Genomic DNA, 72,089 nt, shown 5'->3' on the forward strand with positions numbered 1-72,089 from the left:
GAAGTAAGCTTTCCAATTTCTGGTGGAATGGGACCTGAGAGTTTATTGTTGAAGATATGTAAAAAAGTAAGGTTAACCAAATTCCCCAAGGTAGAAGGAATCGAACCAGACAGATGGTCCTCGGATAGATCTAATTCTATTAGATTGTCTAAGTTTCCAATCTCTTGATGAATGGGTCCTGACAATTGATTCTTGTAGAGATATAAAGTGGTTAGCTTGCTCATGTTGCCGAAGGAGGTAGGGATGAGGCCAATGAGATTGTTTCCAGACAATGCTAGATACCGAAGAGAACTAAGCTTTCCAATTTTTGGTGGAATAGAACATGAAAGCTTATTATCAGAGAAGGACAAGGCAGTAAGGTTAATCAAATTCCCAAAACTAAATGGAATGGAACCTGTAAGATAATTACGGGACAAACCTAATAGCATAAGATTAGTCAAGTTTCCTATCTCTTGAGGAATGGGTCTTGAGAGTTGATTTTTGTCGAGCAGTAGGGACTTCAAGTTTTTTAACTGTGCAAAATTTGTGGGGATGGATCCAGTGAGATTGTTGGAGAATAGAGTCAGCTCACCAAGATGTTTCAACTTTTCTATACTTGAAGGTATTGAACCACTAAAATGATTTCCATCAAGATACAAGACTTGGAGACTTGTTAGGTTGGTAATTTCTAATGGAATATTCCCGAAAAATTCATTGATTAACAGATCAAGATAAGTTAATTTGGAAAGTTTACTGATGCTGGATGGAATAGTGCCAGAGAGAACATTATTGGTGACATCAAGACGAAAAAGGTTTGGAAAAGATGAGAATTTGAACTTATGAAACGTACCTTGCAAACCCATATTTAGGAGGTTTATTTCAATGATGCTTTTCCTTTGGTTGTAGACAATTCCAACCCAGTTGCAGTGATTGAATTGGACAGAAGAGTTTGTAGCACCACTACCATTAGAAGGAAGCATTGATCTCCAAGAAGTGAGAAGAAACTAGGTTTGCTCAGGGAGGATAGCTTTCCATTTGAGGAGGGCTTCCACTTGTAATTCTGCTATCATACTAGTATCAACAGCTGCCATGGTTGTTGAGGTTGTAGTAGAAGGAAAAGGAGAGGCATGAGAGAAACAAAAACTTGGTAACACAGATAGCAAGGCTGCAGGTAGCAGGGTAAGAGTGAAGGATTTGGATTTCTCAAAGCCCCAAGAAGATGGCCAAGTCGTCGTAGCTATGGTTGTGGGTAATGAAGAAGTAGTAGCTTTGTGTGTTTGATACACCAAATAGGGTGTGAGCTATTGAGCTTTATAACCTGGGGAAATTAACCTGTGGATCATTGGAAGAAAGATTTATTGGGTATTGGCTATTGGATGACTACTCTTGCGCCTTGCCATGAATTTCCATGAAATGTAACTTCAATTGTCAATTTATGTTCAAAATCATTCACCCTTGTGTGTGAAAGGGGAGGTTTAATTTCAGAGTAGGTTCTGTCATCAATTATACTTGTCCAAGGGGGTGTTCTTTTTTTGGATTTTGAGAGGGGGAAAAGTTGATCAGTAGGATTTTGGTTTCCATTGATCAAGAATCCAATGTTATTTTTTCAGATTAATGTGGGAAGCAGGGAAAGTTTATTTTCTTGGGTATACCCATCTCCTAAATGCATAAATAACTTTCCAATCAAGGGCAAAGATTTCAACACTTGAATGGAACAAAAATGCCCCATTTAATAATGGATTTTTATGGCTAAAATGGTCATTTCCTTTTTTACTTGGGAAATAAAAGAACATGGGTAAGTATTACACAAGAAAAACTTATCTAAGTAACTGCATTTACCTGGATAAATAACTTACTAAAAAGCAAAGGGGCCTAAGTGTCTTAGATAGTAAGACTACAACGTCCAACTAACAGCACAACACCGAGTTAGAAAATGAAAATGTATTTGTTGCCCGCTCCAATTTTTGGTTTTCTTTTTATCGTTTCCTTCCAACCTCGAGTTTGCCCTTTCCCTTGTCTCCTCTCTATCTTCTCTCACCAAATTTCAGTTTCCTGAGAATGTTTCAATTGTAACAGCCAATCTTTTTTTTTTTTTTTTTCTCTCCGCTGAGTTGGGTTTCTATTGTGAGTCCAGGTCACCTGCCAACAAAACACGTTCCAACCCTCCACCAACATTATCTCACAGGTTAATAGAGGATTGGAATGCGTTTTGTTGGTAAAGATCCCAATTCTTCTATTGTAATGCACTTTTTATTGAGAATAGGCTACTAGTGCAGATATGAGGAGTTCGCATCAGATGTGGGGCGCCCCAAACATTCAAAGACCAAAAACTGTCATCCTACACAAACTCCTTCATTCAGTCGTGCGGAACTAACAGGATGGACATTAGTTCCAAAATTCACCCAAATCCTTAGGTGTAAATCAGGTCGTATTGGGCCGGCATGACACAGCTCGCATGCAGCCCATGCAAAGTGTAGGTCATGTCGTGCCGGTTTGCAAGTCATGCTTCCCTCCTCCGGGATACTTTGGGGACTCGGCCCAGCATGGCCCACGGCCCAAGCCTGCATGGCCTGTGTCGTGCCGTGAGCCAAGCCTTGGGCCAGGTTGGGCCATAAACCGGGTCAAGCCATGATTTTTAAAAATTTTGAAAAAGAAATGAAAAATTTAGCATAAATTAAAGAATAGACGAAAATGAAAGATCTTAAAATTGTATTTTATATAAATTTTGATGTATAGAATATTGTTTATATATGCAATAATAAAGATGAAAATAAAATTATATATATATATTAATATATTATATAATTATTATAAATAATATATAAATAACATTATAATATTATAATTATTATATAATATTGTTTATATATAATTATTGTAAATAATATCCACTTAAATGTGTGTCGTGCCGTACCAGCCCATGGATCTGAAACCCTAGCACCGACATTGCCCATATGATTGTGCTATGCCTGGCATGACCTACAATCCGTCATGCTGGGCACCCGACCAAACAGTTGGTATCAGAATAGCCTATTCCAATTCTGACTCCTGCAAATCAAACGAGGCCTTACTGTTCAGAATAATAATGATAATTGATGATAATTGATTAAAATCAGTGTTTGAACATGGTATACACAATACTTTTACTGACAAGTGTAAATCCAATACCTATCTTTTGGATGATATATACATCGAGTGGAGAATACGGTTGAGTTTTGAATGATGAACTTTCTAAATGAGCAATATATTGACTATTGGAGTGAATGGAGTGAAGGTCATTGTCTTTCTCTTCTTTCTTTGATAGGGATTTGTTGTTAAAAAGATGATTTTGAGGTTTTGGCATGGTGGTCTTTGTCACCCTATTATTCTTTCCTGGTTGCATTCAAACAAGCTTAAAGTCAGTTGACACATATTAAGCTTAAGACTGTATTTGGTATGAAGGAAAAAGTAGAGAAAGGAAGGTAAAGGAAAATCTTTACAAACCTTGTATAGGTTTCCCTACTTTCCCTTCCTTTCTCTACATTTTCCTTCAAACTAAACATAAAAGAATGCTTTTGGTCCACCCATTAACGTGTTAGGCCAAGATCGTTCCTAAAACTAGTGGCTCACTTGCAGCGGAGTTTGTAGAAATTTAGGCCATGTTTGGTTCAATTAGCATTCTTTCTCATTCTTACCCAAGATGAATTCTAAAATGGAAAAGAATGGGTAAAAATAGGCAAAATGAGAAAATATTGCTATAAACCAAACACTTTTTTCCTAAAAATTAATTCTTCTCAAACTAACAAGTGTCTTATGTTGCTCATTTTCATTCTTAAAAAAGAAAAAAATAAAAAAAAATTGTTGGTATTCACAAACCACCAGCCTAGGTCTTCATTAGTCAATGTTTGCTAATTGGCATAGATGTTTTGTAAAAGTGTTTTTATAAAAGTGCTTTTATAAAAGTACTTTAATAAAAATGCTTTTATAAAAGTATTTTCCTAGAAGTGCTTTTGTACTTTTGTAAAAGTGCTTTCATAAAAGTACTTTCGTAAGAGTGCTTTTATTAAAGTGTTTTCGTAAAAGTATTTTCATAAAAGTGCTTTTATAAAAGTACTTTTGTAAATGTGTTTATAAAAGTACCGTAAAAGTACTTCCATAAAAGTGTTTTTATAAAGGCACTTTCGTAAAAGTGATTTTATTAAAGTGCTTTCATAAAAGTACTTTCGTAAAAGTGCTTTTAAAAAGGTACTTTTATAGAAATGCTTTCATAAAAGTACTTGCATAAAAGTGCTTTTATAAAAGTACTTTTGTAAAAGTGCTTTTGTAAAAGTCTTTTATAAGTGTTTTTATAAAAGTGCTTTTGTAAATGTACTTTTCTAAAAGTACTTTCGTAAAAGTGCTTTAGTAATGTACTTTTATAAAAGTGCTTTCCTAAAAGTACTTCCGTAAAAGTGCTTTTATAAAAGTGCTTTCCTAAAGTACTTCCGTAAAAGTGTTTTTATAAAAGTACTTTTGTAAAAGTGCTTTCGCAAAAGTAAACATCTATGGCAATAGTTTTATAAGTAGAGTTTCCTCAAAGAATGAAATGAGCAAGATGGGGCGATAGTTTTATAGGTAGAGTTTTCATGCTATAGTAGTCAACTTTTGTGCTATGGGGCTGATTTTTCATTCTAAAAAGAATGTGGCCTTGGGCAAGAATTTTGCAACCAAACACTAATGTTATTCATTCTTGCCCATTCATGCCTAGAATGAGCAAGAATTACGAGAATGAGGCCCAAAGAAGTGAACCAAAATGGCATAAGCCACTGATTAGCAACAACTAGACCAATGCATACTATATGGGAGTATTAGGAAGAGCGATAAAATCAGATTGGGCAGATTAAATTAAGGGAGATTCTTTGATGCTGGAAAAATATGATACTAGAAAGGCTTTCACCAATCACCCCCTAGTGAATTTTGACGAAAATCCTTCTGATTGGTTTCTACCTTTTTTGATATCATGCCTTCCTGGCATCATAATCTAACCCATAGATTAGGAACATCTAGACTATTCCACAATGGACAGTGATGTAGGCGCATATGGCATTGTCCGAATGGCATCCTAGTTGTTCGTTGTAAACAAACTCCAGGTAGGCTCAAGTAAAAATAAGTGGCGTTAGTCCCTAGGTAAGCTATCTTGGCTTTTCTACTCTCAAGCTCTCTAGCATCTTGGTGACCTCGTCTTAGATACCCCTCTCGGGCTTCGTTCGACCCCTTGCTACGCACTTACTAACTTGACTACCAGAGTCTCCGCCCTTGGGATAACGCTCGGGGCCTCTAATCTGCTTCCTCCTCCACAGGTCGGACTTACAGGCGCTTGACTTCATCAGCCCTCATATGTATTAGCCCTTGACTAAGGAAGTGAAAATACATTGTTGCCCTTGGCCCAACCTTGGCAGCAACAGACATGAATGAAGATCGAGGGTCGTCTATGACCATTTCTAGCTGAACTATGCATTCGATAAAGAAAATTGAGTAGAAAATGATAGAGGAAATTTAAAGGGAAAATTTTATTATTTGTTTTTATTTAACTTTCTTAAGGATAAGCTTGGAAGGAGTATAAATACAAATTTGTAAAGTGCAAAACCTTATATTTTGTATGTATTTGTACTATACATATTTGTATTTATAATCTTTCCAACTGATTCTAAGGCTGTGTTTGGTTGCAATGCAAATAAATTTGCACTGATGCAAAACTGTAACAGTGCGAATGATTTGAGTGTAAATTCCGATCTATTTTTGTTTCAAATTTTAGCTTTTGATTGCATTACAAATGAACTAAATTAAGATATGAATCGGAATAAAGTAAAATCCAAAAAAGAAAAATTAAATGAGAGTTTGCATTTTTTTTTCATTTGCATTAATATCCATTTGGATTAGTGCAACTAAAGTTGTAATGCAACCAAGCACAGCCTAAGGCTCTGTTTGGAAAGTGTACAAATACAAATATATACAGTGCGAATACATATAAAATAATACGAAATGCAAGGTTTTGTATTATATGTATTTATACTCCATATATATATATATATATATATATATATGTATTTATATACTCTTCCCAAGTTTAGTCTAAGCTTCAAGTGTTACATTTGTACCCAATATATTTGATATTTATTTCCAAAATTTCACATATAAAATTTATGATAAATTAGAGGGACCTTCCCTACATGGTATGTCACTTTTTCCCCATGCATTATTGTGTTTTTCTTTTCTTTTTGGGTAAAATAAAAATTCTCCCTTGAAGTTTCTGACAATCATAAAAACCTCCCCTCTAGTTTCATTTTAACAAATACCTCCCCTGAACTTTTGTGAAACTCAACAAAAACCTCCCTTCCATCACTGTCCCAGATGGAAAATGTTAGATTGATGCACGTTTTTTCCAAATACCCATTCTACCCTTTTATAAATTATTTTGTATATAAAATTACTGAAATATCCCTATTTTAGCTCAACAAAAACCTCTTTTAACGATCATTTCAGTAATTTTACATACAAAATTACTGAAATATGTTTTTTTATTGAGTTAAAATAGAATTATTTCAGTAATTTTGTATGTAAAAAAAATTTATAAAATGGTAGAATGGATATTTGGAAAAAACCGGTGCATCAATTTAACGTTTTTTGTCTGGAATAGTGACAAAAGGGAGGTTTTTGTTGAGTTTCTCAAAACTTCAGGGGAGGTTTTTTGTATTTTACCCTTTCTTTTTTTTTTTTTTGTGACATTTAATCACTTGTATTCCTTGTATTTCAGTATCACATGCATCGAGCCCTCCAATGGTTTTAAGATGGATGAAAAATTAAGAAATTAACAATATAATATTTATACTTTTAAAGTGGTATTTCTGATTTTATTGAGGAAGAGATCATACATTAATTCTATCGTGTGAAAATTTAGGCATGTCGCTTAGATGGCTTAGATTCATTGACTTGTATTTATGATACCATCCATTTTGACAAATTTGATCATTAATTTGTCCAATTTAGTATTATAGCACATAATTTGGATGGACGAGATTAATCTGTTGTTATTGGGCATCACTTTGATGCCTTGATATTTTAAGTTGATTTTGCAAATTATTTGAGCAGTTTGAATTAGTTGAAGTTTTGGAATCACTTGGATGGCTTAGACTATATAGTTCACAGATTTTGCAAGACCACGTTAATGGATCACATCTTTGGTTGATTTGGTACTTCGTTTGAATGTGATCAATGAGCTAAAACCAATTTGTACATAATGTGGCGGTCAAGATCAACTAGGAGACAATTTTGATAGGTCCAGATTTTTTGTTTATTATTTTTTGGTTATACTGTCCTGTGAGAATTATAGGATATAGGATATAGGAAAAACCTCAGTCTCTCATTTGATGGGAACTGAGATGATCAAATGGGATGGGACCCGGGGTTACCAAGTGGGAGGCATAACTATATAAGGGGGGGGGTGTTATGTCGTCATAATTCCTTCGTATCAAATCCAAGATTAATCTGACAGTCCAACAATTAATTACCCTTTGCCAAATCATGAAAAATAAATATACAAATTGAGGAATGTGGTTTAAAATGTTGGTGAAACTTCACAAATTAAATATAATGAATATTATATTATGCAAAGATTTTTACAACATGTCCGTCAGTTTTGTCCAATTGTTCTAAATCATATAACATAAGATACGTTGCCGTCAAGGATGGGTTGAGGGCAATAAGATAATTTTATTTTTTTAGTCGAGGATTAGTGCGTTCGAAGGCTGATATATCCGACTTGAGGATCAAAGAGCACATCAGAGGCCCCAGGTATTATTAGTGCGTTCCAGGGGCAGAGACTCTAATGGTCAAGTTAGTTAAGTGCGTAACAAGGGGGTTGAACGAGACTTGAGTGGAGGAGCTCAAACGAGGTTACCTGAATGCTAAGCTCGCTTGGGAGTTGGTTGAGGTTGTTAGCAGTGGACGGCTAGGATGTGATCCATCTGATGCCATGTGGCATGTGGTGCCATCTTGGCCCTGCCACATGAGCCTATATCATTTGCCCCTACTCTCAAGGCTGTAGAGGAGGGTTGAGTGGTGACCTCGGCTTTGGCCGAAGAGAGTGCAACATCATCATTGGGAGGCGTTGGATGGCGTGTTAGGTGAGGACCTCGACTTCATTAGAGAGGGCGTTTGCTCAAAAGTGAAGACCTCTGAGGGCTTCCCTTAGTTGCCTTGCTGGAAACTGCTTTGCTGTTGACTCCGTCTCTTAGGAGTGTCATGGAGGGCCAAGGGCTAAGTACCATGCCATGCACGGGTATGAGGTAATTGTGACCCTCAACCATGTGCTTCATAGTCGTCGCAGCGGACCCATGCGCATGATAGGTGTCGGCGTTGACTAATTGTTGTTGTGCATGGGACGGGTGATGGATCGGTCTGTTGTAGCCTTGTGCGAGACGAGTGCTGACGTTGATAGGTAATGACCATATGTGGGATGGGTCTCGGAGTCGGTTGGTTGCAACCGTGCGCGAGACGGGCATTGGGTCATGGCCATACATGTGACGGCTCTCAGGTCGATAGGTCGTGACCATACGCAAGACAGGCATTGGGTTGTCTGGCTTGAGTCACCTTTTGCCTAGGACTGGCAGTCGAACCGACTAACCCACTTCGCGTCATTTTGTATCCTTGAGGTTGACGACACATGTCACGCATCGAATTGGGCTATTAGGTTGGCTGCTCCACGGACGTTGGATCAGAGTCGATCTGAACCATTCATTTTTCTTTAAATAGGGTGTTGGTCGAGGCAGTTGTCACCATTTGCCTTCTTCATCTTGAGCTTTCAGATACCTCGACCATCATCTTAGCCAATCCTCTAATCTTTAGAGACCTCGTCCACTAGGTAAAGAATGCATCCTTAGTCATGTCTTACTCCAATTTCGGTCATGAATGCTATGATCTCCCTGACTTGTCGGGTGCAAGCTCGACTTGTCCCACTACTTCCATCAATAATAGTGAGAGCGACTATGATGAGTCTGAGGGCTCACCTCAGAGGCCCGAGATCTGAATACTGAGGGAGAGGACTGCTCCTAGAGGCACCGAGGGCAGCCGGCGGGGTGATGACCCTCCTAGTGAAAGTGCTGGGTCTACGAGGCTGAGGGGTGACATCATGACCGATGCCCAAGCTTCGCCCGAGGTGGTGGGGGTTGGGGCGGGGCATGGGATGTGGGGTGTTTTATCTTGGTGACCGATTTGCAATCACCCGACTGCACCATAGGGGGTAAATGTGGTTTTAAGGAGAGTGACCAAGTGGCACGACTCAGCCCTCCTTCTCTTTGCAAATTCTCAGTTTTACAGTGTTGCAACACTATGCTCGTGCAAGTTCTGGGTTTGGAAAGCGATTACCAGTAAGTTTCATTCTGCCTTCTTTACTATTTTCCAACATTCTTAAAATGAAGTGATGGAAAAGGAGAAAACATCAATGAATTTACAAGCATACGGTTATACACACAAACAAGCTTTGTCACGCAGAAGATGAGAACATGGACCGAAGTCAACAACTCAAAATCAAATATGGGTTGTGTCAACCATCGGTCGCCAATTAAGTGATCTAGTTCTCCAAGCTTATCTGAATGTTTTCAATTCAAGTTTCACAACTTTTTTTGACTAGGCAATCGAGACCTTGTCCCCTTGGTAGCGGTGGCAATTGGGCGGGTTAAGTTGGGTTTGGTTTGGGTTGAGTTTCAACCCAGTCCATCTAACCCACCAACCCATTAATGACCCAGTTATATAAAATTAAATGGGTTGGGTTCAACCCAAACCCACTTTAACCCAATCCAATCCGCCCAAACCCATTAATCTTATATTTATATACTTAAAACAAAAAGCTAACTCTTTCTTGACAAATAAGTTAGGTATAGCTTGGTTGCAATAGTAGTTGCTATTTATACAAATGGTGAAAGTTCAAATCACATTACATGCATGTTATTTTTACACAAGCAATGAAGCCAGTTGACTATGTTCAGGTTTTGGGTTTGACCAAACCACTTAGGTTCAAACTGGTCAAACCAACTTGAATTATCTAATTGGATTGTCTTCGAGCTAATCACATTAAAGGTGGTTGAACCGTTTAGATCTGGATCAGTCTAGTCAGACTGGACCAGACCAGTTCAGTCAATTGCAGATTGAATTGGACCAGCCCATATCAAGTTTGTGCATGGGTTTGGGACCAAATCGACTGGCCCGGAATTGTCAAGAGAAGTAAGTCAGATTGGTCTGGATTTAGGTCGGGTTGTATGAATATGGGTCAATCCGGACGTTCCAAACCGGGCAAAGCAAGTGGGCAGATTTTTGGTTGGACCGGACCATCCCACTCTAGATTTAGGTCGACCTAGATTGACCTTTCATGGGTTGGTTTTGGGTTCGGACTAGGCTGATCAACCCATATGAACCGAACCAAGGTTATCATATCTATTCATATTTTGACCAAGTTGAGTTGTTTCGGACTAGGGCCAAGTTGATTTGGATTTATGTCGATTTGGGTGAAGTGTGTTGATTCAAGACAAAACTAATTTTAATCAATAATTAATAGAAAATTAATGCATTAATTATAAATTATTTCATTCAAATGAAGAAAAAAAAAAACTAAGAAATTAACACTTATATCTGTAGTGGTTAACCCAATGGTTATCCACAATCCAACCCATTTAAATTGACCCAATGGGTAATCAACCAATTTCCAACCCGCCAAGTAAATGGGCGGATTGGGTGGATTCAGCGGGTTGGGTGAAAAATTGCCACCCCTGCCCCTTGGTCATCAAACAATATACCTAGTTGATAGTGCACATTGTAGGGCATGCAATCAACAGTCACCTCTTGGTTCTCAGGCACCGGGCAAAGGAGAGAGAGAGAGAGCTAAGGAGGTGCATCACTATAGCAGGATTTCTTGCTCTTATGTACGATGTTTGCAACTCGTAGCAATATAATTATCTTTAACCCTTCGTTGTGTATCAGAAGTTCGTCAATTAGAGGGAGGTGGCCAACAAATTAGGGTTCATGAGAAAATTTTTATCAATTGGGTATTTTTTGAAAATTTGAAAAAATAATAGAGGGTAAATTTAATATTTCATTTTTTCTGTGGTGATGTCCATTATCAAAAAACTTGAAGGTACTATAGTTAGAGCTATAGTTAGAGTAAGTTTTTGTCCATTTACTAAATCATAGGGGTACTTTATGCATTAAACCCAAAAATATATTAAAAGGGAAAACTATAGTTAGAGCTAGTTCAATATTTCAAATTACGTTGTCGCTTGGTTCAAAAACCGATAAAGCTTTGATACCCAGTTCTACATTTCAAATTATTAAAATCTCACCATGTCATCAGATTCTTATGTGACTATTGCCAATATGAAACTTTTAATCCATGTTTGAAAACAAGAAAAGGTTTCAACCTTTTTCCCGCTTCCTTTGTCTTTTGATCTCCCTCTCGGCTCTCACTCCCTCACTCTCACACCGTTCTTTCTCTAATCAATGAACTTCATTTCACAGTTGTCTCTTTCCACTTCGTATCTAAGTTGTCTCCTCTCTCTCTCTCTCTCTCTCAATTTTCTTAGTTGTAGTTTGAAGTCGTGAGGGAAGACATCGAGATCCTTATTGAGTGGTGGTTTAAGAAAATACACAGATAAATCAAATTAGATATTTATCTGCCTCCAAGAGCATTAGAAGACAAATTTGACCTTCTTTTCTTATGTCATACAATTAACCTTCTAAACTTTCAGTTGCTTTACTTTATACGATCTATTAATACCGTATAAGGATCAAAATTAAGTCTAAATTTAAATGAACTTGGTGTGCTAATTTTATCATATCAATCAACTTGGCCAAGAGCTTCTTAAAAACGTTTGTCAAATTTGTATATGATTTGTGAACTTCAAGTTAGTCTTATGTTTATTTATATGGCCTAGTTAATACCGTACAAGTGTTTATCTTACATAAATGACCAGCCACTTCAGGGAGAATAAGAGATCATCTGAGAGAAAGGGAGAGTGGCTACGAGAGAATAGGAAAGAGATTGATGGAGAAAGATTGAAAAATAATGACAGAAAACAAAAATCCAAGAAGAGGGAGAGTGAAATGAAGAAATTGATAAAGAGGAGAGAGAGAGAGCAATTAGGAGAAAATATATAATACCAAACAAAAATGATTTGTTGATAGAGAAAGATGATTGTGAGAGAGAGTTTGTTGAACAAAGAGGGGCGATTGTGAGAATGAAGAAGTGAGAGGGAGATCAAGAAATAGAGGCATTTTTCTGTATTCAATATATTGGCAACAGCAGCGTAAGCCTCTAATAATATGACGGGGTTTTTATAATTTGAAAAATAGAGCTGAATGTTAGAGTTTTGCTAGTTCTGACCCAACCTGCAAGTAATTTAAAATGTTGAACGGACTATAATTTTCCCATTTCAATATTGTCCAAGTAAAAGGACAATGTGATGATGATTGAAAAGTGCCCATTTCTTTAATATTATTTTATTAAAAAAGAATAACATAAGTGGACAATGATTGAAAAGTGAAAATGCCTTTTATAAAAAGAATTAACATTTCAATATTTTCAAGGAAGGTTGCATCATTTTTAACTTTTCATTTCAACCTCTCATTTCACCATTAACCATTTCATTTTTGTCTTCTTCAGTTTTGCTGGTCTATTGCTTATTTTATGGCATTCCAGCTTTGGACATTCAAATTTTGGCTTTTGACTGGAGCCATCCAAGCTCTCTTCATCTCTTGCTTACCCTCATTCCCTATTCTTTCTTTATCTCTTGTCTTGGATTTCTTAGGTGTTTTTCCTTATTCTAAATCTTTTTTTTTAAGTCTTTCTTTCTTGTTCACTAGCCACACATCGGAGGGGTTTCTTACTCAATCTGATCTCTAGAATTAGGGTTTTTAGTGTTTATACATAAAATCAAATTTAAATCTATTTCAATATTCGATTCTTTGATGGAATTCAAATTCAATTTGATCGCCCTAGTATAGAATAGCCAATAGAACTTTTTGCCTCCCATTCTTCTCCTCTCTTCTCCTTTCTTTTCTTCTCTTCTCTTTCGTCTTTCTACTAATATTTCTAAGATAATAATGTCCTTGTACACAATCCTTCCATCCTAATTCCATACTTCAAATAGATCCCGTTGTGTAGCCGAATGAAGCAAAAAAAAAAAAAAAGCTCGTTGTAAGATATATCAATGGATGTCAAACTGCGCATTTCAGTAAATGTGGAAGGAATAGAACCAAGGATCTTATAGTGAGAAAGGTTTAGCTTTTCCAAAATTTTCAAGTTTCCAAACTGAGGTGGTATCTCTCCTGTGATCTTATTTTCTCTTACAAACTGTGATCCAAAGCATCTTGGAGGATACAACTAGATTAACAATTTGAAATGGGATGCTCTCATTCAATCTATTTTTCCTCAAATTCAAATGAAGAAGCTTGAAACAATTCCCTAATTCTTTGGGTATTGCAAAAGTGTGGTGTTTGTTGATAGAGCTAGACTTTCTAGGTTCTGCAATGCTCCACAAATTTCCGGCAACAATTTGCCAGAAAGTTGACTATTACTCAAATTCAGGTTTATCAAAGAGGTCATTCTTTTGGAATCTCTCCCACTAGATGATTTAAAGACAAGTATACCTAGTTGAGTTAATTGCCCAAGCTCAGCTACTATATACTACTAGAAATCTTATTTCCAGACACTTTCAGTGTCTCCAAACTTTGGCAAGTCATCCTTCCAAATTCTTTAAAAGCTCACCATACATTTTGTTATAGCCCAGACCAATATAATTCAGACTTTTATACACACCGAAAGCTTCTGATATTTGACTCTTATTAAAACTAGTAGAGTTTCCCAAGCCTTTTGGAATGGGACCTACAAAATGGTTGTTGAGTGCAGTGAATTTCTGAATGAAGTAAGCCTCCCATCCATAGCTGTGATACGAATTAACCAGATAATTGATTTTCATAGAATGATAAGAGTAATCAAATTGCGTAAGTCAACTATAGAGGAAGGAATGCGACCAGAAAATTGATTTTGGTAGAGGGCTAGTTCTTTCAAATTTCTCATGTTACCAAAAGCGGAAGGGATGGATACAAGGGACTCAAGCTGCCCAATTTGTGGACGAATGGGACCTGATAATTCATTATCATCAAGATAGAAAGTGATTAGGTTGGTTAAGTTTCCCAATGTGGATGGGATCGATGAAAACCTGTTAGATTGTTACTATTTAAAATCGTAAGCTTTTTCATGTTTCCGAACTTCATAGGAATTGGAGCAGACACTTGATTTTGATAGAGGACTAGATGATTTAGGTTGCTCAATTTCCCTAAGGCTTAGTTTGGGAAGATTACAAATACAAATGTGTAAAGAGCAAACCTTATATATTGTATTTCTAAATCTTGTTTTTGCACTGTACATATTCTACTTTTCCCAAACTAAGCCTAAAGAGGAGGAAGGAGTGGGACCAGACAATTGATTTTTGTATGCGGTTGGATGATTCAATCTGCACAAATTCTTTAAAGAAAACGGAATGGGACCAGACTTGATTTTGAAAGAGGTAAAGATGAATCAAATTTTTGATGCAAGAACATATCTACAAGAGACTCAAACTGTCCAATTTGTGGAGGAACGGGACCCGACATTTCATTATTCTAGATAGGCAGGATGGTGAGTTTGGTTAAGTTTCCCAAAATGGAATGAAATCTGTTTGATGGTTATAATTTAAGCTTAACCTAGTAAGAGTTTACAAATTTCCTAACTCCATAGGAATAGGACCAGACAATTGATTTTCAGAGAGAGAGAGAGAGAGAAACGATCAGTTTGCTCAAATTGTCAATAGTTTTTGGGATGAGACCAGCGAGATTTTTGGAGGATAAGATTACTAAGATTATTGTCACTGAGATACAAGATTCTAAGACTTGTTATTAGGCCAAGTGTTGAGGGAATATTGGAATATCTCCAAAGAACTGGTCGGTAGATAGATCATGGTGGTAAGTCTAGAAACTTACTGATTTGAGAATCACAATCAAATGATTGTGAAGTACACCTATCATGGTAGGTAAGTCTAGAATTTACCTAGACTTAAACACGACTGAGAATCACAATCAAATGACATTCTTACACCCTTCATGTGTTGTCAAAGCCTTAAGAAATCTAAAAGGTCTGGGCCTCCACTAGTTCACTGGATGGAGAAGATTCTCAAGCAAGGTTCAAAGTATCACACACGCCAATACGCCGGTAGGGCATATCGGCCTGTGTCAACGCTTTTCTTATGTTTTATTTATTTATTTTTTTCAAAATCAATTTAGAGAGGTCAATTTAAGTCCTGGCTACCCTCTGAACCATGATCTGACCCGATTTAACCCATGTAAACGTATCGGGAAGCTCCCAGCACAATACATATCAGTTGATACGGGCCAATACGTATCAATACTTTGAACCTTGTTCTGAAGTACTAATAAACTGTTTAAATTCTCAGTCGTGTTCTCCTCCAAGAGAAATTTGGCCAATCTTGTGTGATATTTGTTGCTGATCTTAAGGGTTGTAGGAAGTATTTTTCAAATCGTCAACAGAGTCTAATAGCATAGCTCACTTGATTGCTACAAGTCTTGTACTAACAAAGTGGAATGGCGGGGTTCACCCCCAATCTTGGTTGTATACTTGTATAGTCCGTTTGAGAACTCAGATGTATCTCTTTTATCTTCTAATGATCAATGAATTTTCTTGACTGCTTACCAAAAAAAAAAATCGGGTTGTCCTAATCTCCTAGACTTGCTTCCTTGAAGCTTGAACCTTTGACTCTAGTAAATATACAACATTTAGAACAACTTTACTAATAGATATAATTTTAGGTATATATAAGCATAAATATGTAAATCAAATGGAATCGAATCATATTGTATTAGATAAAGCCTAAAGGTGGATCCATATTTAATCCAATTATAAATAAATCAAATATGGATCACCCTCAAGCAGATCGAACTTATTCAATTTAAACAAACGGATACCATTTGCAGCCCGAGACATAGTTTTCTTGCCCTTCAACTAAGATTTACCATTGCAAATAGTATGCTTTACCAACTGCAATAATTGCCTGCAAGTCTTAAAAGCTATTGTCCATTTTAGTCTGCTTCTCACTGAGGTCTCAAGGACTTTGAAGTTGAAATGCTGGGACTTTTAAGTTGGTATATATATTCCAAAGCATCCGTTAGGCACTTGGTTTGATAGAAAAATAAGAGATACAGAAAGTTGAGGGAACTTTATCAAACCACTCATCTTGGTGCATCGTGTATTTAGTTATTTCCTTCACAAATGCTTGTGTAATAAATGAGAATATGCTTTCCCTTTTGTTTCTTTTTGTTATTTCTCTTACAAATGAGTTTTTATGAATGAAAACCCAAGGGGGGAAAAGTAGCTTTCTGAAAGAGAAACATACTGATACACCTAGCAAAGATCAAACACCTAAGACAAAAGAAATTTTAACTAGTACTCAATAGGAAGATATTAGTTTCAGTCAGGTCCATGGCCCTAAGTGGATTCTAAAAACACCTGGTTGTTAAGCAACTCAACTTCCCAAAATAGCTGGACGAACAGAATTGTCACCTCAACAAGGATCATTAATGCATGGTAACATCTTAACATTAAAAAACATGGCAAGGCATTAGCCAAGGCAAATGAATAATGCAAACAGAGAACCAAGATCTGCATTTCTCACACTAGAAACTAGTGTTCTTTTCTTCTCCTTGATGCTATCTCTGAGGCCCAAGCTTTCCCTAAATCAGTCTGGAATTTACCTGCGAATCATCAAAAGATTCATGGTAAGAGATATAGAACATACTAACGTTGTGCACCATATTTGTAGTTTCAGCTTCTGCAAAATATAATCTAACATTTCCCATTTAAATCTTTCCTATTTCTATACTAACGGAAAATGTAATAAGGTCATATAACATTGTTATCGGTTCTTATGAAGAAATACATGAGTAAAAAACTTTATGTCAACATAGTCTTTTCGAGATACTTAAGGGCTGAATGAGTGACTCTTCTTGAATGCACCTTCTGCTGTGAAGAGTGCATACTTTCCTTTCTTATTTGATGTAAATCTTCTTGCTAGGGAGACCTCAGGTTAATACCATATTTAATACATGACCTTATAACAAAAAGAAAAAAAAAAATCCGTTTGGTTCAACAACTCAAGATTTTTGTTAGGCCACAATCAATTGTTGTTAGACGAGCTTCCAAGAGGAATTTACTAAACAAAATTTGTGAGGAAGGATATACATGGAAACACCCAAAATGGGGGAAGCTATGTACAAGAAAACAGAGAAACAGAAAAGAATGAAGTAAAATCCTGCTGAGCTCTAATGCCACTGTCTCAGGCTGTGGAAGCAAAGGAAATGGAACAAGGAGTTGAGCTTAATAGGGGCATCGGAATTTAGGTACCAGAAGCTCGCTGAGTAATGCAAGTATGCATAAAAGTAGCAAATCAGATTATAAAAAATATACCAATAAAAAATTTCCATTGTAAAAATTACATCTCAATGCTCTCCAGTGTTTATTCTCTTCAGTTTGAAGCTTTGATGAGTAGGACACATCCTTCACCATCGTTACAAGCAAGTGATCTACTGTACAGATAGTTTTTCAGTGTTCAATAACTCTGACAAAAAGGAAAGTTCTTTGTCATAGGTTCCAGTAACCTTTCTACAATTTGTTAAAAGGAAAAAGGAAAAAACAAACAGAAGAAAAGAAGAAAAACAGAGAATAATAAAAGGAAAAATAACACCATGTCACCTATGTGCAGCAAGGATGCAACTTGATTGAGGCAATTTTCTACTTGTAAGTTTCAGATATGGGTGGGCTCCTTTTGAAGTGTCCGGAAAATTGGAGAAAGTAGATGAAATCACTATATGCACCATAATCCAACTCAGTTTTTGACCTTAAAATTGTCTACCTCATTTCAATGTTAAAAAAAGGTATACATGACACTCTAGCTATTGTTGTATTCACTCAATTCAGGGTCCACACGCAAGCTCTCAGACTTTAAATTACATGTATGTATGTATGTATGTATGTATGTATAATAGTTGTTGCAGTTCGAAATTGGACAATAGATGACAGAAGGGAGGAAACTGGAAACCAGATGAACCGAAGAGGCTGGGTGGATGAACCGAGTTGCTCTAAAAGCAGAGAAAGACAGATGGCCCTAAGGTGTGTACCTGAGGGAGAACTCTTCTATGCTTAAGCCAGTAAATGGATGAAGAGGTGCTGGGCCAAGCTGAGGAGGCCATATCAACGAGGAAAGCAAAGGATGAGGCCCAGGTTAAGTATTGTATTGTGCCCACCTTTTTCCTAGGGTGTCTTATCTATTTATAGAGAAGACATTGTGCTTGTCAAGGAGTTCTAATCCTACTGTGAGACAGTTGTCGTGTCTGCCCAAGCTTCCCGGTGATGTCCTTACCACGATCTAAGCATGGTGGAGGTGCCTGGGTGAAAGCAATTGATCGGGTCAGTTGGTTGGGCCACTTTAGGTCATCAAAAAGTTGCCTGAGTGTTCCATTCAGGGACAAGTGATGACCCGGGATTGAACAATGCGGATGGGCCTCATCACCTGCCCAACATTTTTGAGACTGAGGTTGTCGTCTTGCTGCTCATACAGTTATAGGTTCGTTCAATCAAGAAGGTAATCCAACTATTTGTTGAAGTGGAAGGTCAAGCCTGAGGCCCATAATTGCAACATCACTATCAGTAACAAATTGCAACATCATCACTTTCTATCAAAGTCCTTGTTTTTACAGTTACTTGCTTCCATGACATATGAAAGCAAGTAACCTTCAATAAATGTTCAATGAATTAGCATTACTAATGCCAAAGGCCCATAATTATTATGAAAACTTTTTTCCAAAATTTTTCATTACATTACTCACTGTTATTATTGTGAATCTCTACAAGAACAGAAATATATAACAGGCTAACTCATTATACAAATAAAGATGCTCAAGTTGCAGGAAGGGTATTTACCAGCAGTTGACTGGAAAAACTCATCCAAATCTGCCCCTTGCTCTGCAGAAGCAAAAAATGACATCAGTTTTCAAAATTCTTGTAGCTATAAGTATTATGCTACTTTCATATTCTTTAATGTCAAGAGTAGTTAATCCCTCCCTACAAACACATGGATAAATGCACAAGTTCCTCTTACCTCAATGTTAAAATATCATAACACTGTTACCTATAAATGCCATTGATAGGTAGAATAAAAGGGATAAAAATAAGGCCCAAGCCTAAGAACAATGGTCCTAAAACCTTTTGCTTTCAAGCTACACTCAGGGCACCCATGACAGTTCATGAGATTGGACCCATTCTAGTTGATTTGGCCAGTATAGGTGAGGTACATAACAGATTGTATGCAATTCAGGGTTTGTGGGAAGGCCCTTGGTGCCTGGGAGGGGACTTCAATGTGATAAGATTTTCTGAAGAAACTAATAATTCCCAGAAGACCATCACAACTAGCATGAGAAAGTTTAATAGCTTTATTGCTAATTGTGAGTTAAAGAAGATCCCGTTAATGCAAGCTCGATTTACTTGGTCTAATTTATAGGAAATTCCCTTGTGGTCGAAATTGGATAGATTTATCTTAATGTTGATTGGGAGAACTATTGGGGAAACTTGGTGTCTAGAGCCTTGCCTAGGGTAACCTTGGATCATTGTCTTGTAAGAATAGGTGTGGAAGACTTTACCAGTGGATCTAGACCTTTTAGGTTTGAAAATATGTGGCTAACCCACCCGGTCTGTAAGAACAGGTGTGGAAGACTTTATCAGTGGATCTAGACCTTTTAGGTTTGAAAATATGTGGCTAACCCACCCGGATTTTGTAAATAAAGTAAAGCTTTGGTGGAATGAGGAATTGAGGGGTGTAAGTTGGAAAGGAGTAAGATTTCACAAGAAACTATAGAGGTTGAGAGCCAAAATAAAGGATTGGAACAAGGAACACTTTGGAAGACTTGAGGAGCAAAAAGTGAATCTAATCTCCAGGATAGAAGAGTTGGATGAAAGAGAGACCCAATCTAGAATGGAGGAGGGGGAGAGAGTTCTGAAGGGTCAGTTGAAGAAGGACCTAGAAGAGGTCCTACTGAGGGAAGAAATAAGCTGGAGGCAGAAGTTGAGGCATAGATGGATTAAGGAAGGTGATGGAAACATTAAGTTTTTTTCATGATGTAGCAAATGGGAGGAGGAGAAAGAACTTTGTGTCTAAGTTAGAGGTAGGGAGGGAGGCGTTCACTAATCAGGATGATATTGCCAGAAAGTTTGTGGATCATTTCAAATCGATTTACAAAAGACCCTTGAAAGAGAGGATGGAGTTACAAGGGATAGATTGGCAAAGGTTGGAGGAAGATTAGGTTAGATGGTTGGAAAGAAATTTTGAGGAAGAAGAGATTAGGAAGGTGGTGTTTTTGATGCATAGATCCAAAGCTCCAAGCCCAGATGGTTTTACAATGGCTTTTTACCAAGATTGTTGGGAGGTGATAAAAGTTGATATTTGTGAGGTTTTTAATGAATTTGCAGAGAAGCATATAGTTAGTCGAGGCATTAATGCTACATTCTTAGCCCTTGTTCCAAACAAAGCTGGTGCTATCCATCCTAAAGATTTTAGTCCAATTAGCTTGGTGACTAGTATCTATAAAATCTTGGCCAAGGTCCTGTCTTTGAGGATTAAAGAAGTCCTTCCTTCCATTATTAATCAGGCTCAAGGGGCTTTTATCCAAGGGCGTAAGATATGGAAGAGATGAAGAAGTCCAAGCAGAGAGGATTTGTTTGTAAGTTTGATCTTGAAAAAGCCTATGACTTAGTGGACTGGTAGTTCCTACTAGAGGTTTTGAGGAAGTGTGGGTTTGGTTAAAGATGGTGCAGTTGGTTATCAGGTTGTGTCTGCTCTTGTCATTATTCTATCCTAGTAAACGGGGTGGTGAGAGATTTTTTTCCAGGTAGTAGGGGTATTAGACAAGGGGGCCCACTCCCACCTTTTCTCTTTACCCTGGTAGCTGATGTGTTAAGTCGAATTATCACTAGAGCTGATAGGAAAGATGAGATAAGGGGATGGAGAGTAGGCATAAACAGAATTCCAGTAACTCACCTTCGGTTTGCAGATGACTTGATGATCTTTTGTGAGGGAGGCTTCGATGAAAAGGTGGAAAAACTAAAAGAAGTGATTAGAGATTTTGAAGGAGTTTCCAATCTGAAAATCAATCTAGGAAAGAGCTGCATAGCAAGAGTGATTAGAGATTTTGTCTTACTTAGGGCTTCCGTTAGGAGCAAACCCTAGGGAGAGTAGTTTCTAGACCCTAGTCTTGGAGAAGTTTGAAAAGAAATTAGTAGTATGGAAGAAAAATTATATCTCTTTGGGTGGGAGAATCACTTTGATAAAAGCTACACTCATGAATCTACCTACCTATTACCTCTCTGCCTTTAGGATTCCGTCTAGGGAAGCAAAGAAATTGGAAAAATTGATGAGAGATTTTCTTTGGAAATCGGGAGAAGGTAAAAAAGATCATTTAATTAATTGGGGGGTTGTGGGTAGAAGCAAAGAGGAAGGAGGATTAGGGCTCGGGAATGTGCTTAAAAAGAATTCAACTTTGCTAGGGAAGTGGCTGTGGAGGTGGCCTTTGGAGTGAGATAGACTCTGGCACAAAGTAGTGAAGAGTATTCATGGAGTTTCAGAGAATGGTTGGGATGTTGGTACATCAAGGAGGGATAACCTAGCCACACCATGGAAAGCAATTCACAAAGTTCTTCCGTAGTTTCTCAGTTGTGTCAGGTATGATGCTTGTTCTGGTAACTCTATTCGGTTTTGGGAGGACATTTGAGTGGGAGATCTCTCTCTAAAAGACCTTTATCCTTCTTTGTACTATGTTTCTTTGTATAAAAAAGAGGTGATCTCAAAATTCCTTCCGTAAATCTTAATATTGCCAGTGTTGTCTTGGGATTTTGGTTTCCGTAGAGGGTTAAGGGATGAGGAAATTGAGTGCTTGTCTACTCTTCTGTGTCTCCATGGTAAGGTTTGGTTGGATCCCTCAAAACTTGATAAAAGAATTTGGACCATTCACCCCAATGGATCTTTTTCTTGTGGCTCCTTTTTCAAGTTCCTCTACTAAACCTCTTCTCAACAAAGCTTCCCTTCCAAAGAAGTCTGGTGTAGACCGGTTCCTCCCAAGGTTATGACACAATGGATAACCTACAAAAGAGAAGACTCGGCCTTCGTATTTCACCAAACTTGTGCATTCTTTGCAGATCTCATGGTGAGGATTGTAATCATCTATTTTTATCTTGTAGTGTATCTGCAGAGCTCTGGACTTGGCTTCTATCTTTGTTTGGATATAGTTGAGATATGACAATAGAAGTAAGCACAATCTTTAACCCTTCTTTTTTCTCTTGGCCCCATAAAGAGGAAGGAAAATGTGGAGATACAGGCAAGCAGCTTTTTTATGGATAGTATGGGAAGAAAGGAATGCCAAGATCTTCCAAGAAAAAAGGAGAAAAAGTCAAGCCTTGAAGGACTGCATTATGTCTAGGTTAATACATTGGTTAAAGTCTTCAGAATTATTTAACAATTTCTCCTTTATTGATTGTTGGAAGGATTGTAAATTGGTAGCAAGCTGCTCCTCCTACAAGGTAAGGGTTTTGACTAGCTAGGTCCCCCCTCTTGGTTCTTTGAAGCTGAATTTTGATGGGGGTAGCCAAGGTAACCTGGGTCCCTCTGGGATGGGAGGTGTACTGATGAATGAGGCTGGAAAGGTTATCTTACTCTACTCTGGCCCCTTAGGTGTTGGGAACTCTATCCAGGCAGAACTGTTTGCTGCAATACAAGGAATACTTTTTGCAAAAGAAGTGGTGGACTGGTTAAATAATCCGGAGGACGTCACATGGGGCTACAAAAATTAGTTAAAGAAATTCAAATGGCTGACAAGAAATATGTCCGTAACAGTACAGTGGGTTGGGAGATCAGCTAATGCAATTGCACATACCTTGGCCAAACAAGGGGTAAATAGGGAAACATTGTTCTAGGCACAACTCTAACTCTTGTTTTAACATCAACACTCATGTAATTCTGTTATAATTCTTGTATTTGCTGTTAGGAGAGGCAGCACCTCACGCCTTTAAAGGGATTTTCTTGTATCCAATCATTATTTTAATGGAAATGAATTTATTTATCAAAAAAAAGGATAATAGCATATTTTTATCAGTAACTTGTCACTTTATTGATTAATGAATAAAAGAATGAATTATGTATCTACAAATTATGAATGCCCTTAAAAACATCATGATCAATGTAATAAATCTTTACCATTTTCATATTCCAAGGCCTGAAGTATCATCTCCACCTAAGGAACAAAAAATTGAACAGTATCATCTATTTGACTGGACATTAAAGAAAATACTAAGCAGTAAAAAACAGAGAAAAAAAGGAAACCTCTTCTGAATACACTCTTTGAACAGAAACTGATTAATGAAAAGAAATGGAAATATATTTAGCAAAGTTACACTTCTGAAGTACAAGATCATGCAGAAAAATTGCAGATAATCTTGACCAAACTTTGCAGACAAGGTTATGTAACAAAAATGTCAAAAGTTACCTTAGTGTAGTGAATTTCTAGGCCTAAAATGTCCTTTCCATGTTTCTATTCATCAAAAAATACAAAATTTGTACATTGACAAGCATGATTACAGTAATTCCACATCCTTGTCAGCCCAGATATTACCATTGCACCACACACAGATTATGGTATATGAGTAGTTCAATAAAAAGAAAAGGAAATCCACAGCATAAATTGTTAGAACACCAGACTACCGATGACGATGATCTGGATATGGGTCTAACGCTACTAATACTTGGATCCATACCATCATTCAACAATAGCTTCAAGTATGAACAGCCCCAAATAAAGAAAAGCAAGAAATAGTTGCTCTACTGCAATCTTCAAAAGAACGCCTATTTAGAAGGTCCCATATTGCCTGAGGAGCACATAAAAATTAAGCTAGATGGATGACTCAGGAGGAGGTAACCGTAACTAGAGAGTCCAGAACTCTATGTGAATAAAATCTAGCTACTTCTAGCCACCCTCTGTCAACAAGTCAGTTCGAATATTTCTGGATGTAAATCAACTTTTGAAATAACTGCTTCCGGTGGAATTTTTTCCATTTATTTCCATCCAAATGGCTGAAAAATCAAAATAAATTATAGTCCTATAAGAATTCTTCCTTGAGACTTCTTCATAGTAGGAAGGAGAAAACCCAACATCTTAAGATTAAATCTTCAGAAATATTTTATCATATGAAAACATACCAAATACAAAATCTTATGTAATTTCACAAATAACTAGTTGGTGTTTGATTCATGGTTATGTCCGTGTTCCGTCTGGTTCACAAATGCAACCAGTGTTCTGAAGGACATTATCATTTTGTTGCTCATTATAGAACCAACAAACCATGGTTCCAAAACCAGAAAAATCCCCATTTTTTGAGCACTATGAAAGATAGATTTTTGAACACAACCACATGGCTCAAAAAGAAAGCTGACGTGGCTAAGTGAACCGTGTGTCTTGGATTCTTGAGCCATATTCCTATATTGTAGAAAATGCAATATACATTTTATACACATGACAAAATATATAATCATATATAATTTTTAACATATCATATATTTCTACATATTGTGTTATTTTTAATCATCATCATCATCATATGTAACATATGATAAATAAATGGTAGTATGATCAAAGTTGAATGGTCATAGATGAATTGCTTCTCTGCATGTGAACCACACAGCTGACAATGTGTTGAGTCCAAAAAAAATAGTTTATCATGAACAGAACAGTGGTTGTGATTCTGTCTATGTGATTAGAACACAACCAAACTATACATAGCAGAAGTGCAGAATGCCAATGATGTTCAAAACTAATATGTTCAATTTCAAAAGGAGGTCGTATAGTTCTGGAACACAACTACCCTTTCTTTGAACCACAAACTGGACACCATGTAAGATGATAACCTAATACAATGCGATAGCAGTCAGTATTTTCAAATTATGAGATGTGACGACACATAAGCCTCAATACATAGAGTGTAAGCTAGGGCTGTTCATGAGTCGGGTTGGGTCGGTTTACTGCTGTTTTTCCAACCGACCTGACCTGGTCGGGTTGCCTGAAAATGAAACTGAAACCGACCCTGTGTCAGGCAAAACCGACCTGGTCGGTTTGAGACGGTTTGGGTCGGTTTGAGTACTTGAGTTGAGGGGCGAAGGGAGTAAGGGCGGACCAAGTTAGAAGTTACCAAGAAAAGAGAGAGTCAATTTGTGTTAGAAAAAGAAGACTGAAATTTGGAATTTTTAAGAAGGCTTCTAATCTAAGTAAAAAAGACACCTACTTGTAATTACCTATTTGGTGTAAAGGACCATAGAGAATAGGATGCTTTCTTTAAACCTTCCAAAAAAAATGCAAGAAGCTATTAATGGCATTAATGGCATTCCTAAAGAGAAAACTAGAAAGTAGAAACTATAAGTAACTATAAGTAACTAGAAAGTAGAAACTAAGTTAGGTACTAACTACTAAGTACCAACTAGGAACTAAGTTGGTTTGGGTCGGTTCGGTTTCAGTTTTCATGTGTGGAAACCAAAACCAAACCGACCCATCGGTTTATGCTTTTTAGTAACCCGAAACCGACCTATGCTAAAGAAAATCTGGCCGACTCGAGTTGGGTCGGACTGGGTTGGTCGGTTTGGGTCTTCTTATGAACAGCCCTAGTGTAAGCTTCACAAGTATGCATAGTTTAATATAAAAAATGGTAATTTTGTCTTTATTATATAACTTTATAAAAATACCTCCTTATATACATATATATAACATATTTTTTAACATACTTGGAATCTATCCCTTAATTTAAATATGAAGAAATGAATAATATTTAAAACTCACATGTTTAAAATTATACTAACTTGTATAGTTTCATGAAAAGTAAAATTGTAACTTTTGACAGTCCCATAGAAGGGATGATGGCGCCATGCCAGAACAGGTATTATGCTGGTTTTCCTCTTTTTTGGTTTTCTCTCTCCCTCACCTCCCCTCTTCCTCCTTTTTTCCACAAATAGGTTTATTTTGTCCTTTTCAAAATATTTTTATTTTCACTCTTTCCCCATTGCATACACTTTAGTATCAAAGCATATCTGATGTGTACACTATGTCTAGAAGTATATGCTTCATTTGAGCTTCAACTCATGAAGTATAAGCCTCAGAGGTCTTCAATGCATCCACATCAGTAGTCTGCCTTGGCGCATTTTGAGGGCATCTCACCTTGAGGTGCACCTTGAAGCATTAAACTTGTAGACATCTAAAAACACATAACGGTTCATGGGTTGAGAATCTTCAGATATGCTCAATTTGTGGGTGTTTTCGATAAATCCAATTCGACCAAAACTAGAAAGACATGAATTACTTGACTGATTGGATTTAAAGGTAACCAGGGAAGCCACTTGAAGTGTAGTATGAGCTATAGTACAATAATTGTATCTGTACCTTGGCAATAATCCTATTCTTAAACTTAAATCAGATATGCACTACTTAAAATAACCTATAACAATAAGAGACTATGATGGGTGAACATAAATTAGGGCCAACAAGATGAATCATGATTGCACTTGCACACATCAAGTTTAATGGAGAGCAATAACAGAAGGAAAACCATGATGACCTCAATTGCTTTGCAGTAAATATTATAAACAGCTTCAAAGGTAAATCACTAAAGGAAGATCAAGATTGCAGTACCTTGTCAAAGTCTTTTACAACCTTGGCTTCTGGAGAAGAATTCTCCTCATACTCCATCCATAAATCACCTATTTCCTTTGCTGCAAATTGCAAGTTTTTATTTTGAAATAAAAATTTCTACAATATTTAAACAAGCAAATAGTCTAATAAATTCTGTGAATATCCAGACTCATAACAAGCAATAATACTGTACTACATTGCCCTATCCTACAGTTTTCCACATTCAGCAGAGTAAGAGTTTAAAATAAAATAATTTATTCCGTCAAAACATCATTTTCTAAGTTAGACAATAAATGGAGGCACAAGGATTAACACCTACAAGAATATCCTTGATAATGCATACATAATATCATAATATCATAAGGGAAAATCAAGTGAATAAAAATGCAACTTTTTATTGGTAGGTGAATGGTCTACACAATGGGAGTAGCCCTCCCCAAACCCCAAGATTCCCCAACCCAGGTGAAGGCAGGAGTTGATCCCAAATCCCCACTACAACCAGCCATGGACTTTACCAGTAAGCTAGCTGATACGTTTGAGTGAAATGTAACTTTCTACTTGCATATGATGTTAGAATGGCTTGAAGGGATTTTATTTTGGAGTATGTTAATGAAGAGGAGAGAAAGAAGGGATATACTATTTTTCTACTTATTTTGTTCTGTTTTTATTTATTTAGTAGTTGAATAGGACTGCAATCAGTCCTAGGTATAATGAGTAATAAACAAGAAAATGATTGGGAAAGAAAGAGAGAAGAAGGAGAGAAGAAGAGAAGGAGAATGCGAAGAAGAGAATTCAGAGAGAATGTGGATTGACTTCCAACAAGTGTCTTTAGTATGTTTAGGTTTCTTGCAATGTTCACATATTAGGGTCCCTCTTATCTTCCTTCTTCATATCCCTCTCCTTATCACCCTCAAACTTTGGATTGACTACTGCTAAAGCTGATTCAAAAGGTTGATGTTGCAACATAACCATTCTCCTACTCTCTTCACTGTGCAATAGGGAGTAGGCTTGTGATAAGGTCACACTTTCTCTTGTGAAAAGCTGTTGTCCTACAATATCATATTCAGAATTCAGACCAATTAGGAATTCAAACACCCTATTAGTTCCAACTTGCTTTATGTAAGTCTATGCATCCTTCTAACTCTTCCACTCAATCGTTTCTAGGTAATCAATTTCATGTCACAAGGATTTCAAGGTTGAGAAGTAAACCGTGAGTGGTTTCTCTCCTTGCTTTAGGTTATTAACTTCACATTTCAGCTCATAAGCCCTAGCAACATTAAGAGGTTGGGAGTAGGTTTCTTTCATGATGTCCCAAATTTCCTTATCTGTTTTTGCCCACAAGTAGTTTCGGGTGATGTGAAACTACATGGAGTTGCACAGCCATGTCATAACCAAATAGTTTTCTTGTACTCATTTGGCATTGGTTGGGTCATTCTTAGTTGGTTCCATCATATTTATTAATTAAAAATCAATTCACAGGAATCTTATGCCCCCTGCATTCTGATTTACACCTCATGCCTCAAAAAAGTGGAATGCCTCATGTCACACCTCCACATTTGAAAACATTGTATGAAATATAAGTTTGGTAATAATTTTTCAGCATTAGGAAGATCAACGCATTCCTTCAAGGACCATGCTACTAAGAATGACTGAAAAGAAAAGGATAACAATACCTCTGGACCCTCCACCAAGTAGTTTACACATGTTATCAAGCCCATCTCGTTCCATTCGGCTTTTCTCCAACTTCGATACCCCATCTAAAGGAGTGATATCTCCAACAATGGCTACTCAAGCAATTAAGAAAGTAACATAAAAAACTCAATTCCTAAATTGAGTGCTTCAGGACACATAATAAATGTGCAAAAATATATAAATGAACACCATATTGTATTTTATATTTTTTAAATGGAACACAAATGGTTTATTTTATTACTTTTAATATTTTTTAAATTTTTATTAATTTTAACTGTCCTATTAATATTAATTATTCTTAAATAGAATTTTAATGTATTTTCATTTTTAATTTATGAACTACTAATTTTTGTTAACTTGTTAAAATTTCATATTTTTATTAACTTTAGTAGTTTTTTATTAATTTTAGTTATTAGGTATCAAATTATAATTTTCTGACAATTAACCAATTAAATAGAATTTGAATATGAAACAAATAAATTACATTTGGATGGGAGTAAAATTCTCTCTCTCTCTCTCTCTCTCTGACTATTTATGATATTTTTATTAACTGATTTTTAAACTGTTATTTGTTTATAGGTTGGGTTGGGCCCATGCTAGCCTTGAAATTTGTGGGCCTGATGCGAATCTAGGCTCAGGCAAGACTAAAAAGATCACCCCTAAGAAAATTGCTTTTGGTTTATTAGATTAATGAGGAGAGAGAGAATAAAATAAAAAAAGAAAAAAGAAAATTAAAAAAAATAAAAGGGAAAAAAGAGTAAATAAATTTTAAACAATTTAATGGAGTAATTTAGAGGAGAGAGAACTAGTGGAGTTAGTTATTGGAGGAGAGCTGTTTCAGAAAACTGAGCCCTCCACGGAACCATGAGTACCAGAAAGGGTGCTTTTAAGATAAATACTGAAAGAGCTGTTTGAGTGGTCCTGGATGACTAAGAGGGGTACCCATGGAAAACCAGAAAGTCCTCTAATAAGACCAAAGAACTTTAAGACATTTGTAGCCTCCAATTCACAGGTCAAATGAGGAATCCAAAGGCATCAAGTGGAGTATGAATTAGCCATCTAACTGTGTCAATAGCTAGAAACTTCAGCTTGGCACCAACTTTGTTCCTAGAGTTACATATGTGAAAAGGATAGAAAATCTGGTGTTCAAAAATACTCAGAGAATCTATTCCAATTGCCCATATCTTGAGCTCACAGTACCCAGAATAGTGTGATTTCCGACCATCAGAAACATTTGGAACCAATTTTAGTTCAAGAAATGGGAGGCCCACCCCAAGCCTAGTTACATTCTACCTTGGTTGAAGTCAATCTTCTTTTAGTACAACAAAAGAAAAATAGGAGTGATAAAGTGAGAATTTAGATTCTCACCTTCGGCTATATCATGTACGATTGCCATTTTTATACACCTGCAAGAAACAACAACCAACCATTCCACATTTAAATCAAAAAGAGAAAAAATAGACATAGAAGAAAGCAAGAAAAAAAATAGAATGGAAAAAATCCCAAACCTATCCCGGTCGATGCCAGGAATATCAGAAGCGATGAGAGCCATGAGGCCCATTCGGTACATGTGATCGGCAATAGATTCGGGACCCTGAATTCCCTTTCGAACCCATCCAGTTCTCTTTGTCGTCTGGTCAAATCCAAAACTCAATTAGTTAAGAGCCCTATTTGTCTCGTCTACACCAATTCATCTTTGTCGTCCTCAATTTCGGACAGGAATTAAATCAATTGAATTGAACCCAAGAGAGAAAGAAAAAAAAAATCAGTTTCCGACCAAAAATACCTTGAGACGATGACAGAGAGTGAGGAAATCGATAGCAGAAGAAGCGGAAGAGGTGGAACATTCTTTCGAAGTGGAAGCTCCACCTCCATTTCCAGAAGAAGCAGCTACAGAAGCATCTTTGTTATTGTTACTATTGCGGTTAAGCGAGGAGGCTTCAGTCGACATTCGGACAGACTTGCTAGTGGAGTTGGGTTTCAGGAGAAAATTGAAACCAACAAGCTGAGTGGAAGCGATGGAGGGGAGGAAGAGAGAGGATTTGCAGAATGCTCTGCTCCCACTCATATTCCTTTCCTGTTTTTTCTTCAACCGAGGAGAAGATTCCGTATTTTCGTATATCCTTATTTTATCTCTGTGTGACACTGTGATATGCTTGGCATGCGTTGGAGCCGTTGAAGAACAAAATCTAGCAATTTGCTGGGCCAGGGTGGGCTTGGCCGAGGTTGGCACAGCTAGAAGGGATATAGGAATTCGGAATTAGAGTTAGGTTCGGCATATCATGGTATTGGCCATGGAGCCGCGGGGCATTGGACACAACACACGGGCTGGGTTAAAAGGAGTCCCCGTCACCTGCCAACAAACACACCTCCTTCATGTGAGATGATGTGTGGTGTCGGATCATGTTGGTAGGTGATTGGAACGTGTTTTGTTGGCAGGTGATTCTGATTGAGTTTGGCTTCAGCCAGAGCGTTCCAACAGCCTTTACAGTATTGCATTGGGAATATCTCCGCAGTTAAGCGATTTATTTGATAGGAGATATTCCAAATGCAATAAGAATATGCCTTGTTCTTCAATTTCTTGGGGGCATTGACAGTGATAGATGAATCCAGTTGAGCTGGCTGGAAACAAAATTGCAATACATCAATGTTCAGTACAATGCTCACTTGTGATAGTTAGACCAATTGTATGTGTAAATACATCAATGTTCAGTACAGATGGAGTCTACACACTACTAGCATATTCACTTGTGATAGGTAACCAACTCGGTGTGTATGATGTTGTATCCAGCTAATCCGCCCCAGTGATGGATGCCATTAAAAAACATAAAAAAGAAATGATTTAGGACAAGGAGAGAGACATCTTGAAATAGTACCCGTTCCAATTCTTTATAAGTCCAACTAAAACTTAGCCCTCGTCTAAGAACATAGTATTTGAAGAGGGAAAAATTGGAGAAGCACCATCACTTTATTATGTATTTGACTAATTTGAAGACCATTTTTCAAGATCGCCACCAGAGAGTTTGAAATCAAGGGAGTCACCGGAAGTGTCTCCTCTACATCATTTTCTGGTTGCAGAAAATTTGGGTCATCGTCCTTCTAATGAGTCATACATGCTCATGGACTGAATTTCCAATTATTCTGTCGGTTGTCTATGCTACCTTTGTATTCAAGATTCATCGGGGCCCTCATTCTCATTGGTGAAATTAATGCTGGGTTTTTCTTGGTGACGATGAAAAGAGCTATTGGTTCAAAGAAAACCATCAGAGACAAAAGGCAGAGATGAGTCTTGGATCGATGCCTAACTTCTTTCTTGTCTAGTCCTCTTCGTCTTTGTTGATATGTCTTGATGGATTTCTTCTTGTTCATATTTCATGCATTGTTTTCTTGTTAGATTCATTCTTCAGTTTATGGTTTCCTGAGTTTCTGTTGATTTTTCATGTAATCAAGCTTTTCAATTCAACAAGGGTTGTTCTCTACCACAGTTACTACTCAAATAACAGCATTCTTGTGACGAATTAAAATAGCTAAATAGTCTATTAATTAGTTACTTGTTGAGTTGTAATTGTCGGTTGGATGTGTGAGCAAGAAATAACCTTGTATAAATACACTAGAGAAAGCAAATTAATGAAAAGGATATTGATTTCTATTTACTATTTCCCTCTCTATTCAAAGTATAACAACCGGTATGAAAGTTATTCTGTTCTAGGGAGTAGGTTCGCTTCTATCTTCCCTTTCTTCTGTAAGTTCTAGATATTGGAGCTCAAGTTTTAATTACAGATTCTAGTTGTGACGAACAATTCCTTCCTGAAATTCAACCCCTGCTATTATAGCGGAGTCTACTAGGTCCAAAACTCTTGAAGAAACCCTCAAGAGGGCCCAAGAACGACAAGAAGCTAGGATTGGCTCATTAGAAGAAAAGTTAGAAGGGTTGTTAATTACTAAGTACTGTTGATCAAACGAACCTCCAACCTCCAACCATTCAAGTAGGCCTTCTACCTAACCCACACATCGTTGAAGTTCAAGATGGAGGTTATCCTAATCTCTCTTGATCTGAGTTTGTTGATGCCCTACTATGTAGGTTTGGAGATTTGGGATTAGAAAATTTTGTTTGGGAATTCAATAAGTTGCAACAAGTCTTTGACTATCAACAGAGATTTGAAGAACTCAAATCATTCATGTTGATGAAAATTAAAGGTCTGACCGGGAGTTATTTTGTGGATAGCTTCTTGAGTGGATTAAAAGAGGAAATTAGAAATATGGTTGTGATGTTTAATCCCACAACCCTCAGCCAAGCAATCAGCCTAGCCAAAATGCAAGAAGCTACAATTGAAGCTTTACAAAAAAAGATCCAAGAAACTTCCTCTTTTTCAACCCAATTCATCAGTCAACGTTCCATATCTCAATATCCATTCCAACCAAAACCATCCAACCCAAATGTAACTACCAACCTTCCAAAGAATAACCCCAACCTTAACCCGAATATCAAAAACAACCCAACAAATTAAGGCCATTAAACCAACCTATGGCAGGAAACTAACAACTACATAACTGAGTGTGGAAACGAATGCCGAAAGAGCAAAGGGTTATGCAATTTCTGTGATGAACCCTTCAAGCTTAACCACAACTGTAAGGGAACCAATTATTTCTAATGTGGGGAAATGAAAATGACACAAATGAAACATTTCCTCAAGAAGAACAATTGTTGACTGAACATGAAGATGAAATAGTTGAGGAAGATCTAGGTGGAATGGAACTATCAGTGCATGCCTTAGTTGGGAATATAACCCTTAATACCATCAAAATTGAAGGATGGGTGAAAAGAAAACCACTTACTATTTTCATTGGTAGTGGGAGTACACAGTTTCATTGATGTGACTGTTACCAAGCAAACTAAGTGCAACATAGAAGAAACCAGGCCTTTGTTAGTTATAATTGCTGATGGAAGTAAACTAGTAAACAAGGCTAGGTGTCTTCAGTTCATGTGGAAAATGCAAGCACAAGAGTTTACAGTTGATGTAATGAACTGAAGCAGTTGAACTTAAGCTCATCATGGGTACTTCTCGACAGAAAGTTTAGTATGAGCAGTCCTATGGCATTATGGGACATCTGTTTTCACTCACATCAATTAGGGAACAAGTAACTATTTATCCTAAGATTGAATCCCTTCTTTCGAAATATGCCATGGTGTTTGTTGAACCTAAAGGCTTACCTCCCAAAAGATTTCATAACCAACAAATAACCCTTTAAGCCCAATTCCACATCATCAAACCAAAGACACTATAGATGTCCTTACATCTAGAAGTCAGAAATTGAGAAATTAGTTAAAGAAATAATTGAGTTTGGAATAATAAGGAGCATCAACAACCCCTTTGCATCCATACCCTTCCTAGATGGTAGTTGGAGGTTAGGTGTTTACTATAGATAGTTGAATACCATGACTATTAAGGACAAATTTCCTATACCCTTCCTAGATGAATTGCTTAATGAGCTTCATGGTGAAAAATTCTTTTCAAAACTTACTTAAGATCAGGTTACCATCAAATTCAAGTCAAGGAGGAGGATGTCCACAAGACTACTTTCAAAACACATTTTGAACACTATGAGTTTCGACTCATGCCATTTGGCATAACTAATGCTTCAGCCACCTTTCATTCTCTTATGAATATCATTCTAGAACCATTCCTAAGAAGGTTTGTTCTAGTATTCTTCGATGACATACTGGTTTATAGTCTTGATTTGGTGAGCCATGTTGAACACTCGAGATAGGTATTGGATGTGTTAAAACAACATAAATTATTTGTAAAGAAGAGGAAGTGTTCTTTTGGGCAGCATCAGGTTGAATATATTGGGCATATCATCACAACAGAAAGTGTAAAGGCTGACCCTACTAAAATTGAAGCAATGGTCAATTGGCCCAAGTCTATATCAGTGAAATCCTTAATGAGGATTTTTGGGACTAATAGTTTACTAGAGAAAGTTTGTTAGAGATTATGGGAAGATTAACAAGCCCTTAATTGACTTGTTAAAGGAGTCTCTTACATGGACTAATGAAGCCGATAAGGATTTTGAGCAGTTGAAATTGGCTATGAGAGTCACTCTTATACTAGACTACCTGATTTTAATAACCCATTTGAGTTGGAGACTGATGCATGCTATAATGGCACTGGTGCAGTCCTAATGCAAAGCTTTAGATCGGGACAAGATCTTCCTTAGCAATTTCTAGCAATAACTGTTCAAACAAAAGGCAACCTAGCTCAAGTTGAGAGGCTTAATAGATGTTTAGAGACCTATCTAAGGTGTATGTGTAAGAAAAAAGCATAAAGTAATGGCTAAAGTGGTTACCCGCCTTTGCTCAATGGTGGTACAACTCTAATTATCATTCCACCTTGGGCATGACTCCCTTTCAAGTCTTGTTTGGGTACCCTCCACCAAGGTTCAAAGTATCGGTACCATACGAGTTTCAGCCGTATCGTATTGGTATTTAGAAACAGCCAAAACTATATTTTTTTTTTCAAAGTTTGATATTTTGGAAAGCTTATAACCTGTTTTTCATTATTAAAAAAAAAATCGGGGGTCCGAAACCCTGGAAATAGGCGTTTCAGACCGTATCGTTTTCAAAAGATATGATACGATACGCTTAATACTTTAAACCATTCCATCCACCACAACTGCCTTTGGGTCCATATTTATAAACTCCAATAGCTATTACAGCTTAATTAGTTTAACAAAGATAGCAGATGTTGCAAATTCTCAAAGAAAACTTAGCCAAAGGCCCAAAATTGTATGAAGCAACTAGCGGATGCATGGAGGCCTAAAAGGAGTTTTGAGGTTAGTAATTATGTATACCTCAAGTTATAGCCCTTTTGCTAAACCACTGTGGCCTGGCCCCAAGGAATAACTTGAAGTGTTTAGCAAAATACTACGGACCCTTCCAAGTTCTAAAACAAATTGGGCCAGTTGCTTACAAACTGGAGCTAACCTCACAAGCTCTAAAATATCTTGGTTTGGAAATTTATTTACAAAAACAAGCTTTAACCAAATGCTTCTCTTGCTCTAATCTCGAACATTCTATCCAATTTTTGGCATTGAGGCCCCTGACCCAACCAGCTACCTAAAATCCCTAATAAAAATTTTTTCATTTGGAAATTGATATCTGGGTTGGGTTTGTGATGCAATTATAATCCAGTAGGATTTGACACGCTACACTTGCTTGATACCGTCTTTACCAGCAAGCCAAGGAGCAATGTATAAAACCAACTTTTGGGGTTTAATATGGTGATCATTTCCAGCCTAGTCTAGCTCAAAAAATATTTGGGCCCATGCCTAGATGTTCTATCTAATACCGGCCCAGCCTTCTCTTAATAAAAAATGTTTTTAACTTTCCCTTACTTTAAGATACACATTGCATTACACATTGCATTAAAATTCATTATAGGATTTTTTTTTTTTTTTTTGTTAACCTTTCAATTGCAAAAAGACCATTTTCAACTCTAAACAATAAAAAATGCCATTTTTTATCCTAAACTTTGGTGAAAAGACGATTGATGACGTTTGAAACAATATCGATGCATCAGTTAAACAATGAATAAAATAATAAAAATATGTTTATGTGACACTACTAAAGTTTGAAAAAGCCACTTTAGACCCTAAAGTTTGAAAATGGGACAAGTATAAAATGGAACTAGACAATTAATTGATTGCTAAGTTAAACGGTTTGACTGCTTGGGTCAACGTGTTGATTTTCAAACCATTCAATTAAGTGAATTACCTAATAGGTTAAGTAAAACAAGTAAATTAGGCAGAGCAAATAGAGCAATTAAAGAAACTAAGCTAATTAAACTAAATAAAATAAGTAATTAAATCAACTAAGTGAGTTAACTACTTGAAGTCAATTAAGAAAAATAAGCTAAGTAAATAGAGTAATTAAATAATTAAAGTTAATTAAGGTAAATAAGTAAATTAATTTTCTGTTAAATAAGTAAGTTAAAATAAGTAAATAGAGCTAATTAAAGAAATTAGGTAAATTAGTTTAATTAGAAAATTGGGTTGCTCAGTTAACTAAGTGAATTAAGTAATTGTCAATTTACTATTAGTATAATTTACTCTTAATTGTTGTTAATTACTTACTATTATATTAACTTATTGTCATTTTAATGACTCTAATTTGATAAAAATCATTGAAATAATTCATTTTAAGGTTAATAAAAATAATAGGGTTTTAAAATCTAAAGCGGCACATTTTCAAACTTGAGGATCTAAAGTGTCCTTTTTAAACTTTAACAGTGCCATATAAGCACATTTTTATTATTTTATTTATTATCTAACATATTTGTCGATATCATTTCAAACATCGTCTGATTTTGCCTACAAATGTCCTTTTCAACAAAGTTTGGGACGAAAATGGCCTTTTTATATTCTTTAGGGTCTAAAATTGGCCTTTTTACAAAGTTTAGGGGTTGTTAAAGCCAAAAATCCCTTCTTTATCTGTTTAGAGGGTAAGATATTTTTGGAGAACTTTTTTACATTTTGATTCTAAGTGTAATATTGGGCCAATGTTGTTAGCAGGAACACTTGTTTGCATAGATTTAAGTTGTGTTTGGATAAACTTCAGGATTTGAAATGCCAAAGCCGACTAAATCCTCAGCCCATTTAAGAGGGCTTCAACTTTGAACTTTCTTGGTTGAGCTGCCTTGAACAAGCTATTAAAATTAACTTCACTAAAAAAGTTAATTTCTTAGCTGAATTTGAACTTTCCAGGGTTTTCACCAAATATAACTACTTGGCTTTTGGTGTGGGCCCACCTTACAAAGCCACAAGCCACTCTATGAAAGCCCTCCCAAACTAGCAAAGAAGGATTCAACTTCAGGCTAGTCCTGAATCCACATTAAAATTAAACATAAAACCATATGTTTATGTATGCATGTACATATATATGGATGTTCAAGTAAAACAATTATCTATATCTGCATGTATATATATAATTAGGCCAGAATCAAGTTGGGATGAAGTCAAATCAGGTTCAAATTTCCTAAGGGCTAGGCCGAGCTTAACCCAAAAATTAAGAAAACTCAAACTTTTAGGTCCAGGCCAATTTAAAAACTGAAAATCCAAGCCCAGCCTATATAAAATTTTATGTTGAGTTGGTCAGAACTTAGATTGGGCCCATCCAAATTGTAGGATTTTTCTTGGTTCATAAAGTAAGGACCAATTCATCCCCCCATGATTTCTCCGCTCATTCAAGGGAGACATTCAACCATGGATCATTAGGTTTAAGGGCATCATCCTCATACATGGCTATTATTTAAATAAGTTGGAGACCCATTTACAGGTCACGTTGTGACCCATGGTTAGCACAGAAAGTGTTATAACACAAGTGAAATTGGTCTCATCATGTCATCAAACAAAATTAAGATGATATTAATCATATCTTATAAAACAACAGATGATAGTCTACAATCAATCATCAGAAAACAACTACCTCTATGTTAACAGTGAGATTAAAGGATTCCACCAATATAGCTTGTTACAATGCTGATGCCGTCCAACTCAGCATTATAAAAAAAAATGCAACCCAGTAAATAAAAGAAAAAACAAGAAAAATGAATATAAAATAAAATAAACCTCTTGAATCTAATAGATTTGCATAAAATACAACCCGCAATTCAAGATAGCAAACTTCATGGCAGTCAGGGGATCTATCTAAGCAAGAAGTGGTTTAACCAACATAGAGCAATGGTCTAAAAAACCCACTTTGATACCACTAAAGTGGGTCATTGAGACACTAGTATTTCAAACTAACAATCACATGCATGAAACACTCAAAATAAAGTTAAGACCTTCAATCACATCTGATTTAGTAGTGAGTGCCATGGCCAAATAAAATAATAAATAAATAACAAATCATCAAGATTACCTCTAGAAACTATAGCCATTAGTTTAATCTAGGGGTGGTCACAAACCGAGCTCTTCACAAACTATTCAACTTTGGCTTGGCTTAGTTTTAACTGAGCTTCGAGTCGAGATCGAGCTCAATTTATAGGCTCAATTAATAAATGATCTGAGTTCGAGCCTAACAGAACTTGACTTGTAAGGCTCACAAGTTGAGCTCAAATATATATATATATATAATTTTTTAATTTTTATAAAATATTTTTTCTCAAATCGAGCTTGAGCTCAAGGTTTTACCTCAAACCGAACTCGAGCCTTGTACTACCTTGGCAATCCAAGCTCGAGCCTCATACTGTCCAGCTCAGCTCGACTCGAATCCACCCTTAGTTGAATCCCAGAGAAAATGCAAGATCTTTTTTATTCCTTTGAATTTGAGCACCGCTAGTTACCAATAGTAAAATGAAGATCTCTCTAATATGAATACTTAGTGGATGTTTGATTCCATTTACGTTTATTCAGTAAATGTTTATTGATGGTGCCACATAGGCACCATCTCAGCATTTTCTCTCTCTTGCTATTTTTCATACATCGAAAATGTAAAAAGTGAACTTTGGTTTATGTGCATACCAGCCATTTATAGAAGTTATTTTTTGAAGCTTCCACAAATGGCCATATGTTTATTCACTGTTACACTGAAGTGGTGCCTAGTTGTCATAAATGGTTGCAATTATTGCATTTCTCCAGCAAATAAAGTACAAATGTTTATTCAATAAACATAAAAGGAACCAAACACATACTTAGTGATCACAATGACTTATTTTATCTATTGAGTCTTAGTGGTTCAATCCTTTTCTTTCTCTCTAAAATAGTGTTGATAAGAACACATACAAAAGTTAGAGGTTTGGTGGTGGAGAGCATGCACATGTATCGATTAGGAGAGAGGAGTCCTCTCTCTTATTTTTTTATCAATCTAAGTTCCACCTATTAAAGAACTTCCCTAAAATAGTAAGATTTAATTCCCTTATTTTCTCTCAATTATGCCTAATTAAATGGAGCCAGTTTCAAAATTTGAATTTCAAATTTGAAATCCCCTAAAATCTTGAGCTAATTTGGGAGAGTTTAAGTCCTAACCACCTACTTAATGAGTTCTAATTTTGGTGGTTTTGGATCAAGACAATGCAATATGGATCATGAACACTATGATGGGGCACAATCAGGGTCTTACCCGTATGGGTATTTTCTAATCTATAAAACCATTATGTATATGTTTGGCATCGATGCTGCAGTTGCAATACCGTTTATGTGTGGATTGGAGCACCGTTTTCTCATAAAACAATGCCTTTATTTTGTTTGGAATCGTTGTTGCCAGGTAGGATGTTTCTTGGAGCAACAACTTTTTCTATTTGGTATCATTGCTCCAGGAAATATTTTCAGCACTGGTACCCATTATCCAATGCCACATCACTACCTTATTGGCAACAACGAGCTGCAACTCCAGGAAATGCCAAATTTGGTGTTGCTCCAAGCCATGGCTTCCCTATTTCCAAGGCGTGGATTGGAGCACCGTTTTTTATGAAAAAATGGTTCCAAACAAATGCCCATTTCCTGGAGCACTGTTTTTCTAATGTGGCATTGATGTGGCGCCATTGCTCCAGGAAACAATAATGATGCCAAACAACCCCTGTAAAAGCTTGCATAAATAAAAGAGGTATGACTCCTAAAAAAGGCATTGTAGCTCAATATCTCAATCATTGAAGAGCATTTTGTCACCTCAAAGAAGATGGTCTCACAGACGCTCTTCAACAAATTGGTTAAGATGAGATTATCCAACTTAAAATCCATAAGAGACCACATTCTAGAGATGAAGGGCATGACAAGATTAATAGTTTCGGTGTAATTATCATAGATCCCTTTCTAGCTAGTCACCTTCATTCTAACCTCTTTTTTAGTTGAGTATAGACCATTCAAAGTGTCATATAATACATAGACAAAACCTTAGAGCTTTAATAGGCTCTTAACCATGTCTGTGCAAGAGGAGAAAAGACTTAAACAAAAGGGCAAAAACAATTAATCTTGTGATTAGAAGTGAGGAAAAAAGGAAATGTCCCACACAAAAGGGAAAGGGGCACAAGAATGCAAAAGGCAAGCCAAAAAATGAGTTCACTTGTTTCTTTTACAAGAAGAATGGCTGTTTTAAAAGTAACTGCACAAAGTTTTAAGAGTTGGCTGGAAAAGAAAGAGGATTTGAAAGGGAAAGGATTAAGTATTAACCTTTCTTTATTCTATAAATCTAATTTTGTTTAGTCCTGCTTTGATTTATGATGGATTGATTCAGATGCTACAACTTATATTATTAACACCATGCAGGGGTTACAAAGGACAAGGAAACCAACCCCTTAGTTATGGGTATGCCAACATCTTATTAGTGCTAATATGTTGAATATCTACTTTGTCTCTTGTATTTTGTCCCTTACTACCAAGTACTTTAAATTTATGTGCTTACTTTGATTGCTGCTCTTGTTAGTTTTAGAGAAATACACAACTATTGCATTATCATGGTAAAGTTCTACCAATCTGCCTACATAATCTAATACAAGTGCACCTAGACCAATAATGAAGTTTTTCAATTACACTGCATGTGCCATAGCACCACGATGCCTAATAAGCTTTGTTTCCATCTTAGAGTAAGCCCTTAGTTTTTGTTCGTTGCTCCTCAGAAATATCTCCTCTAGTAAATAGAAATATATATATATATATATATATATATATATATATATATCTTGATGTAGACTTTCTAGTATCTAGGTAACTGGTATAGTTAAACTTAGTGTACCTATACACATCAAGTTTGTCTTCTCTTTTATATGTGAAAACATGTTGTGACAGACTAAATAAAGATAAGTTATTCATTTGATTTTGGTTTCCTTATCCTCCATAACAATTGCATGGTGTTAACAATATGGATTGTAGCATCTAAATCAATCCACCATGAATCAAAGTAGGACTTAAGAAAATTAGATTTACAAACTAAATAAAGATTAACACTTGATTCTTTCCCTTTCAAATCCTTCTTCTTTTCTAACCAACTCTTAAAACCTGTGTAGCCACTTATAAAATGGCCCTTCTTCTTGTAGAAGAAACAAGTGGGCTCATTTTTTGGCTTGCCTTTTGCATTCTTGTGCCCCTTGCCCTTCTGTGCAGGACCTTTCATTTTCTTCTCACCTTTCATCACAATATTGGTTCTTTCTAGCCTCACTTGTTTAAATCTTTTCTCCTCTTGCACACACATGGTTAAAGCCCCAAGGTTCTTTTTGTGCATCATATGATACTCTGAATGGTTCATACTTAGTTGACGGAGAAGTTACAATGAAGGCTATTAGAAAGGGATATGTAATAGTTACACTAAGTCTTCAACTTTTCATTTATGTTCATCTCTAGAATGTGATCTCTTATAGATTTTGAGTTGGTTAATCTCATGCTAACCAATTTGTTCAAGAGCGTATGTGAGACCACTTTCTTCGAGGCGATAAAATGCTCTTCAATGGTTATAAGATATTCAACCATGATATCTTTTTCAAGAATTTCACCTCTTGCTCTTTTGTTTATGTGGGCTTTTATAATGGTTTTACAGATTAGAAAATACCCATATGGGTAGGATTGAATTATGGCCCATCATAGTGGCCAAGATCCATATTGCATGGTCCTAATCCAAAACCATCCAAATTAGAGCTCATTCTTTCCTAAATTAGCTCCAGATTTTAGGTGATTTCAAATTTAAAATTTAAATTTTAAAATTCATTCCATTTAATTAGGCATATTCTTTCCTAAATTAGCTCTAGATTTTAGGTGATTTCAAATTTAAAATTTAAATTTTAAAATTCATTCCATTTAATTAGGCATATTCTTTCCTAAATTAGCTCCAGATTTTAAGTGATTTCAAATTTAAAATTTAAATTTTAAAATTCATTCCATTTAATTAGGCATAAAGAAACTATTAGTTCAGAAAAAATAAGGGAATTAAATCCCACTATTTTAGGAAATTTCTTTTGATAGGTGAAACTTAACTAATAGAAAATAAGAGAGAGGACCAACATCCAACTTTTCTATGTATTCCCGTCAACACTATTTTAGAGAGAGAAAAGGATTGAACCATTGAGTACAGGATAGAATAAAACCTTGTGATCACTAAGGTGGGGTTTGATTCCACTTTATAAACGTCTAAATCTGAAAGTGTTGCTTTTCAAACGTCACCTTTGCTTGGTGTTGCATCTGAAATAGAGTCTGAAAAGTTTTTTTAGATCCGAAATTTTTAGACTCAGGCCCGTCACTTAACATGTTCAGACGTGTTTCAAATGTGACCTAAAGTCAAAAATACCCCTTCCCATTTGACATCTCTCTCTCGTCTTCATACAACTCTCTCTCTCCCCTTGTCTTCCTGCCACCGCCACTACAACTTGTAGCGGTAGTTCTCTCTCTCTCTCTCTCTCTCTCTCTCTTGCTCCCATGTCTTCCTGCCACCGCCACTACAACTTGTAGTAGTGGCGGTTCGGTGAGTAATAACAATAATAATAATAATTATTATTATTATTATTTTATTAATTATTAATTATTAATTATTTTAATATTTTTATAGTCATTAATTATTTTTTTTATTTTAATCGTTTCATTTATTAATTACTAATTATTAATTTATTATTTTTTATTTGTATTGTTTCAATATTATTTTGAGGTTGAAAATTACTTTTTTATGAGATAAATGCAAATTGAACTCAACATTTCCAAATAGTATGTTTTGGGGGTAAAATAGTAAAATCAGTAAATTTCAGATGGTAAAAGGTTGATCCAACACAAACAAAGTTATAAATTCAGAGCGTCTAAAAAGTAGAAAAGCATATATGCTTCTTTTTAAATTTCAGACAATATCTTTTTAACTTTTCAAATATAAAATTTAAGATTTATCAAACACCACCTAAGCATTCATCTTAGACTCAAAGCAACAAGAAAGATCTTCCTACATTTTCTTTAGGGATTCAAATAGGGGTGTGTCAATTGATTGGTTTTGGATTGGGTCCAATTTGATCCAAACCTTATCAAATCGGATTTGGATGGTTCGTTATAATTATTGAATTGTGCCAATCCAAGATAAATTGGTCCATATTCTTATCGAAAAAATACAAACAAACCCAATTTAGATTTCTGAATTACACTACAGACCTAAAAGCATTCAAAATGTCAAAAACCCCCCACTCTATACACCAATGCTGGCCCATGAGTTGACATCAATTCTGAGTTGGAACCCACCCCAATTGTACTATAAAAAGTTCATTGTATTCTAGGTCTAGAATAGCCATAGACTACTATACTAGTTATGTCTACAAAATAACAGTATATCTAACCACATATATTTGCCATGTATTGAAGGTCCTGTTGACAAGTCTGACAAAGTTATGGAGGAAAGAGGAACATCTTGGTTTGCATTGAACAAAAATAATTAATGATCCAAAAACTGTTCAACGTCTTAATAAAAAAAGGCCATTACCCAATATTGGTCCCAGCTAGCTGGGATCTTGGGAGTGGTAGACTGGATATGGTCCTAACTTTTGGCATTTTTTCCACACAAAGTGGCCGCCCTCAGATTCAAACCATGTTCTCACACTTGCCAACCTGAGATTTTACTATTACACCAATTAATGGTCCCTTGCTCAACTGTCTTAACCAATGCTAATTTAAAAGATAGTAAGAAAATACAACTCATGGATACTTTGTGCCAGTGAAAGATGTTCTTGTGTAGAACTCTGATGAAATTCTGGGTTTAAATTCTGAGGTTACACATCTTTACATATATCTCCACGGGTAATGCCAGTAGAGCAAAGGACATTTCTTTAAGGTTAAGAAGCAGGTCAACATTGAAATGAAAAGTTTCTATTTCTCAGGTTCATCAAACTGATTCAACATGCAACTTGGTTGACAAATATAGTTCTAATAAAGGTGTTAAGTAGTCCTCCTTATGCATGCACCTCTACTTACAATTTCCACTTGTATCTTGAAAGAATTAACTAGATAATGCACTAGCCTTTACTTTTTGTGCGAACAACTACATGTTTCCTGTTGAAAAAAAAAATGTTTAAATAATTAAAAAGTGGATATCATGGCAGATGATGTAAAAGGATCAGATATCTTCTTGGAAGCAATATTAGAAGCAGAAGTGGCAAACAAAGCCAAGCACTTTTTTTCCCAACCTCAAAATCAAATACAATGTGAATGAAAGGGTAAAATCTTTTCTATTTTCTCACTCCCTGTATGTTAAGCATTTTTAAAAAGTAAATCAATTCATGTTTGGAAGAAAATGTCTTATTTGTTTTGAAAGAAAAGAGAAAAATGAGAAAGTATTTGGCAATTATTTATTTGCTAGATTGTTAGTAACAAAGAAGTCAATGACAAATTGAAGTAGAACCTGAACCTGAACCAGATGGACTATTCACCATAAGCAACAAAAGAAATATAAATCAAAGCATTGCCTATGATAAAAGTATCACCTGATCGAAATACAATAGCTTTCCAAGAAGAACTAAGCTAAAGTCCCCTAGATGGGTTGTACAGTTGCACTTCTGACATAGATCAGGGAAAAATTGTAACCTCTATTATTAAATAAAACTTCTCTGATTGACCCTTTTGTCCATTTATATAATTTATGTCTTTAATCCTGCCTGTCTCTCTTGTTTCTATATAGCTCTTAATGAAACAGACCTTCTAGGAACAACATAGAAGCATTCAACTTATTGGCATTAACCTAATAAGGATAAGATGCCAATTAAACCTATCCTAAATATTAAACCCTAACATTTTCTTTTTGAAAATGGTAATGTAAATTTTATTCATGATGAAGATAATCATATAAGAAAGGGGAAATACCAAGAATCATTCACCCCCCAAGGGTCTAATCATATATCCCACAGATTGACAGAATTAAGCATCACAAACAAGTTTTGATTACAAAACACATGGATGGTAGAAAGCCAAGAGGCAAGTCTGGCTACAATGCACTGGATCAGCACCTCCAGCTCTCTCTTCTCTTTTTAAAAGATTTTGTCATTTCTCTCAGACCATATAGTGTTGATAACTACAACTGGAATGGCATTCCAAATGTATTTTCCTTTCTTTGATAAGCCTGGTAGGTACCATCACTGAAACAGATTCTTCATTGTACCCGGCATTACCCAACTAATACCAATAGCATTAAGGAAGTGAGAACAAATTCTCCGAGCAATCGTGCAATGCTTACAGAGGTGGTTAATGGATTCTTCTTCAAGACACAAATTCCATAGCTAAGATCATCTAAACTAAGACCTCTTTTTTCCAGATTGCTTTTTGTTAGACATTTCCCTAGTGCAAAAGCCCACAGCAAGAAGTTGATTTTGGACGGAGGTTGAGGATTTCATATTTGTTTATATTAGAAGCCAATTTCCCTTCTAAAATTCATACTTTCAACAAAAGATCTGACAGTGAACTTTCTATCAGTAGTCCAAATCCAGATCCACTTGTCAGTTGAAAGGAGCTGAAAGGAAAATGCATTAAGGCAGCTCAACAGATTTACAATATCCTCCACTTCCCAGTCATGGAAATCTCTTCTGAATATAGGCTTCCACACCACTTCACCCTGAATTAACTTGAAGAAGTCAGCCACCATTGCCTCTTTGTCCGCAGCTATTGAGAATTGCCGAGGAAATTTCTCTTTTAAAGATGCCTTATCAAGCCATCCAAAAGCGAATTCTTTCCCCATCTCCTAACTTGAAGCCAACTTCTTTTAGGACAATAGGAGGAGTTTTCACTATAGCTTTCCAAAGAGAACATCCATAGGAAGGTAAATTGGTAGAAGTCATCCATCCCCCGGCTATAGACCATATTTAGATGCAATGAGATTTCTTCACCAACCATTTTCTTCCACTCCAAATCTCCAGATCCACTTTCCCAATAAGGTTGTGTTAGATATTTTTATTCTTCTTAGACCTAAACCACCTGAATACCTTAGAGTGCAAATCTGATCCCAAGCTATCATATGAATCTTTTTTTCATCTTTCCACCCTTTCCATAAGAATTCCCTTTGCAACATTTCTTTTCTTTTAGCTATTGAGTTAGGAACAGGGAAGAGAGATAGAAAGTAAGTGGACAGATTTGCAAGAGTGCTTTTGATCAATTTTACCCTTCCCCCTTTTGATAAGTACTTTGCTTTCTACGAAGCAAGCTTCTTGATACTTAAGTGGAGGTTGGCATGGTTGAAAGGACAATCAACTTAGAAAAGCTGGTAAACACTGAAGTTGGAGTGAGCAAATCATTGGACTTATTTTTCTTAGGAGAGGAGTTCACTAGGAAACCTTTTAATGAACTAGAAGAGAAATACAGAATACCTTTGAGGAAGTCTGATGTAGGATTTGAAGGAAATAATTCAAGGGTTAGAGATACAAACAAAGTGTTGAGACCTATTGGATTTGCGAGGGTTGTCAATGAAAAGGGTGTAGCAGCTCAGATTTTTTAGAAAAACTCAGTTTTGGAGTTGGAGAGGATTAATGAGAATTCTAAGCATATGAAAGATGTCAGAAATAATCTTCTTGCAGTGGAGAAGATTCAGAGTCATAAAAGACATCGAAATGTTTTGGTATCAAAAGTTTTTATGAGATTGAAGGAGCTTATTGGGATTGGGCCAAACAAGAAGGTGACAAAATCAAAGAAAGTCTTCAAGAAGTAAAGAGGTTGTGATCTTGTTTGTTTGTCCTCAGGCTACTGGATTTTAGGCATCTGTTAGAGCCTGGTTTTTCCCTCAGATGGGTTGGTTTGTTGCATTTTTTGAGGATGTTGTGTGGAAGTTCATTTTCTTGTGGATTTGTGTTTCTGAGCTTTTTCTTTTTGGCCATGGTTATTTTGTTGGAGAGTTTGTTGTGTAATTTTCTTCTCTTATTTGATTGGTTTTGGTTTGGAATTGTTTTTGGGAGAATGGGAGCTTTTTTTAATAAGTTTTGTTTTTATTACCAAAAAAATGGTTGATATGGTCCTCTAGACGTATATCCCAAGCCATGACACGCTAATGCTATTGTATTTGCATCTCAATTTCTTCCTCTTTAATTGTTTAACCTGAAAGAATAATCTAGCAGTGAAGTGATGATAGGTGTTGAGTAGACCTTTCCATGGACCAGGCTCAGTCTTCGATTTTTCCGAAATTTGAATGGGCCCAACCCAAAACATTGGAAATTCGAGCCTGAAGCCTAGCCCTTGAACAGGTGGTGTTGTGCAAACATATTGTATCAGCAAACTGATGACTTTCCCATCAATGATCGATGTATATGGGTTGATGTATGTGTTGGCAGGTTCAAGGGGATTGTAGGTGGCAACATGCACATAATCATTTGAGTAAACTATCTTTATCATGAATGCACTAAAATTCCATTCCTTTTACTCTCTTTTGTTGGGTAAAAATGCCTCCATTATGATTTGGTGGAACCTATCAAACATGGAATTCAGTATTGTATTGTGGTTTAGATTGTTGATAACAAGATTTGTACCAAGATTTAGCAGTTTTGAGCCAATTTTCTCCAAAAAAACAGAATTGACTCTATGGTTGCATTTGGAAACAATGCAAATATGTAGTGTAAAATGGTTCACATTAGTTGGGCTAGTTTTGTACTGACATATTTACCTTCTTTCCAAACATTTAGTATAACTCTAGATTGACTGCAGAAGCTGCAAATTTCTTGAATCAGTATTTCATAAGCTGATTAAAAAGATAATCCAAAATAGAGGCATTGAGGAGCTTGACCACAAGGTATGTAGATGAATATATGTTAGACATGATAGTATCTAAATTATTGATTTAATTATGATGTATGATGTATACTAGTCTCAGTTTGGGAAGATTGCAAATACAAATATATTCATTACAAATACAAGGTTTGTAATACAAGGTTCTGCATTGTACATATTTGTATTGCACTCTTCCCAAACTGAGCCTTAACAACACAGTAAGAAGAAAAATAAACTAACCTCCAATAGCTAGTGAAATACTAAATGATTGGTACTCAGCTTTGTTATAATTACCACTGAAATACTTCATATGACTTTTCTATTTTAACTACTAACATATGACAATCTTTCCTTTTGACATAGAGTCACAGACAAAACCTCTAGTTTCAAATTGGTAAATATCCAGCAACCTCCAACTCCAAAAACATTCAAAATGTCAAAAACCCCCACTCTATACACCAATGTCCGCCCATGAAATGGCATCAATTCTGAGCTGGCACCCACCCCATTGTACTTTGGACCTAAAAATTATGACCTTCGGCTGAACCGTTATTCTCCCTATGAGGCCAAACCCTTGTCCAATTTGAAACCAATCAAAATTGAAGCCGACATAAAATCACTTTTATGAAAGTAATTTTACAAAAGCACTTTTATAAAAATACTTTTATGAAAAGCACTTTTACAAAAATACTTTTATGAAAGCACTTTTATAGAAGCAGTTTTGTAAAAGCACTTTTACAAATGTAATTTTATGAATGCACTTTTATAGAAGTACTTTTACACAAGCAATTTTATGAAAGCACTTTGACAAAAGAGCTTTTACGGAAGTACTTTTATAAAAGCACTTTTACGAAAATATTTTTATAAAAGTACTTTAGGAAAGCACTTTTATGGAAGTAATTCTATAAAATCACTTTTACAAAAGCACTTTAATGAAAGTACTTTTACAAAAACACTTTTATGAAAGAATTTTTACGAAAACACTTATAAAAGTACTTTATAAAAATACTTATACGAAAATATTTTTGTAAAAGTACTTTTATAAAAACACTTCTACAAAAGTGATTTTTTAATGCCAAAAGAATATATTTTTGTAGTTTTTTTATTTTTTAATTTTAATATATTTCTGTAAATTCTTATATATTTTGTTTGTTAAATAATTTTGATATTTAATTCAGTTTGAATTGGATCCAATCTATTTCATTTACATTTTAATAAATTAGATTGAATTTGATTTATATTGAATTTGAACTGAATGGGTCCAATTCATTTATAAATAGACTCACATTGAACTAGATCAAGTTAGACCAAATCTAATCCAATTAACATCTCTAGATTCAAAAACAAGAATAGAGGTAAATCGGTCAACTAGTGGCTATGGCGTATGGAGGTAACCTTCATGATTTTTTTATTTATTTGTCATTTTATTTGGTCATGGCAATCAATAACGAATCAGATCCAATCTAATCATATATATGATTTTTAATTTTATTGAGTATTTAATGCATGTAATCTTTTAAAATACTAGAACTGCATGACCGACCTTCAATCTCCCCTAAATCTTGCACCAGGATGTGTTGGTACAATTAATGCTATGGATTCAATAGAAGTCTGATTCATGCAGTCAAATCCGACTATTACGCCTATGGAACGATTGAGGAAAAAAGAAAAAGAAAATTTCCACTTTACACTACTAAACTTTCAAACAATGTTAAAAATGTCAATATGCTCGATATGTTGTAGAGGCGTATGGGAGAAATCAATAGTATTTTTTGTTGTGTTATTCTTTTATATTTGTTCAAGGGGCCGGTTTAGAACTCCTCCACCCTTGAACCGGTCAATCCCTGATATATCCACTGTATGGGCATATCAAAATGATATGTATCGATCAATATGGCTCAATATATATCGATACTTTAAACCTTACTTTCAAAAAGTGTTTGAAAGTGTCACTGACATTTTTTTCAAAAAGTGTCAAATTCTCCACCGTTAACCTACATTAATTTTCTATTGAAAGTATCTTCTTTTGAAGGATAATTTTAACATTGTCAAAAGATAATTAATAATTGATTAACCATAAGGATCAACTTCTTTTTGAAATTTTAGGTAATGCAGTGATACGTTTAAAAGTTCGGATACTAACTTAACACTACCCAAAATTCAGTACTAGAGTAAAATTTTCCCAAAAAGAAACAAAAGAGTTGTTGGGCTGCGGGCTAAGGGTCCGACTAGTAGAAGTGTAAAGTGTAAAGTGGGCAGTGCTGTGTCCAACTAGTAAAGGTGCAAAGTGTGGGCCATGCCATGCTGGCCCATAGGTTGTCACGGACTGTGCCGCCCTCCACGATGAAAAATTTGGAATCAGCCCGACAGCCCACGGCCTGGGCCCGTGCCATGCTGCGAGCTGAGCCTTGGGCCAGGTCAGGCTGTTCATCGGGCCAAAGCTATTAATTTTAAAAAATATTGACAAAAAACTAAAAAATTTAATTTTATATGAATTTTGTGTATAAAATTACTTATATATGCAATAATTAAATAAATTAGTATAATAAAATTAAAAAAATATTTATTTTATTAATATATTATATACTATATATTATTATATAATTATAATTTATATAATATTATATAACTATATATATGGGTCATGCCAGGCTGAGCTAGGCCATTCCAGTACACAGGCCACAGACGACAAGGCAAGAGCAGTCGTGCCTAGACCTATTCATGGGCCGGGCCAGGCCAGGCTTTTACTCTTTATTCACGGGCCTACAACTTGAGCCTAAACCCGACCCTAATAAAAAGCCTAAAGCCCGAAACCCGACCTAATAAAAGAAATTCGATTTTTTTCCTATTCAAATGAACATTATCTATTTTAATTCAAATGTTTTTTCCCCTATTTAAATGAACAATGGGCCTACAAGTGAATCAACAACCTTCTTAAATCAAAAAAATTATTCAAATGGACATCACATAGGGTTTTTACTTAGGTTTAACTATAGGTCGAGCTGGGTTAGGCTCGGGCCAGGCTATTTTGACAAAGCTCGAGCCCGGCTCAAATTTTATGCAAGTCGGACTTTTTGGCCCAAGGTTAAGCCCATGGGCCAAAAAGCCTATTCAAGCCCGTCCACCCAGCCCATGAACAGGACTCATGCCGTGCCATGCTGGCCCATGGGCCTCGAACCCCTGGCCCAAGACAGCACGGACCTCCACCGAATGGAGGTCAACCCTCATCTAACCTGAGTTGTTGAACTTGAACCAACTCTAACTTCAATAGTTCAATCCCTACCAACCCAAACCGCTTCGGGCTGGTTCCGGTTACCAGCCAAAGCTTGATTGGACCACACTACCGTATCTACCGAGCGTTGCAAAGGTGGCTCAGTTGCTTCTCAATAAAAAAATTCAAAATTAACCAACAAGCGCCAGCCAAGAAAGGCTCGAAAGTTGAGTGAGATGACAGGAGATAAGCATCCATGTTACCAATCGAGATTTCACGGCATCCACCACTACCTTAGCGGGTACCCAACCCAACCAAACGGCCGGATTTGTTTCTTGTCTCACCGCCGACCAATACTCGCAATCTCTCTTAATCTCCCCACGTTCTCATACGACATTTTCAGGGAGCCTGTCTCGACAGTCGACTCCCCAGTCCCGATCTCAACTCTCTCTTTCTCTCTCTCGGGATTTCAAAGGTGGGTCCTCATCTTCATCATCATCGTCAACTCCGCTTCCACCGACAAAAGCAGCCATGTACTCCCCAGTCCCCACACGCGTTTCTCTCTTTGATCAGGTCCTACCACGATGCCAAAACAACAAGGCCCAGGCCCATAGCCAGCCAATTCAGAGAAGAAGCCCATCTACCAGGCAGTCTGGCACTGTCTTCCCCTGTCGGCAACTGTGCAATGCAAGCACTTCCTTCCAGCGACATCCTCAGCTTTACAGCTATTTCGGGTCCAGGCCCACAATGCTATATCTACAACCTCGTCGAATCGGACGGCTGCCGTAGCAAACTTCAAAAGAGCCTCCCGTCTCAACTCTCAACCGTATTTCACGGGATTATGATAAGGGTATGATAATCCCCTTAGCTGTCAATCTCTGCATGGACTCCCTTGACATTAAATATTACTAGCTATCCTTTGACCGAAATACCCTCCCTTAAACAGCAATTCCAAATAAAGAAAAAGAAACAAATGCGTATCGGGCGTATCGGAATCGGGTGGATAAATAAAAAGAACTGCGAGTGAGAGAATTCCCTTATAAGTTATAAGAAACCTCAAAACTAGTGAGGATCAGCGTCTTCATCACCGCCTCCTCAAGAAAAGAATCAATTTTCATTGATTTTTTTTATCAAGAAACAAAAAATAAAAAATACAAAGATTTAAAAAAAATCAATTTACAGCTTTGCCTTGGACGTGATTGTAACCATAGTAACTGAGGTACCATCTAACGAATTTCTTCAACCCGGTTTGCAAATCGGTGGTGGGTTTATACCCGAGTTCCCTACGCGCCGAGCTTATGTTAGCGTGCGTGAAGGGCACATCTCCGTTACCAGGCATGTCGATGATGTTCTTCTTCGCCTTCATTTTCAGATTCCTCTCTAGAATTCCGACCAGTGCCGGTACCGTTACCGGTGATGTGTTCCCCAGGTTGAATATCCGATATGGTGCCGGACCATGTTTCTTCCCTCCGCTTCCGGTACTCTTGCCCGCCGTGTCCAGAGACCCCAAACAACCCTTTACGATGTCGTCAATGTAGGTGAAATCCCTGGCGAGATCAACCCGGTTTTTCCCCCGGTACACAGTTATCGGCTTCCCTTGGAGAATGTTTCGGGTAAAGAAGAAGTAAGCCATGTCGGGTCTTCCCCAGGGGCCATAGACGGTGAAGAATCTCAGCCCGGTTATTGATAAACCGTAGATATGGTTGTATGTGTGTGTGATTTCTTCTCCGGCCTTCTTCGTCGCCGCGTACAAGCTCGCCGGCTGGTCCGTTCGGTCGGACTCCGAGAAGGGCACTTTCTCGTTGAGTCCGTAAACGGAGCTGGAAGAAGCCCAGACCACAGCCGGCTGAGGGTTCGCCGATTTGCAAGCTTCGAGCAAAGAAACGAGGCCGGCGATGTTGCTATGGACGTAAGAGTGGGGGTTCTCCATGGCGTACCTAACACCAGCTTGCGCCGCGAGATGCATAACGTGAGTGAACGCCACGATGTCAAAGAGCTTCGCCAAGAGACGGGCGTCGTTAATGTCACCCTCGACGACGAAGATTCCATGGTTGTTCAGTAGGGCTTTCCGAGCTTTTTTCAGAGATGGGTCATAGTAATTGTTGAAGTTATCAAGGCCCACAACGCCATCGCCGCGTTTCTTGAGAGCAAGAGAGACGTGAGTACCGACGAACCCAGCACCACCGGTGACGAGGACGGACATCCCACCGGACCGACGGATCTGGGCAGACGTTCGAACCTGTTTTTCCCATTGAATCCCACCCCAAGAAGCCGTGAAATAGCGACTGCCCGAGTGCACAAGACTCTGGAAACTGAGATACGAAGCTGTTAAAGCGATCAAGAAGAGAGCCCAGAGGAACATAGTACTGGTAGAAGCAAAGCATCGATGGAATTGTCGATTAATGGTGTGGGCTCTGTCCTTCTTGCCCGGCGTAGAAGGGAAGAATTCATCCTCCAAAGAAGGCATTTCTACTTACAATTCTACGTTTTTTCTTTGCTCGAATGATTGAGAGAAGAAATCAAGAACAGATGCAGAGGAAAGATGAAGGGCTTCGAGGCGTTTCCTTTCTGCACCTGCTGAGGGAGAGAATGCGAGAGAGGGTTATTTATGGTGGGACGCCCACAAGAAGAGACGAGTTTACGCGTTAACGCGGAATCGGACGGTTGGATTAGATGAGATACAATGACAGATTAAGCTGATCAAACGGCCTATATTTTTTTAATAATAATTAATGATGAAGAGGAACATGGGCGCCCAACCATTTGTTAGTTGGCAAGAGTGAGGAGTAACCGGGCTGTACTATTTTAATATTATCTCATTATTATTTTGACTACTTAACTTTGGCTGTGGGACGGTGGGACCCGACCCTTTTACAACCTGTTGAACCGGTCATTGACTTGGGGAGGAAAACTGGGGACAACCGGCATTCCCCAGTGACCCCGGTGGCTTCGCTCTTGGGATTTGAGTTTGGGTTGGGCGGTGCTCCTCTGATCGACTGTTGCGTCCTTCTCGTATTCTATCTCCTTAGCCAGCTTAGATTTTTACGGAGCTGGGTCCCACTTACATGGGCTTTTTAGTTGGAACCCATGTTTCTTCCACTCTCTCTATCTTCATACGTGGCAAGCATGCAGTTAAGTGGGACCCATCAAGCTTGACGCGTGAATCATATGGCTGAGATGGATTTAACCCATTTGCGGGGCCATCCTTTGGAGTGGAAATCTTCCATAATTGGCAAAAGCGTGTACTTTGTACTGAAGTTTAAACTTACGCGGTAAAAAAAATTATTTATTTATGTATTTATTTTATGATATTTTTATCACGGAAAGAAGTAAGAAAGTGAGAAAACGAGATCAATGGCTCCAAAGTACGAGAAAAATTCATTGTTTAGAAAGAATGAGAAACTGCCTAGAAAAGCAGGTTGTGAGAGGGAGAGGGGGGAGGGGGGGGGATGGTACGGTTTCAAATTTAGCAGGTTGGGTTGCTTCCTTGGATGCTGATGTTTCAAAGCTGAAGTTCTGATTGGAGGGATAAGCTTGAACCTCTCTGCAAATGGAATCGACAGATTCAGGCGCAGACCCTCTTCATTGTTTACTCAATTATCCATGTTTAGGGTTCTGAAGATAAAGTAGTTATTTGGACATTTTTGGTAAAACTTGAAAGCATTTTGTGGGTATTCTTTTGGCTAGTAGCTATAAATAGTTTGATTTTCAATTTTATTGAGTTTTGATTTGAATTGCTTCAACGTGCTTTGAAAAAACATACAGAAATCAATTTATTAGCTCTTTTAGAAGATTTAAATTTTTTTTACCTATAGTTTGATGGATATGATGCTCTGGTGGGTGTGGGGAAGTTCTCTAGATTAACGCTGCCTTTGAAATTAGTGTAAAATGTCATCAAATCTAAAAAATAGTAATGGGATAAAATCGATATAATTTTTACATCGATTATTCATGTAAAACTTTAGAGTTGATGATACAATGACATTTGGACAAGGCTTATCCCATATGGTTTGGGATAAATATTAAACCTTCTATAATGACAATTTTGCTTTATTGTTTATATAGCATACATATTACCATTTGAAATGACACATACATTGTTTGGGCTTTCTAAATGGTCTAAACCCAATAGAATAACCCAAACCGTATTAGAAATCGTACCAAACTGCAATAAAATAATTTAGCTTACTTAGAGATCTTCTTCAAACCGCACTAAACCGGACTATACACACCCCTACCCTACCCAAGTGGGGGTTTTGTGTGAAAGATATGGAATAACTTCATTTCATTAATTCTTTTAAACAGTTGATAATATCTTCAACTTGGATTCTACATTTATTTTTTAATTTAAAAACCAAAACAAAAAAAAAGGAGCAATTAAATCATTCAATTTATGTGGTGTGTAAGCAGAGCATAAAGCTTTCAAGGTACCAAATAAAAAAAAAAAAAAAAAACTAATAAATCATCTGTACATTGTTAGTTGAAAAGAGAAGATGAGGTGACCTTGCACTTGGAGATGCTCCTCTTCTCTTTGTTGTTTTCTTGGGAATTTGGTCCCACATTTGCTAAATGAGTGTAAAGTTCACCTAATATGCCTATGGCTAATTGGCTACGACTTTCTTTTGGTATATGTGGTGCTAACATGGTACTCCCACTAAAGATGGCCATGATACAGATTGAGTACAAGGCTTAAAGCACATTGAGAACACCAACAAAAGGAAGCAAAAGGTTGGAGTACATTTAGCTCTTTGAATTGGGGTTTCTGAGTTCTCTTCATTCTGAAATTTTGGATTTCTAATTGGAGACCAACTAGATAGAAATGGGAGATCATGTTGCAGCCACTATATGGAATCATGGTCCAACCTAAACCATCCAATGTGTTGTTTCGTTTTTAAGGGTTGAAATTGAATAGCCTCAAGGATAGTGGTGCACTGAATTTGTATCCAGTTAGACATCAATGACCTTGGAGAATGAAAGGTCTCACTAAACTGAATCATGGGTAGATAAGCAGGAAAATGCAGATTCCAGTCTGAGAGCTTTCAGCTATCCTGTGCTGAAAAGTGGCAAGGTTTTGGTTTGTAACCACTCCACCACACCCAACACTCTGGATGTAGGAATCAGCATTAGGTAATGGCCCTTTTCTGTTTCCCACAAAAGAAAAAAAAAAAAATCAAATACTCAGAGCACAAATGCTATTGACAGCACTAAAATACCTCACCAAGACATGATGGCTGCATAAGAGGTGGGGATAGCCTTTAATGTGCAGATTGTGTAGGAATTTCACATTCTATGAAGAAAGAGGAAAGAAAAAACAGTTTCCCCATGGAAAAATGGGGCATAAGATTCTTTAAATATGTTCAAGGCTATCAATGGATTGGATCATGATCCAGATACACCCAAAATCCAAAATGAATTAAGCTGCATGGATACTGAACAGTATAACTGTTTATAGGGAGATCAAATCTTGATCCATTTTAATTTAATTGTAATATATTATTAATATAAATTCATATATCAGAAAACGAGATTAACAGAGAATAATTAAACCACCATTTTTTATGGAAAAATTTAGTTTGAAAACTTCATTTCCTTATACATATTATGCACAACCTTGTTGATTTATTTATCAAGGATTTTTAGTGTTGAAATGTTTGATCTTTTCCGTTTCATATTAGAAGTCTGTAAACATGAGTGTTTATCAATAGCATTGACAAATGGCATGCAAATTTTAAAGAAAAATCTTAAGTTATGATATTCAAATCTTTTGGATTGTTCTGTTTGCAGTTCATGTGGCTTGGCACAAATCAAAGCAGTAATATATAATAACCCAATAAAAAAATTAATGCACCCATATGTTCTTCTTTTCTGATTACCCAATCTTTGAATGACAAAATTGAATCCTGAAGAATCCCTGAAATTTGGCTATCTTTTGATATAGAAAGCTAAAAGAAATCTCAAAATTCATAACAATTTTGTAGTTGATACATGATAGCCTCAAATTGTTACATCCTTGAGTAGTGGGCATAAAGATTTACAGAAATTCCTTAGCTTCTTGGCTAAACAATTAAGTTCTCTATCGCCTACATACAGAGAAAATCTCATCTCATAATGAAAGAAGGAAGGATCAGGGAAATTGCTTCCTTTGCTTGCAGCCATGCATTTGGCCACTTGAAATTTCCTTACGAAAAATAAATAACCCAGTTTGAGAAAATTTGATACGTCTTGAGAACAGGAAGAAAGCAGAAATTGAGAACTCTCCTCCTACCGCCACATGGAGACGGGTGGAGGTGGTTGTCTGGTTGACCACAGAAAGCTTTTGGCTTAATTCCTTCTAACTGCCACATGGAAAATCCTTGTTTTAAGAGGCAACAGAGAACCCTCTAACAGAGATGAAGTAAAATAATTGCAACCCAGATTATATTGAACTTCAAAATCCATTCTTCCTCCAAATTTACTCATACCCATCAAAAGAACTTGATTATTTGACCAACAGACAGACAGAGAGAGGGAGATGCCAAATATAGGGCACCACAAGCTACCAAATCATAAACGTGAATACCACGCTGGTATATTCTTTTCCAGCCCAAGAAGCTAAACTAACAATTAAAAAAAATCAGATACAAAAAGGGAAAAAGAAAGACAAAAACAGTCATAAAGCTGTGAAAGGACTGGATTAGGAAGGCAGGAGAGTCTAGAATCATATAGTTAAATATATAGTCGTCATTTTATATAAAAAGAATCCACAAATTTGTTTCTGTTATTTAATTGGGTCCCAAAAGTATCTATGTAAGCAAGCAATAATTGCAATTATGGTATCTCTTTACTTTACAGAGTTCACTAATCACTATGCTTGAATAATCTTTGCTTTAGCGAATTAATATATTACACAAGCAACCATTCAAAGAATGAAGATAGTTATCCAGATTATCATTAGACAACTTGGATGTTACTCGAACAAACAAGGATATGACAAAGACAAACCTTTAGTTACAAATAAAAATACCCCAAGGAAACTGTTCATTTTGGTTTAGAAAAATAAGCAAACACCTTTAGGGCGAGGTGGGTGAGGCATCACGTCAACAAATCCATTAAACAAGATACTCTTGATTCATCAACGACTTCTTGCTTTTAGTGGGAATGATGGGTACGTGACTAGGTGGCAAAAGACAGCTTGCCCAGCTGTCCGGTCTTGGAATAGATGTCCCGGCTTGGCACCGGGCGGGGTTGGCTAGCCATGTTAGGGTCTAGCCAGGTCTGGACCAATTTGCTTAATTATTTCTCCTTCTCAAGACCCATGCCATAAGCTGATTTACCTATTTCAAATACAGTGCTTTATTCTTACCAGATGGAAGGAATCTATATAATCAAAGTTTTGAGTGTAAAAAAGAGTAGGGGTGTTTATGGTTCAGTCCAGTCCGGTCTGGTTTTGATGAAAATCTTAAATCAAACCACTAAATTATGACCTGAGAAATTCTCATATCAGACCAACCTTCAGTTTCTAATACGGGTTGGACCATTCGGCTTAATCAAATTAGAAAATCCCAAATAACGTACATTCCTGTATTAAGAAGAATTATATAAGTGTTCACTATATGGTCCAGACTTCAAAATGAGACCGAGTCAAACTGACATCGGTGGTTTGGTCTGGTCAAGACTTAAAATTGGTCTGATTTAGTTTAGGAAAATTTTAAAATTCAGTTTATGGTTTTTGTTTAGTTTTTTTGTTCGATTTACAGTTTGGTCTGGTTTCTGAAATTTAAAATAAGTGAACTGAAACCATAAATTGAATTTTAAATTTTTTCCAAACTAAACCAGACCATTATTAAGTTCAGACAAGACCAAAACGCCATTCTTAATTTGATGCTTTGATTCGGTCTGGTTATTGTATAATGGACACCCCGATTGTAGAGTGGGAGCTCGGTGGCTCAATCAACTACTTGAATCGCTTAAATCATCATCTGATCAAGAGTTTGGGTCCAGTTTGAATAAAATTCAGAGAAAGTTTAGAAATCGTTGATTTTGTCAAAAATTATCTGATGTGGACAGTTGAATAATTCAACCTTCAAATCGGCTTTTAATTAAAATACTGAAAATGAATCAAGTTTCTTTTATTTTTTGTATTTTTTGATATTTATTACAACGCATTAATAACTCTCGTAGGTGATAATAGCAGGACTTGAATCCACGTATCCACTGGGACTACTCAGCTAATGTACCAACCAAAGAGAGCAGTTCTAAGTTACCAACATAAGGTGCCAATAACATCTCAACCCAAGGATTTTAAAATTGGACCGGACAGGGAATGGTTCTGGGTCTAGTTCTCAGGTTGAATGGTTCAATCATCCGGTCCAAGTGAATGGTCTACTCTGATAAAAAATAAAGAAAATTAAAAAACACAAAAAGTGACAAAAAATCATTATCCAAGTTGATGGTTTAACCACCTGGATCAATGGTTTACTGAACAACTCAACAGTTTTGGCCAAAAAGCAGTTTTGGAATAAAACGGAACCAATTAAGTAATTGATTTCTGATTTTTCAATCCAACCGTCCGATGTAGTCTGATTTTGAAAATACAGTCACAACCACAAATTACAGCCGTACATCAAGAATATCTCCTCATGAATGATGAAGAGATATTTCCAAAATGCGACTAAGAGTAGAGTCTACAGTGGTTTCTGTTCGAAAAGTGTTGGAAGCATTTTATTGGTAGTAGATCCCTACCCCTTCATCCACGGTGCTTCAGGCTTCGGCTGAGAAAAAATTTTCCACACGATTCAAAGAAACAAAGCTTTTGAACGGTCTATTTTATCGTTTTCCTACCTACGTGAGTTATGTATGATTAAGAGACTGAGACTCTAAGCGGCCACACCAGCTGGTCCAAGATTCATCAACCTCTAACCAATATAAATGGGTTCCTGCCAATTTTGACCGATTGGCCTACTCCTCAGTAAAAGGTCGTAACTGGACGAAGCCATTTTGTTTTTGGTTTTGCTTAGTCAACAGATGATTAATCCAGCTGCGTGAGCTGCATTTAATGAAAATTAAAGAAGGATTATAGGAGTTTTGGAGTGAGAGCTAGATTGATCTATGACTCTGTATTATGGAGGTAGGGACCAGTGATCCTTGGGATTCTATCTCTATCTCTTGGACTTGTCTATCTGCGGCTACGCCTGGAACGATCTAATGAAAGAAGTTAACGGTATAGGACTGTTGATGCAATCGACAAATGACTCTCAAAGAAGGAATAGTTCTGCTTCTGGTAGCGCTGAGATTTCTCAAGTTTGATCAAAACCAAGAGCTAGCTGTATTCTGTGATGTGGGTGGCCTTGGAATTTGGGAATTGTCCTTATTCGCAAATTCTTATAAAAACTTTGGACATTTCCAGCTATATATTATTATTATTCCCTGATTTGTATCCTTTTCAATCTGAAAGGTAGCAAAACTGTCCCCATGAGACATTTACTTAAGCGACTAGTCAGTAGTCACTGGGTTTGATGGACTGTCCAATGGATCAATTTGGTCATTGGTTATGTTGGCCATGTTGATTAGAACGAATTCTGTATGGATCATCACATGTAAGCCAAGCTATTGCAGATGTATTTTCACTAGATAGTTGATGTGAAAATGCTTATAATACAAATGCATGAATCTTCAGATCCCATCTGACTCTGTAGGCTTAATAAATAATTTATAATAATTTATCCATCTATTCATCAATTGTGACTTTACATTGATCAAGGGTGTTCACACTTTTTAAGGGTTTTCATGGGTGTAATTCAGTCAAGCTCGAAGACCTAGGTTTTAATAAAGAATCAGACAAATGAACTAAGAGCGAGCATCTTGAAAAGGGAAACTTAAGTTCTGACTTCTGAGTTTTTATGCCCTTTCTCTCGTATTCTATTTGCAGATGAATAGATGGATCACTACAAAGCAGCTTACAAATAAATTACATAAATGATCGAATATATTATTAGCATTTTTATACTTTAGCCTATGTTTGGGAGTGTTTAACTTAAAAGTAAGTGTTTATTTGTATTGGGTACTTAATTTTTTCAAATGTTTATTTTTAAAATAAGCACTTATTTTATATTAATTGTTTGGTAGTCTTTTTCTTTAATAAGCATTTAAATAAGCATTTGTGATTATTTTGTCATTTATTTTCTTTCAATATTTCAAAATGTACACTTTGAAAGCATTTTTATTAAATTAATTTTATAAAAACTCTTTCGTTAAAGTACTTTTACAAAAACACTGAATGTACTTTTATAAAAGTACTTTTACACAAAAGTACTTCCAAAATGAAAGTACTTTTACAAAAGCACTTTTATGAAAATATTTTTACAAAAGCACCTATAAAATTATTTTTATGAAAGCACTTTTGTAAAAGTACTTTTATAAAGTGCTTTCATAAAGGTACTTTTATAAAACTTTTATAAGAGTACTTTCATAAAGTGCTTTCATAAAAGTACTTTTATAACATTCAATTAGGGATCATTTTGGAAGAAAAAAGTTGAATAAGTGCTTACTGTATAAGGACTTAAAAAAGATAGAAATTTGGGCTTAAAAAATAAGCTCTTATTTTTAAAATAAACACTTATTTCAGGCTTATTTCCAAAATACCATTAAGTGCTTAATAGCCCAAATAACCACTTATATTTAAGCACTCCCAAACATGGCCTTAGACCCTGTTCACTTTTCGTAAGTTATTTATTTGGGTAAGTGTACTTATTCATGTTCTTTTACTTCCCATGTAAATAAGGTAATGAATGTTTTAGTCATAAAAATACATTATTAAAAAGGGCATTTTTGTCCCATTCAAGTGTTGGCAACTTTTCCCCCAAGTGAAAAAGTTCTTTACCCACTTAAGAGATGGGTATTATCACTTTTCCTCTGCTGGGAAAGTTTATTTTCCTAGGTAATATAAGAAAATAAACTTTCCCTAGTCCCCACAAAAATCTGAAAATAGAACATGGATTTTTTGGTTAAAGGGATTCCCATTGCCTCATTGACCAACTTTCCCCCTCTCACAATCCAAAAAGAGAACACCCCCTTAAGAGTTAGCTTAAATGGTAAATTAAAAGTGTGTAAAGAGACTTATATAACAAAATTCATACAAGAAATCAATCATTAGATGACATTAGAGCATTAGAATCTCTACTAGAACTAGCGGTGTCAATTGGACTTGATTTGGTCCAATCTGTTCCAGTCCAATATGTGTTCATTACAAGTGGACTAGATCTAGTTCAATTCGGTGAATATTTTAGACCATTTTGGACTAGACAAGTGCAATGTCTGGACCATCCATTTTGTTCAAATTGGTTTTAATTTATATTTATTTCAATCCAAACTTGATCCATTGACACCTTTATTCTTATTTTCTACCATTGGACTGGATATTGGTTCAATTTGACCCAATCCAATATAAAACCATTATGGATGGACCACGTCCAATCCAATCCAATAATTGGCCCATTAAGTCAGGATTGGTCCAATTCAATATGTCTTATTTGTTCGTTCAATACATCCAAATTTATTTTCATTTGGCTAGGGTCCAACCCAAAACCGATCCGTTGACACCCATAATTAGAACCACATTAATCCTATCACTTCTGATTAATTTCTCTTGTTGGATTTCCCATCTTACTAGACAACCTAAGCTTTGTGATGAAGGGAAGGGTCTCAACTCATTGAATATAAGCCTGTGCATTTGACCTAGAAGCTAGTAGTTGTAGGGGTGCAAATGGATCAGATCATATGATCTGATGATCCAATCTAATCTGAAGTTAGATCTCATTTTGTCGGATTCAGATGTCCCCATTTTGAATCTTCAAACCAGATCAAATAGTAGGATCTGATCATAAATAGAATCTAATTCAGATCCAATCTAATCTGATGATCCAATCTAATATGAAGTTATTTATATTGCATTTTTGTAAATTTGTTATATTATTTATTTATTTTTTATAAAAAACATGTATATATATGATGAAAATAGTTAAAAAGATACTTGCATTTCTTTTTGTTTTTCTTTGTTTAAATTGTTATATTTTATTTTTTTATAATTTATTATTTTTTAAAAATTTAAAATGGATCGTATCATATCTGAATATTTGACTTCCTCATTAGATTCGAATTCAAATCCATGTTTGCAAGATCTGATCGGATCTTTGGATTGGATTGGGTTTGGATATATCATGATTCAAATTCAATCCGATCTATTTGCATCCCTCGATAGTTGCCCATTATTTTTTAAATTTTGTGTAGTTGCATGAGAACATGCAAATTATCTAAACATTTAGTCACATTAGTAGCATGTAGGTGCTTTGCAAGTGCATTTTTGTTAATGATGATGATGATATGATATTGATAATAGATAATCTATTTTTAATTTATTTTTCATTTTTATATTTCTATTTTTATAAAATATTATTTTTATTTGTCACACTTATTTTTTAATATGATGACTATATAATAGTAGAGAAGTGCCCAAATGTTTTCTACATCTTTTTTTGTATTTTTTATACTTATGTGTGTTTTCATCTTTTCTAATTTTTATTATTATTTAATGATTAATCAAGGCTTGACGTATTTGACCCAAAATGCTAAATTGTTGACTTACCACTAAATAGAATTTTGGGTTGGTTCTAAATTTGTGTTTTATTCAATCATCAACAAAATTAAAAACAATTTTGTTGACACATTTTTCTTTAATATGATAAATATAAAACATTAGATAAGTGCCTAAATGTTTTTTTAATTATGAATTATTACATAATGTTTTTGTATTTTTTTATCTTTTTCATTTTTTATTTAATTATGATATCAAGGATTGATACACACTTGACTCAAAAGGTTGAATTGTTGATATGTCATCATGAAAGTAATTTTCATTTTTGGGTTGGTTTTAAATTTATATTGCATTCTAACATCAATAACAATAATTATTATTTGTCACACTTACTTTTCTTTAATATGATTAGTATATAACATTGGAGATGTGCATGGATTGACCTGAATAGTTGAATTGCTTACTTGCCACCAAGATGGAAAAACGGTTCCATTTTTAGGTCAATTTTAAAAAGCATGTATTTTATATCATTAAAAGTATTGGATATAGATATAATTGATATAATTTATTGGTGAGACGAATAGCTTAAATATAGAATCCAATGAGATAATGGGAGTTATAGCCCTAAACATAAGCCTTGAGGGAATTGAATGAAGAGAAATGTAGTATTTCAAATTACATTTTGTATCCCCACAATTAGAAAGCCACTAAATTCAAAAGTAGGGGTGTTCTAGTCAAGATAATGATTTAATGAATGTTAATATGCATTAAAAGTATTGGATATAGATTTAATTGATATAAGTTATTGGTGAAAAGAATAGCTTAAATATAAGATTCAATGAGAGAATGGGAATTAATGCCCTAAATATAAAACTTGAGGGATTTTAATGAAGAGAAATGTAGTAGTTCAAATTATATTTCGTGTTCTCATAGTTAGAAAGGGACCAAATTAAAAAATATGGGTATTTTAGTTAAGAATGTATAGGATTCAATGAATGTTAATAGGCATTAAAAGTATTGGATATAGTTTTAATTGATATAAGTTATTGGTGAAAAGAATTGCTTAAATATAGGGTTCAATGAGAGAATGAGAGTTTAATGCCCTAAATACAAGGCTTGAGGGAATTGAATGAAGAGAAACGTAGTAGTTCAAATTACATTTTGTGCCCTCACAATTAGAGAGGGAAAAATTAAAAAATATGTGGTATTCTAGTCAAGAATAAGATTCAATGAATTTAATAGCATTCTTGACTTCCTGTAAACTATTCCTTTGAAGGTTATAGACAAGAATCAAAGTATTGGTATCGAGTATCGTATTGGACAAATTGGATACGAATATGGGTACGTTTTGGAAATGCATGGATACGAATGAAAGATATAGAAACACTTGTATATATTAGAAAAATGTATACAAATCACATAAATATGTTAATAATATTAAATCAAAAGTAGAATTATCTATGAATAATGTATAAACACATGAAAAATGCATGCTTTAATAGGTTATATGAAGAGAAACGTTACAATCGACAATACTAGAACTCTAGAACTTTCTAACATCAAACAATTACCATTCTATTTCAATTTTTATAACTATAATTTTCAATTTTATTAATTTTTGGGAATATTTATTAATTTAGTATTTTTATATAAATAATAACTATTTTGAAATAATAAATAGATTTTCAATTTTAACATATATATATTATTTTACATATAATTTTAAAATAAAACATATAAATCAATTAAGGTAGATAAAATAAATTATTTATAATTTTTGGTTTTATTAATCTTTTGCAGAAATTAAATCTTAAATTATTCATTTCATTTTTTATAATTATAATTTTTTATTTTCCATTAATTTTGTTGGGATAATTCATTTATTTAGTATTTTTATATAATAACTCTATTTTTTAAATAATAACTATGTTGTCATTTTTAAAATATTGTTATGTGTAAAATAAAATACATAAATCATTTAAGGTAGATGAAATATATTATTTTTATAATTTTTAGTTTTATTGATTTTTTTTTCAAAAAATTAAATCTTAAATTACTTATTTCAGTTTTTATAAATATTATTTTAAAGTTTTATTAAGGATGAAAAACAATCCAAAAGTAGTTAATATACAGTTTTGCCAAACTATGCACAGATAAGCTCCGTATCCATACATATCAGACCGTATTCGGTGATACAATGCGATACGACCTGATATAGAGGTGTATTATACCGATACGTATGACTCATGGGATATGTACCCAGCCGTAGTGCATCTTGTATCAATGACTATGGATATGGATAAGATATGTCGCATATTGGAAGTATTGTATCAATACTTTACCCTTGGTCATGGAAACATTGATTCAAAGGAGAGTTCAAACTATCTTTTCTTAGATAGATTCTCACTGCAGCTTCTTAGGGCCTTTCACTTTTATCAATTTTTGAACACATGTAGCTTCTTAGGGTCTTTCACTTTTATCAGTTTTAGAACACATTTGAAGGGTCAGATTGCCTAGAAATGACTTATTAATCCTTGGTGTTAAATTTTTTATGTACACCTGTGCTCTTATGAGTTAAGATATTCCTATTGCATTGCTAAATCACTTCAAATAAAAAAAGGTGTAAAAAGATAGAGAGAAAAAAGAAAATGCACCTGAAGTCCAATACACACAAAACTGTAAAACAAATAAAGTTGGTCTGCCGGGGCTAGAACTGTTAGTCTTTTTTGACTAAGGCTGCATTTCATTTGAGATTCCTTATCTTAGGCTCAGGTTGGAAAGAGTACAAATACAAACAAAATAATACAAAATATAAGGTTTTGCACTTTATATATTTGTATTTGTACTCATTCCAAATTAAACCTGGATTAATCTCTTTTTTGCAATTAAAATAATGCCCCTATGAAAACTGAATTTTTAACATCTAAAAGGAAAATGCCAAATACAGCCTAAGTTTAACTCAAGGAGAATAGAGTCAAGTTTGTAGCCTATGATGAATTTGATGCTTTAAACAGTACTATTCCATATAAAACATCATATATTTTTCTTATACTTTTATTTAACTATTCATAATGTTGCAGATCTATGACTAGTCTGGTCAATATATTAAAACTTCCCTTTAGTAATATAATTTTTTTAATTAATTCTGATAAATCATGCAACAATACGTTTTTTTTTTTTAATTTCTTTTGGTTCAGACAATCCCTTGTAAGAAATCCATTTATTATTAGATACCAATTAGAGATTTACTTCCAACATAGATTGATGTATAAGCATTAATGACATAACCCTTGGTGGGTGGTTCAAGATATCTTTGCTCAGTTTCAACTATGTTCATGACCCCATCAATTTCAGTATGGACTTGTTGCTCTTTCCTAGCCACAAGTCATGGAATCTTGTAGGTGGAGCTCCCAAAAGCATTAACATTTGGTCCCGGTGTGCTTTTTGGGCTTTTGCATGGTACAGCATGATTCCGTGGTCTGGTTTCACTAAAGATGGAGTCCAATATCTTTTAGGGCAACCATCTATATAGCCACATGCATGCATGTGTCATAGCACCTATAGACCAAGATATGTCTGACATCATATTAGACTTATAAAGTAATCAAACAGCTCAAGGAACTGTTTTGGAATGAAGGTGCCCTCTTGCTCAGAGCTGAGGTTCTCTCCCCTCATCAGCCTTTTGTCAGATTTCATATAGGAGAGAGAGAGAGAGAGGGCCACCAGTTGATTTTACTGCAAGGTAATATATTAGATCTATGAGACATGCTTACTAGTTGGTCCTGTCCATGGGACTCTGTAAATTGAAATCGGATTTGGAAGTCACAAAACTGAGTTCACACCTAAGGGTGTCAATGGATCGGTTTTGGATTGGTCCCATCTAGTCCAAAATTAATTTGGACGGATTGGACAGATATTGGATTGAACCAATCCAGTCTAAAATATTTATTAGATTGGATTTGACCTGGTCCGTTCATAATAAATTCATATAGGATTGGGTTGGATTAAGCCAATATCTGGTCCATTGATATAAGATAGAATATAGGTGTCAATGGACCAGATTTGGGTTGAAATCAATTAAAGCAAAACGAATTTGATCAGACTGGATGGTCCAGACATTGAATTGGACTGGTCGAAAATGGTCCAAAATATTCATTAGACTGGATTGGACTTAGTCCATTTATAATGGACTCACACTGGATTGGATCAGATTGGACCAAATCTAGTCCAATTGTTACCCCTACTAGTCACACCGATCTCATTGGCCCTTATCTCCAGCACAGAATCCATCCTCTTGCATATATCTATATCTATTTATCTATCTATAATATGTATAAAAGTGTGAATAGCTGCTGTCTTTGGCTTCTGGAGTTTTTATTGAACAACAAATGTTCGCTCTCTAAAGTTTGAATTGGAAAATGAGCAAAGGAAAATTTGTTATTTTACATTTTCATTTAGTATTACTTATTTGAATAATTGGAAAATAATTTATAGAAAAAATGTTATTTTACATTTTCTTATTTAATGATTATTTATACTATTATTAAAAGTGCGCATAATGGTGTAGAACTTTCATTTGACTAAATTACCCAATTTTTTAATTTGACCATTGTCTAATTTTAAGGACAGAAATGTAATTTAAAACCACTTTTCTCCATGTTCATCAAATTCCTCTCTTTAAGTTTCATATTTAAAGTACTAGCTCTCATTAACATTCATTGAATCCTTTTCTTGACTAGAACACCCCTATTTTTGAATTTGGTTCCTCTCTAATTGTGAGGGCACAACATGTAATTTAAATTATTACATTCATCTTCACTCAATTCCCACTCAATAAGTCTTATCTTAGGGTATTAATTCCCATTCTTTTATTGAACCTTATATTGAAGATATTATTTTCACAAATTAAAAAATAGATAAATTCTATCAATTAGATCTATATCCAATACTTTTAATAATATAAAATACATATTTTTAAAATTACCCAATGCAGAACCGTTTTTTCATCATGGTGGTGAGTAAGCAATCAAGCATCTGGGTTAAGTGGATTAATCCATGATGTCATAATTAAGTAAAAAATTTGAGTACATCTCTAATGTTTTATTAGAGACTACACCAGCACCTCACAAAGTTAGTCACGATTAGCCAAGATTGGCTAACCAAGATTAGTTATGAGTTAGTTATAAGTTTGTTAGCATTTTCTTTTTTTCTTTCTTCCTCCCTTTTGCTGTATATAAACCCCTTCTGTATTACTCTTCAGATTAACAAAGAGCATTATCTCTCTCTACAAATTCTAATATGGTATCAGAGCGTTCCTCAGCTTCTGCTATATCGTTTTTCGGCGTCGCCATCGTCATAGACACGTTCAAGAATATTTGATTGTGTTTCTTGGAGCTTGTTGTTGTTCGGCACCAGCAGACTCCTCTGTTCTTTTCTTTCTCCTGCATGGCTCTCTATCATCTTGCTTGATTTTGATTCTTTCTTTGATCAGCTAAGTATCTTCTCTATTTTGATCTCTGGTTTCCTTTATGTTTTTCTTAGTTTGTGCCAAATCACTTTGAATTCGGTGAGCAAATTTTCCTTTTTCTTTAACATTTGCTGAAGATCCATCGATCTTGCTGCATTGTTCGAAATTTCATGGCCTTTCTTCTGTTGTTTTCCTTGGATAAACAGGATAGGGATTTGTTTACTTCTACCCTTTTTGAGTTTTCCACTTGGCATCTTTTGCTTTGTCCATGAAGAAATTAAATCTTTAATATCTTTCCTCTTAACTTCTCTCTGAAGTCTGAAGATCGACAGGTTTCTCGTTTTCTGGTATGTCCTTGGAAGTTTTCTATTTCAGATTCTCCTGTTTGTCTGTTTTAACCAGATAAATTTCTCTTTCTTTAATATTTCTTTGAGATTTTTTTCCTACTGTCTTTTTTTTTTTTGTATTTCCTGATGTCCGACGAAAGAAACAGGGCACCTTTTTGTATATTCTATTCCCTTGTCTAAGGATCATTTCCTTTTTCTTTTCTACAACTAGAGGATTCAAATCTTCTTCTCTGCTCCTTTTTCTTCCTTTTCTTGCACTCTCGCTCTCTCATGGCGTGATCTCCGGCATCCTCTCCCCAAACTGAATTCTTCGACACGCAACCAATAATTCTCAGAATTGATTGACTTAAGCTTTTCGTCTTCCTGTGCAGGTTTTGGCGCCTTATTGTGCCTGTTGTTCATTCTTTTGATTTTCTTGGTGCCTGATGTGTGATGTTTTCTTGAAATTTTATTTTTCCATGATTGACTATATACAGATGTTGATATTCTTTAGATAAGAAAGAAAATGATGAATCCTCGAGAAATTAATGGTTTCTTGGAATTCTAGACATTAATTCACTTAATTTAAATATTTGAGTTAATTATAATTGTTTATGATATTGTGGTTCTTCCCGTGGTAATACAAGTTCCGAATTACTGTTACTGTATTTTTTTCGTGCTCTATTTTGGAGTAAGCTATATTAAGAACTCCTTTGACTTTCTTCTTTTCCTGTATTTCTGAATGCAAGTATATTTTCTAAGCACTTGGAGATAGTTGCAAGATAGTTGCAAAAAGCTAGATAGTTGCAAGACAGTGTATTTTCATTTGGTTGGGTTTCATGTTATTTACGTACACCTTCACTTGAGAAGTATGTTTCATCTATATGGATCATATTCTTATTGATCTTGGGTGTGTAGCAGGTTCCTCTAGATCAAGATTCATTTGGATAATCTTGGCAAAGCCTTCTTGGCGTTGCCTGTTTTGATTATCGGCATCCTTTTGATCTTCCACTTGCATACATCGGTGGAAGCTCTTGGACAGAATTTTCTTTTCTCATAAAGTTTTCCTTTGATCTTCCGCTTGCATACATCGATTTCACAAAAATTAGTTCAATTTGATCAAGCTTTTATGCTAAAATCAACATGACAAAAAACAAGATTCCTCTTATTGATGATAATGAGTTTCATCAAACACACTGGATTTTTGATAGCGGTGCCAGTGATCATATAACTAATAGCTTATCCAATTTTTCAACCTATGCACCTGTCACAAATACACATGTATTTTTACCCAATAATCAAAAGGTTTCTGTTTCTTACATAGGAACTGTTATATTCTCTTCCAATTTTATACTTCATAATGTTCTTTATATACCTCATTTTTCCTTCAATCTTATATCTACTAGCAAGCTTACTGATTCATATCCTTATTGTCTCATTTTTCAACACAATCTTTGTATCCTCTAAGATCATCAATGCTGGAAGATGATCGGACTAGCTAAAAAGGTTAATGGCCTCTACAGGCTTGTCCTACCTTATGTTTCTTGTAATTCTTCCATTACTTGCAATTTTATTTCTATTCCCTTTTTTAATAAGCCTAATGCCACTAATATATGGCATTTTAGTATGGGGCATTTGTCCAATACTCGATTGAAACTTTTGAGAGAATTGGACCACTCTATATCACTATTGAGAGAAAACATCAGCATATTTTGAATGTTGTTAGAGCTCTCAGGTTTCAATCACATTTTCTCCTTTTCTTCTGGTCTGACTGTATTTCTCATGCAGTCTATCTAATAAATAGAACTCATTCCCCAATCATTTCAAACAAAACTCCATTTCAACTTCTTTACCATACTGCTCCTTCATTTGATCATTTGAAGATTTTTGGATGCCTTTGCTTTGCCTCTACGTTTTATACAAATAGAAGCAAGTTTGACACTAGAGCTGATCCTTGTGTATTTCTTGGCTAACCTTCTGCAACTAAAGGTTTTCGTCTGTATAATTTCAGAACTAAGAAGGTCATTGTCTCAAGAGATGTTCATTTCTATGAATACTCTTTCCCTTTTTACTCTAATCCCCTTTTAACAGATAATTCAGACTTTGTTCTACCAACAGAATATGAAGTTCCTTTAGCAGAATCCTCTCCACCTTCCTTTACACCTTCACCTACTAATTTTCCTTTTCTTAATCCGTCACCACCTCTTACCACTACATATAATACCACCATTGTTTCATCCCCTTCTACTAACATTTCGCCAGATGCCATACAAAGTACACATCATGAAACTCAACCTAGAAGAACATCCAGACCTCATACACTTCCGTCATATCTTGACC

At 35.7% G+C, this 72,089-nt stretch overlaps 1 protein-coding gene and 1 pseudogene across 3 annotated transcripts; both read right to left on the reverse strand.

The window, feature by feature from the left end:
• Nucleotides 1-16,313: 16,313 nt before the first annotated feature.
• On the reverse strand, nt 16,314-30,803 carry LOC148843611 (uncharacterized). 2 transcript variants are annotated; one of them, XM_088957847.1, is made up of 8 exons: nt 30,281-30,803; nt 30,003-30,127; nt 29,863-29,900; nt 28,476-28,586; nt 26,803-26,882; nt 23,331-23,367; nt 19,013-19,054; nt 16,314-16,788 (listed from the first exon to the last, which is right to left on the reverse strand). In XM_088957847.1, the coding sequence occupies exons 1-8, from the start codon at nt 30,560-30,562 to the stop codon at nt 16,718-16,720; spliced, it is 786 nt and encodes a 261-aa protein (XP_088813973.1). In that variant the 5' UTR covers nt 30,563-30,803; the 3' UTR covers nt 16,314-16,717. The 2 variants fall into 2 exon arrangements, with proteins under 2 accessions (XP_088813973.1, XP_088813974.1); XM_088957848.1 differs by lacking the exon at nt 28,476-28,586 and having other exon boundaries at nt 30,281-30,798.
• Nucleotides 30,804-52,451: 21,648 nt separating this feature from the next.
• Nucleotides 52,452-54,005, reverse strand: LOC148843612 (UDP-glucuronate 4-epimerase 1 pseudogene; annotated as a pseudogene). Its single transcript, XR_016103376.1, has one exon. The product of XR_016103376.1 is annotated as a UDP-glucuronate 4-epimerase 1 pseudogene (transcript).
• Between the last annotated feature and the right edge of the window lie 18,084 nt (nt 54,006-72,089).

This window comes from Nelumbo lutea, chromosome 8, assembly GCF_056320005.1.
Source record: "Nelumbo lutea isolate HS-2025 chromosome 8, American lotus-T2T, whole genome shotgun sequence".
NCBI classification, from domain to species: Eukaryota; Viridiplantae; Streptophyta; class Magnoliopsida; order Proteales; family Nelumbonaceae; genus Nelumbo; species Nelumbo lutea.

Bases quoted from the DNA above. Each gene is read 5' to 3' on its own strand.
- LOC148843611 (XM_088957847.1), bottom strand. From the start codon at position 30,562: ATGAGTGGGAGCAGAGCATTCTGCAAATCCTCTCTCTTCCTCCCCTCC. The intron at 30,128-30,280 runs GTATTTTTGGTC...GGATTTGACCAG, and splicing joins CTCTCTGTCATCGTCTCAAG to ACGACAAAGAGAACTGGATG. The intron at 16,789-19,012 runs GTAAATACCCTT...GATGATTCGCAG, and splicing joins GTTTTTCCAGTCAACTGCTG to GTAAATTCCAGACTGATTTA.